We start from the raw sequence: 60,948 nt of genomic DNA, 5'->3' as shown, positions 1-60,948 counted from the left end.
GTGACAACCAGAACCAGGATATAAACATGTGTCATAATATGCGCATTTAAGAGTGTGAGGAACCTGTTGTGACAAACAGTATTAGAGCCTGAGGATGCCGTAAACTTAGCTACACTACACCACCACAGTCAGAACTACATAAGCCACATCTTCTTTACCCTCCCCCCGATTCCTATACCAGGCCGCCTTATTCCCACTTCCACTTCTTCCACCATATACCCGAAACCCCTTCTCACTCCGTGCCAGAACTTCAGTTGCTTTAAATTACTCCATTAATGTATTCATTACAATACAATTCTCTAATTGAGATTGGGCGTAAACAAGGGCAGCTCTGCGGCAGCTTATTTTATGTCCAAACATCCTGCCGCCGCACTGACGTAGTAAAATTAAATGCTTTCGCCGTTGCTACTTCCGGTACCCGAGCCTTTACAATAGACGGACCGGAAGTTGCTATTGGACGCAAACTCGGAAAGATTAATCGGTGTTCAAGAGAACGGGGTTCCTGTAACAGATAAACAAAATGGGGAAGCGCCAACATCAAAAAGATAAAATGTGAGTTGAGAGCCTTGAATTTTATGCCATACCTAAATGGCGCCTTTTTCTGTGTACAATACAGTAATAATACAGTATGGATAATGCGTCAGTGGATCTTCCCGATGCTACTACACATAGCATAACTCTTCCTATTATCCCATGAGTGAAATTTTAAAAAAAATGTTGTGTTAAGGGAATGCTGTGTGTTTATGAAGCATCTTTCTGTTAAAGCAAAGCTTTAATTATTGCATAGTGAAAGGGCCTTCTTTTTTAGTTCCTCTATTTAGGAAAGACTGGTAAGCATTGAACTCTGTGCCCTGTCCTCTTTAGGATCCTGTGACTAAGCAGAAAGGGGTCACTTTAATGGCACTTCCCCCACCCAAATTGGCCCATACACCACTACGTATCATTCTGTGTTTTGCAAATGTAACATTTTAGTTTGTGGAGAGCTTTAAAATGCGCATTGTTGGTTTCAGAGCATAAGTTACCTGACAGATAAACCCATCACCAGAGAGATAACTGTAAAGGAAAAAAATACGAATAAGTCTTTAAAGGTATATAAAGAATTACAAGTAGGGTTGCCACCTTTTCTGGAAAAAAACACAGCCTTCCTATATATTTATCTTTTTGGGATCAACCATCCTTTTTACCGGTCAGGCCTGTAAAATACCGGGCAGGTGGCAACCCTAATTACAAGACAAAGAACACGTAACCCTAAATGCTGTTGGACATCACTTATGAGCCCTTTGTCATAACAATAGCTTACCTCAGCCATTTCTCTTTGTTGCGAAACAGTTTGGCAGGAAACCCTTGCAGCTGTGTGCATGAGCAATTCAGTAAAATCAGAACTTCACCACTAAAACTAACCATGCACTTGAAAGATCCACTCATTTGGAGAGGCTGCCAAACAAGAATGCTTTTCCCTGATATGCACTACAGTATTTAAAGGAGTTGTTTACCTCCATGGAAAGTCCAACCAAGGTCATAAAACTTAGCACAAAAATAGGGATTCACCAAATCGAGGATTCAGCCTTTTTCAGCAGGAAGTACCGAATCTGAATACTTAAAATCATGTGACTTTTTATCAAACAAGGAAGCACAGGTTGTGGACCTTTGTTTGCCCCTCATTTCCCGAATTTGCAAATGCAAATTAGGTAAAAATCTGAAGCAGGCACTCAAATAAGGCAATCTTCCATCAAATAGTAGAAATCAAGTAGAAAGGAATTATTGTGTCCTCTGCCTTACGCGTTTCATGTTACAAACACTTGATCATAGGCCTACTATTTGATGGAAGATTGCATTATTTGAGTGCCTGCTTCAGATTTTTTCACGGTTGTCCGGTCCCCATGCTGAGGGCTCAGGGCGGTGCACCTGGGCCACTTCCTAAATGTGGCGAGTAAATACTCCACTTTATGAAGACCCCTTTGTTGTCTTATGCAAATTCGGGTTCAGATTGGTATATGCCCTTTTTTGTGAAGGGTTTGGGATTTGGATGAATCCTAAAATAGTGGATTCAGTGCATCCAATACAGCCATTTAAAAAATGTCTATTTGAATTACAAATTGGCACTTACCCGATTCTTATGTACAGCGTTTGTGCCTTGATCGACTGCATACTAAAGGGAAGCCACAGTGGGGTGACCGGAGAATTACACTACTCATGTGCCCCTGCTCTTCATTCATTTGCATAGCTTTAATATGGCTGCACTATTAATATTATGCAAATGTATGACAAAAAGAATAACCATGAGCAGGAGTATTCTGCCTGATACACTGAAGTTCTTTCTGTGGCTGGTTTTCTTCATCTTCATAGAGGAGGAGGGGGTTGGCAACCCTGTAGGCCAATAAGCTGCCGACTTGATCTCCAGTTTTTATCGGATTGTGTATAGCACCCTTAAGGGCAGCAGCATGATCCCAGGGATCTGTTTGTACAGTACTCAGAATTAGAAACTTGAAAAAGGACCAGAAGCAGGCCTGAAACGTTGTGGTAACATAGTAACATAGTAAGTAAGGTTGAAAAAAGACACATGTCCATCGAGTTCAACCTTTTTTTTTTTTTTTTTTTTTTTTTTATTAACTACCTATTTGCCAGTTGATCCAGAGGAAGGCAAAAAACCCATCTGAAGCCTCTCCAATTTGCCTTAGAGGGGGAAAAATTCCTTCCTGACTCCAAAATGGCAATCGGACTAGTCCCTGGATCAACTTGGACTATGAGCTATTTCCCATAACCCTGTATTCCCTTACTTGCTAAAAAGCCATCCAACCCCTTCTTAAAGCTATCTAATGTATCAGCCTGTACAACTGATTCAGGGAGAGAATTCCACATCTTCACAGCTCTCACTGTAAAAAACCCCTTCCGAATATTTAGGCGGAACCTCTTTTCTTCTAATCGGAATGGGTGACCTCGTGTCAGCTGGAAAGACCTACTGGTAAATAAAGCATTAGAGAGATTGTTATATGATCCCCTTATATATTTATACATAGTCATCATATCACCCCTTAAGCGCCTCTTCTCCAGCATGAACATCCCCAATTTGGCCAGTCTTTCCTCATAGCTAAGATTTTCAATACCTTTTACCAGCTTAGTTGCCCTTCTCTGTACCCTCTCTAATACAATAATGTCCTGTTTGAGTGACGGAGACCAAAACTGTACGGCATATTCTAGATGGGGCCTTACAAGTGCTCTATACAGTGGAAGAATGACCCCCTCCTCCCGTGACTCTATGCCCCTTTTAATACAGCTCAAGACCTTATTTGCCCTTGATGCTGCTGACTGGCATTGCTTGCTACAGCCAAGTTTATCATCTACAAGGACTCCAAGGTCCTTTTCCATAATGGATTTGCCAAGTGCAGTCCCAATAAGGGTATAAGTGGCTTGGATATTTTTACATCCCAGGTGCATGACTTTACATTTATCAACATTGAATCTCATTTGCCACTTAGCTGCCCAGATTGCCAGTTTGTCAAGATCCTGTTGCAAGTGCCACATCCTGGATGGAATTAATTGGGCTGGATAATTTTGTGTCATCTGCAAACACTGATACATTACTTACAACACCCTCCCCTAAGTCATTAATGAACAAGTTAAATAAAAGTGGACCCAATACTGAGCCCTGGGGGACCCCACTAAGAACCTTACTCCAAGTAGAGAATGTCCCATTAACAACCACCCTCTGTACCCGATCCTGTAGCCAGTTTCCTATCCATGTGCAAACGACTTCATTAAGCCCAAAAGACCTTAGTTTAGAAAGCAGTCGTTTGTGGGGCACAGTATCAAACGCTTTGGCAAAATCCAAATAGATCACATCTACTGCCCCCCCACTATCCAGAATCTTACTTACCACATCATAAAATGCAATCAAATTCGTCTGACATGACCTATCTTTCATAAAGTGTGTTACAGATCATAAAGCTATGTCTCAAATAAAGGCTTTTTAAATCTGAACCTTTGAACGGAGCTGTGTCGTATATTGTAGCTTGATAAATTTGCTCAGATAGTGGACCACTGGACACGTGCGCACCGCCTTGTAACAAGAGGTGGAAAGTTGATGAGTGCTCACTAGAAAATTACTATTGACTCAGTAGAATATTACCATGGACCGGTGCTGTTTTTTGGCAAAGAGTGGGCTGGCCCAGGGTCTGTTTATCAATTATAATAAATGGGGAGTGACCATCATTGGTACCCCTTAGTCCAGCTTTATTATACATTTAATAAGCCAAAAATATGGTTTTGGTGCATTTTTGGATGAATGAGTTTACATGTAACAGATTCCATATGATAGCGAGGGTAATATATTTAGAGAAAACATACTGCATGAAAACTGTTAGAAAGACTCAATGTTGCATTCTTGTATGGCTGGGGCAAAATGGCAGGACAATAAAGCAGTAGCTCACCTTTAAGGGAATTCCTAGTGTGTTGTTGAATGCCCTATTCTCGTCAACTTTTCATTTGGTCCTCTTTCTTTTTGTTTTTTTAATAGTTAAATTATTTTCCTGTCTTTTTTTTTTTTGCCTTGTTTCAGCTTTGAAACAGGGATCGTTCACCCTGACAGCCAAAAAAGAATTGCTCTGTGAGACTACAAGTCTACTGTTATTGTTATTTTTTATTATCATTCTGGCCCTTTCCTATTCAGTTTCCAGTCTATCTGGGTAAATTGAACCCTAGAAACCAGATAACTGCTAAAATCCAAAAGAGAAAACTGCCGTACAATATGCTAAATAATGTTTAAAAACTGCATACATATAATAGAAACAGAGCAATTTAAAATTGACTTAGAATAGAAATGTCTACATCCTAATATGTTAATTTGAAGGTGAACTATCCGTTTAATATCTGATGATTGCTTTTTGTATCTGTTTTTGCTACTATTGTATTGGTTTTTAAAATATTTGTTAATGGTTAGATACTTTTGGATTTTGATAAATTCAGATGTATATGTTAATTTTTGGAAATGCTCATTTTATAAAAAAAATGTCTCTCTCTCCTTTAATCCCATGTTGTTACCTAAATTTGGTGGTTCAAGATTGTCAGTAATCTGTTCATTCTTTCTCCAGGTACATCACTTGTACAGAATACACACACTTCTATGGAGGAAAGAGACCAGGTGAGACCAACAACATACATACTGTGTGCACAGTTACATTATTTCTACTATGGGAATTTATGTAATGTAATTTTTATTTCTTGAAGGGCACCTGTTCGGTAAAAATGTATTCCGGTTGGGGATAACAGTAGATTTTTGCCCCCCCGCCAGCACTACGCTACCCACACCGGGAGGGAGCTCCCGTTTAAAGGCAGCCATATTGTGTCACTCGCATGCGCATAATGAAAATGTGCCCCGAATTGCTTATGTGCATGTGCGTACCGTCACATGCACATTATGTGCATGCGAGTGACACAATATGGCTGCTCACACCGGGAGCTCCCTCCCAGTGCGGGTAGCATAGTGCTGGTGGGGGCATTTTTTAAAAAAAAAAAAAACTATGGTTATCCCCAACCGGAATGCGGGCTCTATTTTGAACAGGTGCCCTTTAATCTTAAAATACATATGTGATTTCTAAAAAAAAAAAAAAAAAAAAAAAAAAAAAAAAAAAAGTGACAGGAAGTTGGGCACTAGATTCTTGCTCACCATTCAAACTTGTCAAAGGGGAAGTATCATAAAAATGAAAAATTAATATGAGCTTCATCTCATAGTAGTAAGAAGCTTTCAGAATATAGTTAATTAAAAAAAAAAATTAAATTCCTACTATAATCCTAATATAATTCTTCACTATACCCCCTCAATCTCCCTGAGAAAATCATTTTTAATTGATTGTTTTGAAAGTTTACCTCGGCTAGACAAAGCTCATGTTAAATTTTTAATTTTGGGTTACTTCCCTTTTAAATAGCAGCCATTTGTCCTACTGACTATAATGCAGTTGTGTACAGGAAAACGTCTACAATTCTTCTTACTAAAATTGATAGATTTTTTGTGCCTAATTTCGGTAAATATTGGTTCTATTTCTGCAAGAGTTAAATATATTTGTTCTATGTAAGAAACAAAAGGCAAGAAAGAAACATGCTGTACTTTAATCTTCTTTCTTAATAAGAAACTTTCTAAATACAATCAATTAAAAATTCTGTAGCATTTCTGAAATAATCAAGTTTATGTTCACTATTCCTCTCTCAGCATCTGTTTCTCTTCATTCTCTCTTCATGCAGGAGTTGGGTGTCAGATATTCATTGACAGTTACATCCAATATATCTTATAGGGGGGCTCCTTTTGCCTAGAAGATGTATTAGAGCTCACTCTAGTGAAATCCCCAGACATCATGTCTCTCTACATGCAGAATTTGTGCAAAAGGCAGTTATTTTGTTACATTTTGTTTGTACTGGAATTCGTTATTTGAGTAAGCTCTAATACATCTGCAAGGAAAGGGAACCCCCCTATAAGATATATTGGATCATTCATCTGGCACCCAACTACTGCATGAAGACAGAATGAAGAGAATCAGATGCTGAAAGAGGAATAGTGAAGATGAACTTGATTATTTCAGAAAGGATGCAGAATTTTTAATTGATAGTATTTACAAAGTTACTTATTTCCATATGATGAAGCTTATATCAAATGTTCATTTTGCAATAGTTCATCTTTAAGCCTGCTAAAAACAATTAAACATTAAGTAAATCAAATAGGAATGTTTTGCCACCAAAATGGATTCACTCAACCTTCTATTTTTTTAATTTGACAGTTTTTTTCTAAGGTAAACTGTTCTAATTTGATATACATATTATCTATATATACAGTATGTAATAGTGCATACATGTTTCTTTGGTCCTATTGCCTATGGAAAAACTTTTGCAGGCTGTGGAAGAGGAGATTTATCATGTGCAAATAATTTCCTAGAGTTCAATCACCCTTAAAGGAACTAAAGTCTAAAATAGAATAAGGCTAGAAATGCTGTAGTTTGTATACTAAAAATAAACATGAACTTACTGCACCAGAAGCCTTATTAAACAAATGATTTATGCTTTCAAAGTTGGCCACAGGGGGCCACCATCTTGTAACTTTGTTATACATCTCTGCAAGACCAAGACTGTGCACATGCTTAGTATGGTCGGTGCTGTTGCTTAGGGATCATCATAAATCATTAAAACAGCACAAGTCAAATATCTGCCAAAGCAGATACAGCAAGACTAATTAATATAAATATGCACTGGATCCTGTGTTGTCATGTAATGTGGATTTTATAATTTTTGTATTATTTAATACAAACTTTCTCCAACTCTCCAGATCCAGTGGCTGCAGCAAAATAATCCTCAAAATAGAATCCCAGTTTATCTGTTTAAATCTGGTTCCATGATCTTTATCCCTGCAGCTGGAGTTGGAAACTAGGGATGCACCGAATCCAGGGTTCGGGATTCGGCCAGGATTCAGCCTTTTTCAGCAGGATTCGGATTCGGCCAAATCCTTCTGCCTTGCCAAACCAAATCCTTATTTGCATATGCAAATTTGGGGCTGGATGGAAATTGTGTGACTTTTTGTCAGAAAACAAGGAAGTAAAAGATTCTTTCCCCTTCCCACCCCTAATTTGCATATGCAAATTGGGGTTCGGATTTGGTTCAGTATTTTGCCGAATCTTTCATGAAGGATTCGGGGGTTTGGCCGAGGATCTAAAGGCAAAAATAAAATCCCATTTCTACTTTATTAACTGAAACAGAAACCTTTCCCCAATAATAAATCTTTACGGTTTTTATAAGAACGAAGGGGGAATTTCACTGGATACAGTCAGGTTTCTTATAAAAACTGTAGACTTTTTTTTAATTAAAGTATGTTGGAGATAGATTTCTTTTTCATTAAAGAAAGTAGAAATGGGATTTTTTTTTTCTTTTGCCTTTAAAGTTTAAAGCCCTTAATGTTTAAATAATTTTAAAAAACGGTTGACAATGAAAAATAGAAATTGGCAAAAGTCTTTATGACTGATGTACAACCCCAGTGCTAGATACTGTTTTATTATGAAAGAGAAAAAGGAAATAATTTTTAAAAATTAGAATTCTTTTCTTTAAATTGAGTCTATGGAATATGGCCTTCCCATAATTCAAAGCGTTCTGGGTAACTCGTTTCTGGATAATGGATCACATACCTTTACTAACATACATATCGTTTATACATAGTGTACAATTTACTTTATATTATGCCTACGTTTATTGTGGGGGTTTTTTCTCCCCTGTACAGATATCCCAAAAGCAAATTTCAGACGCCTGCCATTTGATCACTGCAGGTAAAGTAATTATGAGTTTGAATATGTGTTTGAGAAAAAGTGAATTGGGAATTAACCGGAGTATCGTGGAGTTCTGAGTAGCTTTATTCTGACAGAGAATGTTTCTCAGTTTGTCTTTACAGCCCTTTGAATATCCAGTTTGCACACCGGATGGAATAGTCTTTGATCTTTTGTAAGTATGTAAATATTGTTTTATTAACAACAACATGCTTGCTCTCTTCTCCCACATAAAACCAACAATTTTAAACATACAGCTGACTTAGATTTCCAGTGTTTGTAAACTGAACATTTTCCTGCAAAAAGTCAACTTGACGCCTATAAACATGATGGCACCAGCAGATAGAGTACTCTTCTAAGCTTTTTTCATTTTCCATCCATTTTTTTCCTTTAAGTTTTATGTTGTTAATATCATGAATATGTAAATGGCCAGATTATTCCAGAAGCAGGCAATTCAAATTCTCTGCTGAGGCTAGGGCCACATGACACAGATCTCGGTCTGTGTCTCTCTGTACAATATTGCCCCACTGCGCCTCTTCTCCTGCACCTCCTGCAAGATTTAGCATTTGGTGCTGGAATACATTGCACCTGCAGTGCAGCAGAAGAAAAGTGGGGCAGTGGATTTTCTGCAGGCGGAAAATCCATGTCATGTAGCCTAGCCTAAATTCTCTCACTTAATAGCAGTGAGTTGTTCCACTTTAGCTGCAACTAAAAACACTTATAACATCTGTAAGGGTTTGGGTAGCTGGGATCAGTTTTCCTGGGGTAACACAGCCCACGGCACAAGCACCACTCACGAGAGTGTAGTCGCTTTTTGGCAGTTTGTCTCTTGCAGAAAAAATAAACGAAACAAACCATTCAAAATAAAATCCTTGCCACTTAATGGGCTTCTAACTAATACAGGTCAGTTTTCCTAACTAACCAGGACAAGGCCTACCACCTGTCTCCACAAAACAAAGAACATACAGGAATATATAAAATCCCAAACCTTTTGGTGGTTTCAATCCCTCTCACACAGGCAGCTTTCCTGTGTATTTTCCCCAGCCAGGAACTCTCCACTCTGGCTTGAGCTGACTCTTTAATTAACCACCTTAAATACCTCCGTACAACTCAAAACACCCGGGCTGGACTAGCAGTCCCGGAACCACTCTGTTAGGAACCTGGGGCATAAATAAACTCCGTCCTGGACTTTCCTAGGTATCCTAGTAGTGACCTCACCACACATCATATAACATCATTTTAAGTTTGTAGCTATGGTATTGGTATTATTTGTGTTCCTGAATGGATCATTTCAGCTCTATCCTGTTATATCTGGTGCAACTAGGATCTCTGACCACTGTATTCCGAAAGGTCCGTTATAATGACAAATAAAATCTCCACAAAGCATAAAAGTTTCTCTGTGAGAGTAAGATTTGCTAACACTAGTTCTTTCAAGCTCTTAAATTTAAATGTTGAGTAAATTATTCTACTTTGCTATAACTTTTCAGGAGAAAATACAAACTTTTTTTATAACATATTGGCATTGAGAATTCATTTCTTACCCCCTCTGCAGGAGCATTGTTCCTTGGATAAAGAAGTATGGCACCAACCCAATCACAGGAGAGGTGAGCAGAGATAACAATCTGTTGTGATGACTTCCCTGCTTTTGGCTCAACTTATTATGGTCATGGCACATGACATTTTGTCACCAACAGGAAAACCCTCCCTGCAGGCTACAAAACACCTGACGATTTTTATAGACTAACATTTGAATTCCCTTCTGCATTTTTACATTTTCATGTGATGGCACTAGCAAGGATTTACAGCTACTTTTTTTTTTTTTTTTATATCCATCCATTTGACCTTTGGGCCAGCCTGTTGGGTATTGTACACTCCAGCCCGTATAGTTACTTGACTTAAGCAGAGTTTCACCTACAGCTTCTCAAGAAATAAATACATTTCTGTGTTTTGATATTATAAATTTCATTTTTATTTTTAAATACCAATACCATATATGTGTAAACTCACCAGAAGCAACATTGGATTCAGATGCACATACCCCAGATCATAATACTATTGTTTCCAACTTTCAAATCACAAGTAACAATAGGCATGCACCAAAGAGCTGGGCCACTGATTTGGCAGGTGTAGTTAAAAAGTTTTCTATTTAAGGACATCCCAAAACACAACAAAATCAAGCCATGTTTGTTTTGTGTCTAAGGGGCAGTTGATGATCTCTATGCTATGATAAAGTATGAATTGATATTCAAAATTATTTTGTAATACCCATTTCTTAACACAAGGTGGGGTTCAGGGTCCATTAAGGGCATCACTTATCTACTGTGTCAGGTTTACACAGAATTGGAAAATGTGCATAATAAATGTTGACCTATAAACATTTTTGTAATTTGAAAGAGCAGATTTGAAGTTGAAATCTTAGGGGCAGAGAGAACAATCTGCAAATTATGATATCAGATTGATTAATTCTGGTCAGTTATCAAGATGCTTTTAATATCAATATTGATTAAATCCTCATTGTTTAAAAAAAAAAAAGCAACAATTTCCATAACCATGTACAGGATTTATTGCTGACCGATCATTCTTTTTGGGGATCTACAATACCCATCAATTTGATAGGCCAATGTAATCCATCATAGGGGAATTCCAACACAGATGGAATAACTAGGAAATTCCCTTTAAGGTAAGCAGTATGACAACTCTAAAAGTAATATATAAAATACAAATCCAAAAAATTTTTATGTTCTGTGCCTTTAGTTAACTACATTTTTGACTTTTGAAAAATACATTTCAGTTATTGCTGATCTGCTATAAATTGAAATCAGATCCAGCATTTACCATGGATCTCCTTGGTATGACTGTGTTGTGTTTCAAACTGAGCCAATCAGTGGTTACTGCCTGCAGCTGTTATTAAGCATTGAGAAGTTGAATTTCCCCGTCTGTGTAGTGGTGTAATCCTCTTCTGTACAACACAGGTTGTTTATTTTGCCTCTGTGGTTGTACACTTACCAGTAAAATACGTACAGGCTTATCAGTCATGTCAACCATTGGAATGGCCTGTAGCTATTTATGATGGGGATGCTGCAGATAAAAATACCAGTTACTTTATTATGAAATGCATATAAAAACAGTGGAATTTGAGAGCAAGGTGTCAGGCATGGAAAAAACTAAACAGCACATCCTGATATAGTAGCCTGTCTGGTTACACAGGCTAATGTGTTTATGGGAGAAATGTAAGACATCAGTGATTTTGGCAAGTGTTGGCCCATTCATGTTCCTTCAATACATTCTACATACCTTAGATTTTGGGCATGTTCCAAGCCTGTTGAAACAAGTCTTGTATGTGTCATATTCCAAGTGGAACAAGTTGAATCACAAATTATATACCCATAGGATCTTGGGCAGCATTTGACTTGTAAATGTTCTGCTGTATCTTGGAAGGTGTGTTTGTATTTGTGGGATTATGTAGCTACTCGAGACTTGTGTGTCTTTGACAAAGAACTTATTACACTGAATGGGCAATTTTTGTACCTGAGGGCAGTGCAAGCTGAGGCAAGTTTTCTAGTTACTTTTTGTGTGTGAGCTTGAGGCTTGGTTACGTTAGTGTGAAGCAGAAGCACTGTAAATTGTTTGGTTCGGCCAATGCTGCTTCTCATGCATCCTTGTAATGATAGTTTCTCTCATCTCTGCAGGGGATGGCATGCCACTGTCTTAGCTTCTTAAGAAACTAGGTCATTCACTTCCCACTGTGCATTTCTATAATATTGAGCTATCATTATACCTACATTCTAGAATAATGCATTAGGGCCTGCCTTTCCATTATATGCATATAAATCCGTTGTCTGCACATAATTGTCATCTACAATTCCTGGGTTTGCCTCTTAAACATTTTTTACTGGAAGACTGCTAATACTATATTACATGATATCCGGTTGGGAGCCTTTTTACCTGTGACTCCAAATTATTAAATATTTATATATTATTTGTGTATGTATAGACACAGCAGAAGGCAAACAAGCAGTATTCCTTTTAGCTTCCTGCACAAGAAATACAAATGGCAATAGCAAAAGTTTCTGGAAGTTGCTCCTAACTGGTAAACATTTAGGTTGCATTATACATCAGAATAAAACCAAGTTCCCTGAAACTGCCTTTTATTGTACTGAATAAACCTTCCCTAAGCATTGAAATATGATTTATGTTTTCCAGCAAGATCAATATTCCTGCCTTGTTTTGGGCTAATTTTAATTCCTTATGTTGGACCTTATAATCGTTACATGTGTTTATGCTCCACCCAGACAGCTTGCATACCTTTGGTATTTGTAATGTTATAAGTTTAAATATACAGTACAGGGATTCCTGCATATATTTTGGTTGGAGCAGTTTAAGATATCACACCCACATGCACTTAGGTTGCAAGAAAGTGTTTTTTGTTCAAGCCAGAATATTATATTTAACTGAGATGTACAGATTTTAATTCTTTTGAGAAGTAAGAAATGTGTAGCTCATGTTGTCCTGTTTCAAGAACACTGTGAAAGGTGGGCTTGTACAAAACGAGTACAATAAAGTCTTAATATTTAAACTGCCATACTGTTGGTCAGTGCTATCAGACTATTTTAGACCTGAAGTCCAGAAAAAATGGCAGATTTGCTGAATGAGAGATTAAAATGACAACTGTTCCTGTGGATCAGTAGTATACTTACTTAACTTTAAGGGTTAATAGCTGATAGATTGAAATAATGTCACTCTCCCACTTAAATGATAGCTTTATTTTGGGTAAGACCCAGAAAAAGACATTGGATCGTCGTCAAGTAATTTATGATTTATTAATCAAACAATATCTCCCTACTAGTAGCAAAGCAGCTCACTTTCCTGGTAACCATATCAAATCCCCTAAAGGGAATAAAAAATAAAATTACTTTTTCACAGCTGACATAATTTGTGACAGAATTATTTTTTTGTCCTTGCTTTTCATACTCTTATCCAATTCTGTCTCAGATGGCTGCCTTAAGGCCTTACATGGTCCGATCAGGCACTGTGTCCAACCAATTGGTCCAAACAACAGATACGTAGAAGGGGTTATACATGTGCATGGCCTCCTTTCTATTATTCGGTTTTATTTGGGCCAGTCATTTTAATGATCAGAACAAATTTTTCATTAGAACCGATCTTGCTTGATTCACCAAGATTGCATGATTATTAGTATGAAAGACCCACTTACTGGTCATACATGCCGTGCTCGAAATCTTTTAAAGTGCCTGACCAAATGTGGGTACATATGGCCAGCAACCAAGTACTGTTTTTCATTGTACAGCACCTGAAATATTCCTACAGTAAATTCTGCCCCTTTTTCTATTTTCACCCCACACGTAATAAAAGAAACTAAGTTTGATTATACACTTAAAACATTACAAATATACAGGTGCAGCAACTCATGGTAACCAAAAAAATGTTTGCTTTTAAACAGGTTACCAATAAATGCTACCTGCTGATTTGTTGCTATAGGTAACTGCACCTGGGGATACTTAGGGTCATATTTATTAACATTAAAGATCCCTACATGTTTGAAACCAAAAGCAAAGATCTGAGGGGTAGTTGTGAGCAACATCACTGTTGATATTTATCATCCATGATAATAAATGTACCTCTCTGTGTCGATTATTATAGAACCTTTATAGTTTGCTAAGATGAGCCACAGTAATGGAGATTCAAGAATTTGCCTTCAACTTCTATGCCACCTTATTGATCTTGGTATAAAAGACCTCCCTATCGGTAATCTAAGGGTTATTTGCATTATTTAGAGAGCTTAGCATGATTCTATCCAGGCCTCGTTTCTATTCTCCTTAGACTTTCTGCATCAGTGCAAATGTATCTACACAGATAAATCTACTTTTTAGGTGGTGCTGCAGTACTACCTTGGTTTTATGAAAGGCTTTTGCCATATTGGCAGAAAAATGACGCGTAAAACTGCAGCCTATTGTTCATTTAAACATTGTGTATGCATGGAGACATAATTGAAGGATCAGGTTTGGGGATATGTTCTCAGTTCCTTATGCTTAATTGTAATAGACTAGCATTAGAGTACCGGGGGAACTACTCTGGCACCATTTTATATAATTAGCTAAATGGCAAAGGAAATGTACAACTAAGAATTTCTCAGTCCCATTGCACTGCCTTTGAACACCTATAGCAGCTGCACACTAAACTATTACCACATATTGGTACATTACAAACATTGGTAGGTGTGCCAAATGCACAGAAATAGAACAAGACGTGTCTAACTGCACATCACATACATACCTGCATTCGCAACACTGGCAGCTCCACGTGACTGTGGCACATTCACATTTGTCTTTGAATTCCCTTAGAAGCAGCCATCAAAAGAAATTAAATACAATGAAAAATGTATGTAATATATTCACTCTGCCAGTAAGCCAGGTGGAAAGGTGCTGAGCCTGGCAGTAAAGCAGTTCCAGCTGTATTTAAAAAGGCTAATAGGGTGGTGGAACTTATTATTAGTATTTTTATTTGTATATATAATAAAATATTCTTCACAGCTATATCCCTTTCACTAATCAAGCATCTGACACTTCTGTAAGGGAGGGTCTGCTTTCAGTTTACCTTTACTACATATTCCTTCTTTTTTGGTATTTTTCCTTTTGGTGCAGTCCTAGTTCTAGTACAGGTATGGGATCCGTTATCCGAAAACCCATTATCCAGAAAGCTTCAAATTACAGAGAGGCCGTCTCCCATAGACTCCATATTGTCCAAATAATCGAACATTATAAAATAATTTCCTTTTTCTCTGTAAAAATAAAACAGTACCTTGTACTTGATCCAAACTAAGGTCTAATTAATCCTTATTGGAGGCAAAACCAGCATATTGGTTTATTTAATGTTAACATGATTTTCTAGTAGACTCCGTAAACCAAATTACGGAAAGATGCGTTATCTGGAAAACCCCAGGTCTGGAGCATTCTGGATAACAGGTCCCATACCTGTGCAGGCATAATGCATAAACTTCACCAGCATTGTTTAGCTGAAGGATCATGTATATTAATGCTGAGGTATTAACATACATGATTCCATTAATATAAATGATTCATATCTTATATATTGTTGTTGAATTGTATACATTACTCCTGCTTTTAGTTCTGGTTTTTCATTAAGAATTTTGTAATGGTCCAATGTGAAAATTGAATGCTTGCTTCTTATGCTCACATAAGTATTACTCAAGTAAAAGTTTGCCAAGCAAGCAAAGAGAAAGGGATGTTAAATACAGATTTATCTGCAATTCACAGAATAGAAAGGTATTGATCTGTCAGTTTTCCAGCTGAACTGGAATATTGATGTTTAGCCATCATAGTTATGGGAAATAAGTTATTTTTAGTAATATTTACATACTGTCTGTACTCTACAAAATCCAACTATTATGTTTTTCAGAAGCTTGAGGCTAAGTCCCTTATAAAACTGAATTTTGCCAAGAACCAAGATGGTGAGTTTACTCTATACTCTATACTCTATATTCACTAAATAAAGAAGTATATGGATCTGGTCTTGTATAAAGGATGTCAGCAATGTTCCTTTACAAAGTAGTACACAGACCTGCATAATGATATCTCCTGTGAGTGGGTGAGATATACAAGGCATACCTAACATATTGTTCTGTTTGATGTTATGTCAATCTTAATTTTATATTATATTGTCTGGTACATCACATTATTTGTGATTGGAGGGGATTTTTATCTTTATCTGAAGATATCTTTGGTTTTCCCTTTCAAAGGTATTAACTGAAAACCACCTCTGAAAACCAGTCACCTTAAAAGCTTAAAGAGTTTGATTACTTTTTGAAGACCATATGGATTTTCTCAAAATGTGTTAAAAACAAGGGAGGATCTCCGTGAAACTGAAAAAACATTTTTTTAAGTCAAATAATGATTTAACAACAGTGCCAGATTTGGAAATTGTCTTATTTGTTATATATAGCACCAAAGACTTGTGCTGCAGATATGATGATAAGATATAATCAAAGGAATATAACAAGTATGACTTCAGTATGAATAACACAACTCAGAAAACGTATGTTTAGTTGTACTTTTAAATATGGTTGTAAAAAAAAAATCAAGTTCAACATTTTTACCAATTTAATCTTGCCTTACACATGGTGATGCAATTATTATTATTTCAGGTATTTCTTCAGGTATAGGACCTGTTATCCAGATTGCTTGGCACTTGGGGATTTCCAAATAAGGTTTTTTTCTGTAAGCTGAATCCCCTCCATACCTAAATCTACAAAAAATAATTTAAACATTAAATACACCCAAAAGAATTAGGATGACTTATATCTTAGTTAGGGACAATTACGAGATACTGTTGTATTACAGAGAGACAAAGTCATCTGGGAGATGGCCTTCCCTCCTTGGAGCTTTCTGGATAATGGGTTTCTGTATAACGGAATTTATACCCATACTATTGGTATAAACACATATTTATGAAGCGCCAACATATTCAGCAGTGCATACAATGAACATACAGATCACATACAAATTAAAAAATAAAACTGATACATGTATGTGATCTACTATCCGGAAACCCATTATCCAGAAAGCTCAGAATTACAAAAAGTCCATCTCTAGACTTTATTTTATCCAAATAATCCAAATTTTTAAAAACGATTTCCTTTTTTCCCTATAATAAAAAATAGTACCTTGTACTTGATCCAAACAAAGATATGATTAATCATTATTGGAAGTAAACCAGCCTATTAGGTTTGTTAATGTTTACATGATTTTCTAGTAGAGGTATGGAGATTCAAATTACAGAAAGATCCGTTATCTGTAAAACCCCAGGTCTCTAGTATTCTGGATAACCGGCCCCATACCTGTACCTGATACAAGAGGTAAAGAAGACACAGCCCTGCCCACAAGAGCTCCATTTTGCCTTAAGGGGAAAAACATTTTGTGGTTCCCAAGGGGAAATATTACAAAGTCAATAGAGACTTGTGCTAAGACTTTATTTCAATAACCTTTTTTTTTTTTGTTTTTTTTTTTTTTTTGCTTACTTGCTAAAAGACTGACGTATATTATATAATTCTTTATTTTAAGGAAAGTATCACTGTCCTGTGCTCTTTTCTGTTTTCACCAAGAACTCACATATTGTGGCTGTGAGCAAAACTGGAAATGTCTTTTCTAATGAGGTAAGAATATCCATTAACTACACTGAGAATGACTAAAATAAAGATTTTTGACTAGTTGTTGAGATAATCTAAGATCGTTCCAAACAAATAATGTTGTATATGTCTGACATGGGTCCCTTTCTGCCACACCAGTAGGGGGGTTTATAACCCATAGGACAACACTCAAGTTGTCGTACATTTTACAGGTATCGTGTCTTGTGCTAAAAGCTTGTCCTTCAAGACATTCGTTCTGTTATGTGAATTGTTTTGGTATTTAAATTGACATAATGTTACAAATGAAGTTGGCGATATGTCCTTCAATATAAGTTACTGAAAACACCTCACTGCCAAATACAAACTAGTGATTTTTTTTTTAGGTGTGGGAATATACAGTTTAATATGTATTATTTGTGTAATATCTTCCCACAGGCTGTTGAGCAATTGAACATTAAACCAAAAAGCTACAAGGACCTTCTCACTGATGAACCTTTCACTCGCCAGGACATAATAACTCTCCAGGTACAAAAACTACTCAAACAGCCAAGCAAAGTAGTACCCTAAAGCTATGCAAAGGGTGACTCCTCTTTAAGCATTTATTTTGAATGCTTGAGACCTTTAGATTTCCAGATTAAAGGTGTTTATGTAATTTGGAGCACCAAATATTAAACTTCCAGATATAAATGTAAGTGTATTTAATCTTTACATAGAATGAAAGGATACCATAAGGCTAAGGCTGCAAGGAGCATTAGCTGAGAGAAGTGGATCCATTCAATCTTCACCTCTTTTGATCTGCATTGAAAAGCATTGCTTCTGTTTGACTGCAGGTTGGCCTATAAATGTGTGAGACATTTTCAGGCCTTCCCTACGTGTACCTACAGTTAAGCAGAAGCTGGGGGAAGGAAGCAGATCTGCTTCACTCAGCCTGCAAAAAAAAACTGACTGAGAGCAGCAGAGGCAATGCTCTGTGTGTCCTCCGCCTAAAGTCATTGAGCACACACAGGTGTAGGCTCCGCTGCTCTCAGCCTGTGTCTGTCTTTCAAACAACTGCCTGTTTGCTAGGTCAAATTGGACCCGAGCAACCAGAAAGCCGCAGAAATTCCAAACTGGACTGTTGCTGAACCAAGATAAAATAAAAAATATTTTAAAAATTGCAAATAATAAATAATGAAACAAACGGCAAACTGTCTCAAAATAGCATTCTCTACAACATCATACTAATACTTCGTTGAAATGTTAACAACCCCTTTAAGCTGTAATGTAAGTTTAGTATACCGTAAGACAAATTAAAGTAACTGCAGATGCTTCCTAAACCATATCTTTACATTTTTCAGTAATTGCAGCTTATTTTTGGCCGGCCTCGTTATGGTTTGCCAGACAAATAAGCACTAGAAAATGATAACATCAGAGTGCATCACAGTCTGCCAAGACTTGAATATATAAACAGTATATTGTAAACTGTAGAAAGAAAACCTGCCACAAGTTAATTGCTTTGGTTATAAGGTCATACTCCACAAAGTGATCGAGAGTGTGAGGTAAAAGCAATATTACATGTAAGTGGAGATGGAGGCACTTGTGTAGAATTAAATTGCATGTTTTTGGCCAATTTCATATACTATCTTGCTTATAATGATGTGGAACAAATTGATTTGGACAGCAAAGTTTATATGTATAGTTGCAGGGTCGTGAGAAGCATTTTTATAAGTAAGGCTGGATATAATGGTGCTTCATTGCAGAATGCTGTTTTATTTAGGAAAGTCCTTCTTCAAAAGGGAGTTTTGTATATCTGATTTATTACAATAATTTTTGATTGAGGAATAAGGTTGGCAGTGACAGGGGCTGTTAGCCACAGATAAATCAGTAATTTATTTAAGGATGCTCAGAATCGAGGATTCTGATGATTCTTAGGAACTTTTAGCAGTTCAGTTGTACAATAACGTTGCTTTAAAGGGCACCTGTTGGCTAAAAATATTTTATCCAACCAAAGGACGCTTGCACCGAGAGCTCCCTCCTGGTGTGAGTGTCCTAACTTTATTTGCCCACACCTTTGGTTGGTGCTCTTTAAAGGAAAACTATACCCCCAAAATGAACACTTAAGCAACAGATAGTTCATATCATATTAAGTGGCATATTAAAGAATCTTACCAAACTGGAATATATATTTAAGTAAATATTGCCCTTTTACTTCTCTTGCCTTGAGCCACCATTACGTTATGGTCTGTGTGGTGCCTCAGATCACCTGACCAGAAATACGTTAACTCTAACTGTAACAGGAAGAAGAGTGGAAGCAAAAGACACAACTCTGTCTGTTAATGGGCTCATGTGACCTAACATGTATGGTTTGTTGGTATGTTTGTGAGTACAGTGAATCCTACGATCCCAGGGGGCGGCCCTTATTTTTTAAAATGGCAATTTTCTATTTATGATTACCCAATGGCACATACTACTAGAAAAGTATATTATTATGAAAATGGTTTATTTACATGAAGCAGGATTTTACATATGAGCTGTTTTATGCAATATCTTTTTATAGAGACCTACATTGTTTGGGGGGGGGTATAGTTTTCCTTAAAAGTTCTGGACCACTGAATGTTACAATTTTTTTCCCAAAATTTTCAAATTTTTCTAAAAGTTGAATATGCAAGCTTAGGGTTCAAAATCGGCACAGTCGGAATTTTTTGTGGCACATTCGGTATTTGCAGAATCCAAACGTGGATTCTGTGCATCCCTTATTATATTATTATATTTATATGCACAAATTCACCAGTTGACATCTCCTCCTTTATGTTGAAGCGTTTTTTCTTAATATATTTGGGGTTTTCTATTGGATTTTGCTTTTATATCAAAAAATTATTTTCAGCGTGGGATAATGTTCTATGTTTTTTTTTTTTGTGTTTTGATTCTTGGTGGTATTAAGCTGAAACTTGTGGTTTTTACTAGTATTGCTTTATTATTAACGAGGCTTTAAGTTAACCTTTAGTATGTTAGAATTCCCTATTCTTAGCAACTTTTCAACGTGTGTGTGTGTGCGTGCGTGCGTGCGCGTGTGAGATAAATTTTCGACCCTAACCTGAAGCTGTAATACCAGGCCCGGACTGGCAATCTGTGGGTTCTGGCAAATGCCAGAGGGGCTGCTATAAGGTGCCATAGAACGTTACTATTTAGTGGGCTGGTAGGGGCTGTTTGGGCCTCTGTGTACCTGAAATGCCAGGGCCTATTTTAATTCTCAGTCCGGACCTGACCAGCACCCAACCTGGGCCACCTTTCTGTGTGTCCTTATATACCCTCACCTGCCCAGCCCCTGACACTGATGTCACAGAGGGGGGGTCTATAACTAGACGCCACTGTACATGGAAGTGGAGTACAGTTAGGTTGTGGCCCGAATAGTTTGTACGATTGTCCACCAAGGCCAGCCCGCACATTAATATGTTGTAGTCACGGGCGCATTAGCATATCATGTGATGTTGCTGTTTTTGGTAGCCTGCCAGAATGCAACGTGAAACTAAAGTACTTTAAGGACCAGTGTTAGTTTGACTTTGTTTCTTTAGGACCCCAGCCAGCTGGACAAATTCAATGTCTCAAATTTCTACCATGTAAAGAACAATTTGAAAGTAACAGACCCAGGTAAGAGATCCTTCATTTTATCCTATTTATTAAACCAACATTACATGTATGCAGGGATGGAGGCACTTACGGTACGTAGAATTGGTTCAAGTATAGAAATTTAAATGGTAAAGAACTATACTATAAAAATCATGGCAGAATCCCTTTAAGAATGATAGAGGCAGCAAAAGGTATTTGATGTACTATTCAGAAGCCACAAACCAAAAGCCAACTTTAAAACAAATAAGCAGCCACCTATTTTTTTTTATTTTTTATTCTCACTTGAGATTTATAAGAATTGATTAGTACATGGGATTTTCAAAAAGCATTAGTTTACTATTTATTATAATTTATATGTCCCATACGCTAGTTTTCATTATTTTTGCACTGAAAGCATGTAGAAGAACTCATATCCTCTTGTCTATCAGTGATTGCAATGAACAACAATCTGTTGTTCAAATTTGGTCCAGCACTTGGTCATGCACATGGGATATAAATGTTAGCAGTTATTCCTGTAAATCTACTCTATTTTTTCAGATGAAGAAAAGGCACGTCAGGACCCATCATATTACCTGAAAAATGCAAACATGGAAACCCGAGAGACACTGAGTGAGCTTTACAGAGACTTTAAAGGGGATGCAATGTTGGCAGCTACTATGAAAGGCCCGGAGAAAAAAACAACAGATAAACTAAATGCAGTGCGTATATGTTTATCCAGCACTTTGTAACTATTCCATACATATTACTGCAGGGTTTGCTTTCTGTGACCGTTTTACATACCGTGCTGTTGCTCAACTAACCAATTAGCATTAGCACCACTGTCTAAACCCATATTGTGGTATAGGCAGTGTCGGACAGGGACACCAGGGGCCACCCAAAAATCTTAGACCAGGGGCCCACCAAAAGACCTTAGATCAGGGGCCCACTCTCAGTACTATTATAATTCCTCTCCTCACACAACCTCTATTCTGCTAGTTTCTTTTCTTTACATGTTATGATCTATTATTCAATCTATTTAGTCTCATAGAAATAGGTAATGGCCATGAAATATGCCAAATGTTTTGAAGCAGGAGGGCCCACTTACACCTGGGCCCACCGGGAGTTTTCCAGGTATCCCTGTGGGCCAGTCCGACACTGTGTAGGTGGCTAGATAACAGAACTAAATGATTCATCTTTTTGCTAGGCACATTATTCCACAGGAGCTGTGAGTGCATCCTTCACCTCTACAGCAATGACTCCTGAAACGACCCATGAAGCCGGTAAGAAATTCACCATCTGCCTGTATTATCTGCCTGTATTATCTGCCTGTATTATCTGCCTGTATTATCTGCGTCTATTATCTGCGTGTACTATCTGCGTGTACTATCTGTGTACATTTTAATGGGACATTAATTTATACCCACTACTTACCATATGTTAATAACTATGTTTTATTATTAATACAAATTTATGAGTGATCGTATATACTTCTATACTGAAGGCAGCCTTTGTGAGGACATTGGTATCAGAAATATAATTTTATGGAGTCAAGTCATGGTTTGGGCAGTATTATAATATAGAATTCAGATTTTACACTCTCTGTGGACCCCAGTCTGTACCAATAAATTTCTTCCTTTTTACAGCTGCCATAGCTGAAGACACTGTCCGTTATCAGTATGTAAAGAAGAAAGGTTATGTTCGCTTACACACAAATAAAGGTGACCTCAACTTGGAGTTGTATTGTGACAAGGTAATTCAAAATTGCAAGCTTAGAGAATAAAAGATTTTTATTCCTGAAGCAGGATACTAACATAAACCACTTCTGTGGTTTATTAAACTGATGCAAATAAAGTTGGAATTTAGTAAAAATATAGTTCAGAAAGATAACAAAGAAAAAATAAATGAATCAAGTCATGCAGTAGCTGAGCATATGAAGAGTATTTGTTTATGGGCTAAGGCACAGTTGAGGGTGCTGCTTTTGAACCTGGTGGAATGGATTTTCTTAGCAATAATTGCCAGTCAGTGGCATAAAATGCTTGTGAGCAGCCAGTTGCCGTTGGGACATTACTGGGGCTTTTATAAAGAATAACTTTTAAAGCAACCAAAAGTACCGTGGCAGTTTGCTCTTCACTGTTGCTTTTAAGCATTAGGACACTATAATCTCTCCATGTCCCTGTAGGGTTTTGCACTAGCACGCAAGGTTGTGTTCATAAAGGAAGTTGCAGTATTTGCATATGTACCATAAACAGAGCTTAGGCATCACTCCTTAGGGTTTTTGTAAACTGTCACTGTCATTTCTCACTTTGAAGGGTCCTTGGGGTTGTCAGTAGGTTTTTGGTCTCTTTTAATCCATTAAACTAATGCAAAAGAATATGACGATAGCAATACAATAAAAATTCATTTCTTGTTGTCAGTTACAGAAAGTTGCAGCATACATTACCCCATTTTTTATGGCAGATGAGGGGGAAAATACTATTATGGAGTGGTGGGGTGTATTTGTCATACCTGATACCAGTAAATATTAGAATAATATGAGGGCAACAAAATATTAGAAAATAAGGTGTATAACAACAATCTTTCTTTCATTATGTATTGTAGCAATCTGTCTGCTTTTTATGAGAAACAGTTTGTGTATGTAGCTGTAGCTTTTTTGTTTAATAATAATGTCCTACTATACCAAGGTCCTCTGGTGGCTTGTAGCAGACTGTAAAAGTAAGAAGGGATGGGAAAATCACATTAAATATTAGAAAGCTTCTTTGCAGTTGACTCATAACACAGACATTGTAGCTGCCATAGCAACACCTTAGCAATTTTCCATCCAGTTACTGTGGCAATGCAGATCTGGGTGTGTTCTTATCAGCACATTGAGGGGCCTATAGGGGGGAAGCATAATGTGTTAAATATTTAAAGAAGTGTTGACCCAATTTATCTGATCTGAATAGAAAAACACTAGACTTATCTAGTGATCTGTTGTACACACAGCCATCTCAAATTTACAGAAATTGCTATTACAAATTGGTCTTTTCAGGTGGAGCCTTAGGAATTTGAAAGTGTAAATGTCCTATATAATTAAGGAAAATAATGAGTATTTATTGCAGTAATAATCAAAATTCTCCTACCTACTTGTCATGATGTGATCAGTCATCCATCTCTGGTTCCAGGGATAAAGAACACCATAAATAAAAATTCACCCTGTTATCACATTAATGGTCTCCCTCATGTACAGTCCTAACCCCATAGTTTGGGAAACCTTGCACTAGGGAAATGAATAGGCGATTTGCTAGTATTCTCGTAAATCTGAAAAGGTATTCTGCAGTAAATCCCATTTGCAACCAGGGTATAGGGTTCAGTGTAGGTTTTCAGACCAGCCTTCTACAGTAAACCACCTGGACTCACGTGTACAACTTTGCATATGTTTACTGATGACCAATCAAACACCACTGACACAACACACACAGGGTTACTTTCCTTAGCATATTTATGGCAAAATATAAAACTTCATTCAGAATATGCTGTGATTGGAATCTAACTTTAGTACTTTGTGGCAGTAGCCACTGCCTAATTAAAAAATAAAATTAGAGTGAAGCTTTTTGTGGAAAGTCCTATCATTTGTCTTCTAAGGTTAGTTCCTTAAAGGGGAAGTGAATATGCTCAGATTAGGAATTTAAATTTGTTTTAATTTTATTTGTACATATACCCAAGTATAGCCTCTGGTGGCCATGGTCACATCAGGTATCCCCAGCACCGATGACCATTGTGCAGCCTGTGCGGTCTTCTCTCTGTAGGGAAAGCCAGTCAGAAACAAATATACATGGTGCCTAAGTTTGACTCCATACTTCGGTGCAAAGTTTACTCATTTCATATTGGCTTCTGCTGCTGACAACTCCTTTAAGCCAAAGCAGATATAGTATATGGAAAAGATTTTTGGGGGTTTTTTTCAACGTAAATCTCATTAAATTAGACCTTGGTTAACCTGTTCTTAAAATATTTATTTAATTGGGTTCTTCCTTTCAGACTCCCAAGACATGTGAGAATTTTATCAAGTTGTGCAAAAAGAATTATTATGATGGTACAATCTTTCACCGATCCATCCGTAACTTTGTGGTGAGTACTGGCAAAGGTTCAGACTACTATATAATGGGTTAGTTTTAGAGCTGAGATGTGTTGCATAGTGAGGCACTGGCAATTGAATCTGTTTTTGTTGATTTTTCAGATACAAGGAGGGGATCCCACAGGCACAGGAACAGGTAGGTTTTTCAAAAGAGCAAACAGATTTTTTTTATATATATTTAATTTTGAGATCTGACATGGAGCTAGACATATTGTCTGTTTCCCAGGTGCCCCCAGTCACGTGACTTGTTCTCTGATAAACTACAGTCACTCTCTACTGCTGCACTGCAAGTTGGAGTGATATCCCCCCAGCAGCCCATCTGCAGAGCAATGGGAAGGTAACCAGATTACCGCTCCCTGGTAGATAAAGAACAGCACTCAATAGTAAAAAATCTTCAGCTTCATTAAGTTACATTGAGTAAGAGAAACAACAGCCTGCCTGAAAGCAGTTCCATCCTGAAGTGGATACAGAGTTTCTGAAACTTAATTCAAGGCTTTTTTGGCAGAGAGCCCAGAATACTCAGCAGCTGCTTTTAGATATATTGGAACAAGTTAAGATATGCAAAGATAATCTCTTGGGGAAAGAGACTCACAGCTTAAAGGGCAATATCCCCTTCATTTTCAAAACTGTTATAACACATACAACATGGCCTTAAAACTCCCAGAAATATGTTCACACTTTCATAACCTGCCAATTTTTGTAATTAGGGGGTGTGGTCATAAAATGGGCATGGTCAATACATTTACACTGTGCTACTCTCGCCAAATCTTTTTGTCCCTCTTTCTATTTTTCAAATGTTGGGAGGTATGAACACACTGCCACAGTCATGTACACAGCAAAGCCACAAAGCCGAACTAATAAACCATTTGATGTTAAAATGCTTAGTGAAGGAATACGCCTATTCTGGTCCGTTTTTTGGAACACTGAAATTGCAAGCTAAAGCCAGCAGCATAAACATGGCGGCAAGTGAAAGCTATGCAAGAGGAAAATAACCGTGCATACATTTTCTACAAACTTAATCAAGTGGACAGGATGTATACTTATTTTTATTGTTTCATGAATAAATATATTTACATGTCTTTATTAGTGTATCATTTTTACTTATTTATTTTTTTTGTTATTTTTAGGAGGGGAGTCGTTTTGGGGGAAACCCTTCAAAGACGAAATTAAACCCAACTTATCACACACAGGAAGAGGAGTTCTTAGCATGGCTAACACTGGACCCAACACGAACAAATCCCAGTTGTAAGTACAGCTAGGACATAGCCATAGTCTCATTTCAAGGCACGTGGTGGATGTTTACATTAATATGTTTTTGGAAGAAGTTTAAAAAATCGACCTACATTTTTTTTTACTTACAGTTTCATCACTTTCCGATCTTGTACATATCTAGATAAGAAGCACACAGTGTTTGGCAGGTGAGTTTCTATGCGTAAGTAATTTACGCAAATTTTCTGCAAATTAGTTCTGAACTTCACAACTTTCCTATTTTTCTCTCATCTTTGCAGAGTGGTTGGGGGATTTGACACTGTATCTGCTATGGAGAAAGTGGACACAGATCATAAAACTGACCGTCCTAAGGTACCATGCTCATGAGAGCCAGCATTTATTATTAATTTTTATATATATAATACACAAAAGCCATGAATATCTTGTAAATTATATCCTTATAAACGGTGAGTTCTGATGTCATCCGTTATAAACGGTGAGTTCTGATGTCATTTCTGTCACATGACTCACTAAAACTTGTGTATTATAATAAATAAAGTACCCCCAGTTGTAAAATATGAGGATATTAGAAGTTAACTTGGAGTTCCATGACCTGTATAAAAACACTCGGCCTTCGGCCTCGTACTTTTATATGGTCATGAAACTCCTCTGTAACTTATAATATCCTTATATTTTACAAGAGGGGGTACTTTATTCACTATATAATACACAAAAGCTACGAATATCTTGTAAATGATATCCTTATAAACGGTGAGTTCTGATGTCATCAGTTATAAACGGTGAGTTCTGATGTCATTTCTGTCACATGACTCACTGAAACTTGTGTATTATAATAAATAAAGTACCCCCAGTTGAAAAATATTAGGATAGTAGAAGTTACCTCGGAGTTCCATGACCTGTATAAAAACACTCGGCCTTCGGCCTCGTGTTTTTATATGGTCATGAAACTTCTCGGTAACTTATAATACCCTTATATTTTACAAGAGGGGGTACTTTATTCACTATATATACTTGAGTTCCACACATCTCATGAACGTCATTGTTTATTTTCTAGGAGGAGATTCGCATAGAGTGTACTACAGTGTTTGTGGATCCCTATGAGGAGGCTGATGCTCAGGTGAGACCCTTACCTTTCCTACCTAGTATGCTTCAACATTATGAGCACTGTTATAGAGGTGCAAAGGTTGCTTCAGGCTAACTAATCCATGGCAAGCAATATTCAGTTAACTGTTACTGGTCTAGCAAATGACAGAGAGGCAAAAACTTGCAATGTATGGGGTTATTCGCTCTTATACTTTTTTCTTTACCTTCGACTTTGAGATTCTGTGGTCTATCCAAGAAAACCAAGTCTCCTTACCCAGAAAGAAGATTTGAGGACTGTTTAATCTTAATGAAAATGGCAAGAGACAGAGGCACAAAAAGGATTCTGTTGAGTTGTTAGGGGGTGTTCTTGTTTAAGCTAAAGACAAACTGAGGAGTCACATTTCAAAGAGGAACTAATGAAATTATGCACACACTACCACATGTAAGCTCGACCTGCTGACCAAGTTTGTTACATTTTTAGTTTTTAGCATTGTATAACTGGTTTTGGGCACAGTTGCAAGAAAAAGTATAAACATATAGTAAAAACTGATGTAAGTGTAAAACTATTTTCTTAATATTCATAATTACTCACATATATATCTTTATGAAGCTGTCTAAAAAAATAAAATAAAAAGTACATTGTGTCAATCTGTCTAGCTCTTCCTCTGATTCTCTAGCTAAAACATATAAATTAAGGGCAATTTCTTTCTAAAATGTGACTTCTCAGGTGGCTGCCGAAAGGGAAAAGACACAGAAAGCAGAAGAAGAAGAAAGAATTAAGGCACAAGCTCTGCTGCCAAAAAAGGAAAAGAGACAGGAACCAAAAACATACAGGACAGGAGTTGGGAAGTATATTAACATGGCAGCAACGTGAGTATTTCATCCAGCATAGGTTATACAAAGAGATAATTACAGTTAATGACAAATACACTCATGTTTATTTTACTATAACTTTTCAGTTCGGGAATCCATGCAAAATGCTAATTTGTCACCAGGGGGCATTTGCTCTCTTTACAGGGCAGGGGTGCCCAAATTTAGGTTGGGATCTACCAGTAGACCTTTAGCTGGTGATCATTAGATCTCAAGACACAGCTTATCTAAATCACCCTCCTGTTTCATGCTTTTCATTGAGATATTTAGTATTAAGGTTACATAAGAAATAACAATAACCATATACATTTTCTCATAAATCAATATTTAAGTAATATTTTCCATGGAACAGAATGCTAACTATGCTTTTATGTCTATCATAATGGGACAATATTACTTAAAGTAGACCTCGCATTAGTAAAGTATAGACACTCCTGGTACAGAGGAGCTCTTATCTGAAAAAAATATCCTTATTGAGAAATCTACAGTAAGCCCAGCACCTATAGACTCCATTTTAAGCAAATTGTTGTTTTTTTTCCCATCAACTTGCAATTGGTTTTAATTTTTTATTATTTGTGGTATTTGAGTTTTTTATTCAGCAATCTGGGTTCTAGGGTCCAAATTCCCCTAACAACATGCATTGATTTATATAAGAGACTATTTGGAATATAATTAGAAGAGAGCCTGAATATAAAGATGAGTAATAAAAAGTAGCCTTACAGAGCATTTGTTTTTAGATGGGTCACTGACCCCCTTTTGAAAGAGTCTGAAGAAATATTCTATTCTATTGTATAATAAAACAAATTATAGAACATAAATAATGAAGACCAATTGAAATGTTGCCTAGAATTGTCCATTCTATAACATACTAAAAGTTAACGTAAAAGTGAACCACCCCTTTAAGGTATGGAGATCCTAATTACAGAAAGACCCCTTATCTGGAAAGTCCCAAGCATTCCACATAAGGTGGCTATAGAATATATTGGTACTCAGACACAAGTTTTATCATGCGTATACAGTGCAATTGTGTAGTTCCTTTCTGCTGATAGATTTCTAAATATTGTGCTCAGAAAGTGCCCTGCAGATCATTCTAAAGCAGGGCTTCTAGGTTGTAGAACTGCAAGATAATGCCGTCTGCCTCACTGGGCTTTTAAAGCAGTGAATTAGTTGTAGTCGTCCTCTAGGTCAATGCTTTTTAGCTATTCCTGAATCAGTTCCAGAAAATGTCATTATATGCATAACTCAATGACGTTTTCATGGTCTCAGCAGCTGCTTCAGGGTCGGATATAGAGTAAATATGTAGATTCTGGACATTCTTGTACTCTTTCAGAAAGATGTCTTATGTGAATTCCTGATATGAATCATAATACTTAACTAATTTATTCCAATGGCATTAAAAATACTACAGCTAGAATGAAAGAGAGGGAAATACTGCAAGCTGCATTTCTTGTTATGTAAATCCAAAGCAAAGCTGTTTGATTCTGAAATTCCGATAAGTGGCAGTAAATTGATCAGTCTTTGCTTTGGTTTTAAGGAATACCCTCGCTGATTCATTGTTTCATTGACGTTTTGTAAAATTGTAAGCCCTGTCTGAATGACTGAGACTCTGTAAAAGATTCTGTTAATATGAAAGACAAACTGACTAGTAGCTTAGTTTAAGCCAAACTGAATTAATATGGGTTCGACTTTCATATGTATAAACTTCTTATTCTTCAATGTATTACCTTGAGGATAAAAAAGCGCAGGACAGTTTTTCTTCTACCAGTTTTGTGGCACACTTACCTGACATTTCTGCACTTTGTTACAAGTAATATGTATAAGCAGTGCTGCCCCATAGGCAGGGAGAGAATTACAATGTATTGTAACCCAAAATTTGAAAATAAACCCCTGATTAAATGTTTGTTTAATTACTGTTATCCCAAGGCACGTGCCTCTTCTGCGCATCCCTAGTTCTGGCCCTGCATACACCATTGCTGCCCCAGTGTTACAGGAAAGGCAGAACACTTTATTTGGGACCATGAGTTGGGATCTGAGTGTCATGATCCAAAAATTCGCTTGAAATTAATTATTTTAATTACCTTATATACTCGAGTATAAGCCGAGGTACCTAATTTTACCTCCAAAAACTGGGAAAGCTTATTGACTCGAGTATAAGCCAAGGGTGAGAAATGCAGCAGCTTCTGGTCAATCAAAAAATTGAGGGTTTCTGCTCCCATTGGAGGTGCCGGTGTCTCGTTTTTGGATGCCGGCGACCATTCTTGGACGCCGGTGAATATTCTTGGAGACAATTCTTGGACGCCGGCGACTATTCTTAGACGCCGGCGACCGTTTTTGCGCTTGACCCGAGTATAAGCCGAGGTAGAGTTTTTCAGCATATTTTGGGGGCTGAAAAAATCGGCTTATACTCTAGTATATACGGTATATGAAATACTGTAGAAAAAAATGTTGTACTAAAAAGTATCATGTAAACCCATAATAAACAGCGCTCATTTTATTTGGGTCACAATCTATGGGTTTAAAGTGCCTGAATTATGTTGAATACACAGATAGGCACAGCACATAATTGAAGGTTGGTTGCACAGATGGGGTACACTGATCTGAAATTAGTGGCAGTAATACCTCTGATAGCACTGTGTTCTGTCATTTTTATTTGTATCACACTACACATTTAGCTGCTACGAACAATTTATAGTGATTGCACTAGTTTGTATTCAGCCTTATCAGTTAAGTGGTTATGAAGAAAATATAGTTTATGAGCTTGTTCACATGTCCATTTATACTGATATGATGATGATTTTGTACCTGGAGCTATAGAATCCTGCTTCTGATTTATTGATTTCATTTTTTCCCCTCACTTTATTTGTATAAATATATAACATTGTGTTCTTAATAATGTATTTTATGTTTTCTAGTAAACGTTCTGCTGAAGATGATGAAGCAGGTCCATCTACTAGCAAAAAGGAAAGAGTGACCCGTGACTTTAAAGATTTTAGCTCCTGGTAGGGGCATAACTGCTTCATATTTGCTATACATGTGCTTTTGGACCTAAACTGACCTCTCTGTCTAATTGTAGTTCAGCCTTCTAATAGTTGAACTTATTTTGGGGAAATTTGTGTCTGAAGATCCTTTGGGGAGCCTACACTGCAATTATATCATGGTGGTGGCTAAAGAGAAGACTGCGTTTTTTTGGGATAGAGAAGACAAAAACAATAAAGAGCAGCTTTAATAAGCGATTCGGCATTTTCAGAAACAGCTGGGAACAAAAATGAGAAATTTTAGGGCAAATGATTTATGAAGGAGCCAGTGCAATAATGGCAGAGGCAACAAGGTTAAACAGTGATAGAAAAGAACAGACCATAAGGGGTAACTGGCCATAATAATATAGAGATCACCAGGGGTAGTCAGTCATTGAATGGCAAACACAACTTACCAGTCATAGCAAGGAAGTGACCCGACATGGATTAATATAAGCTGTGGAAAAAAAATGACAATTGAATTTAGAAGGTCACAAGAAGAATAGCCGCCTTTGCCCGGGCCTGTAAAAAAAATGGATACGCAATAGCAACATCTGTTTAAATTTCTAAAAGATTTAGAAACTTGACCAGTTTGATCAGCTGCTCACACATGAGGTGTTGGGAATTTTTTTAAAGGTTTGCAAGTCTGATATTACTAAACATATAAAGAATTGTAAGCAACAACATTAAAACTATGTCTGATGTTTTGAAAATGGGATATCTCAGACTCTCTGTTGGTTCATCTTTTCACACTATTTTTATTGCTCTCACCTTAGTTCAGGATTTGCATTTCTATTCAGATTGCACTCTTTGTAAAATGATACTGGATATGGTAATCAAACAGACTTTTCTTCTGATACCCAAATGCTGTACTGAATTGTCACAACTGTTCCAGCACATAGGGTAAATGTTAGAAGAGATTTGGCTATTGCTAGATTAATCAAGGGTTCAAGGATCAAGGCTTCTTTATTATTATTTTTGTAATAAATTAGATTTCTTCAAGCACTAGTTGTCCTTCCCTATCTCCTGAAGATCTTCCTACATTTGTACAATATCTGACATGGAACAGATCGTGCCACACACAGTGAACTCTGTGGTTTCCAGTGTCAGGTAAAATACACATCTGCACCTTTGTCTGTACCAGTATCCCCAAAGCTGTAAAGGCATTCATAATTTAACATGCCGGTCATTTCATTACTGCACACGCAAATATTGAAAGCAGAAGGCCTGTTTTAATTGCATTCTAGTTGCTAATAGATCTGCTATGTTCCATCTGTGCACCAAGTTTTATCTGTTTTTTTTCTTAAGCTGTATGCCAGTTCATCCATTACCACGTCATTCTCAGTTGACTCGTACGTTTGCCACTTGATGTAGAGCAGGGATATAGTGGATGTCTGTTTTCCTTGCACAAATCTGGATAGTTGTACTGATTTGTTCTAGTAACATATAGCATAAACTAAGGAAGCAGAGTTTCCTGTTTCTAAAGCAATGTCATTGATTGCTATATGTAAAGCAAATTTCTTTTTGTTACTACATTATCAGAATAAAAAAAAAATTTCCTTGTAGCTGCTCTGTCCTTTGGGTGGTGTCTATGTAGGAGTTGCTGATGCCATAGGCATTGTTATCAGATACAGCTCCTGCATTTTTTCTGAAACAAGACAGAGGGCAGTATTCACTAAAATGTGTCTTCAAAGTAAGGCTTTAATCTCCACTCAACATTGCATAGCATGTATTCTATTCAAGTCTGATATAAAAACAAAGTCTGAGATCTGACTTGGCCAGTTACGTCAAAACGGATTAATGCTACAACTAAATTTGAACTGACTGAATTGGATGCATGTGTTTATACACACTACTGACGTTGGACTTCAGTGAGAGTGAGTGAATGCGTCAATGTTGAGAGCCAAGCACTGTGATCCAATTAGCACTGTAGATAATGACTCCAACATAAGCTGGCCCAGTGTATGATTAGTGTGTGAGGCCCAGAAATTATACTGACATGGTTATTAACACAACGAATACTCATAGCCTGGGAGGCTGCAGCCTGGCTCTCATCAGTGCCACAAGTTCAGTGGAGAAAATACCATAAGAACATTCGTTATGTTCCAGATACAAGGGACCAGCTAGGCACAAGTATCCGTATAAAAATAAATATTTAAAGTAAGAGTTTATATAAACCAGTTCATAGCACAAATATGCACAGATGTTTGTGTGAAGTTCAGAAATGCTTGAGAAGGAATCCAGTGTAGGGTAAAATCATCTGAATTGATTGCTGGAGTTCAGAACGACACATCAAATGAAAATGCTCTCGTTTACTCTCAGTGCCCCTGAAAAGGATCTAACATTCAATTCAAATGTCTCCATATTCCTTTTGCTGTAAGCAGAGCTTGGCTAAAATAGCACAGGCTTTCAGTTTGGATGAATCTCCGTGGAATCAAAATTACTGAGTAAACAAGTTTTGTGGATGCAGCTCACTTGCAGCAGTTATATTGCTCATGTACATTAAGTCCTAGTGCCTTTCCTGACCGTGGCTTCTTTAACAGCACATTCATTTTGTCCTGCTCAAATCTCAAAGAGGAGCTTTTAGGGCAAAATGACTAAGCATCAGGTCATTTCTTTAAATACAATGTTCTCCAAGCATTCATGTGATTCATGTGAGTAGGTACCAGGACTATATTACCATGATCAAGCAATATTTACCAGCATCCAAATCTTTACATAAAATTCACTTATTGTGTATTTAGTTGTCTTGAAAAAAATTGCTTACAAATCTGACACTTGTTGCCAGGAATTTCATTTCTGTTCATGTTCGGTGGAAAGCCTGTGAGCTGCAGAGGGTCTTTCTGACCCAGGAGAACATAATAAACGAATGGCACAAGCTATAGTTTCATGAGTTCGATACATCTGCTCTCTTAGATGGAATTCACATGTACATTATAGCACAGGAAAATGTACACCTACTTAAATATGGAAAAAGACCCCTAAAGAATTGTCCCATGTGCTAGCTTAGAGGCAGTTCAACACAGCTTCTGTGCTACTCTGTCAATAGGGACTTGTTTTTGTTGTTGTTTTGTTTTTTTTAATATTTTTTTTTTACAGGGCTTAAGCACTCTCTTCCCCGAGACATGGCAGAAATGGCTTCAGCTACTGCATGTAAACTCATTGCAATAACAATCATATTGGCTAGCTATATAAGTATTGCTATGGAAGATATGGGGCCTGCACAGTAGCAGTTGAAGCTCCCACTGCCCTTGCCCTTCCTGGATGATCTTCTGCCGATCTCTGCAAAAAGGTAGTAGAGCAGGGCCTTGGCAAAAGTACCACGGAAACAAGAGGTTTTGGACAGAATAGTGGGAACCATAAAACTACCTCTTTAATGTAAATGGATCATTTATAAACAGGCTACAGATTCAGTGTGCAGTTTGTGTAGTGGTGTGAACTTTTTTTTTCAAGCCCCAGAACCCTTTTCTTTAAACTAGTTGACCCTTTGGTCCTGTTACAGCCAAAGTTTAAAGATGGAAAGGTTGGGTCCATGCATTTGTATTGGCTGTAGAGCCTTGTTTGCTTCCCTGTTTGCTTCCCTGCTAATGAGCGCTGCACATGAAAGTGAATTTGTTCTCAGGTTTTGGATAGATTTCTATTAATATCTCTAAATGTTACTACTTGTTCTTCCTGAGCTTCAGGTATTGCAGTTTCTTTGCAAAGAGTCAGGGAAAGATGAGGAAAAGATCCCATCCAGCAAAAGTCACATTTTAGTTAAATGTCTGCAATTCAGGAGTTGTTTTTTTTTTTTTTTTTGCACACACCTGTCAATCGTATTCGTTAGTGGCAGCCTAAAGGAAAATTTTATTTGAATAACTCCCTTTCATGTGTATCCTTAGGAATCTGCAATCCTTGGCTTCCCAGCTGTTTTTAGGCTAACATAACTTCTCTTATCAAACCCAATAATATTTTACCAATGCCTACCCTCTCTAGTGTATATGCTCTTCTGAGTATTTTTTTGTATATAAGCCAATCAGATAATCAAACTGTAGGATGAGGGTTGAACAAGTTAACAACATGCATGTAACCCCCGAGCCTTTAATACTTTGAGCCTTTAGAATTGTCTGTTATTCTATTCATTCGAATCTCTTTCTCCTTATGTGAGAGCCTGTATGATTAATAAGGGTAATGTTTCTTACTGTGGCCCAAGATGTTGCTGCAGCAGAACATAAGGAACTGCTGTGTTTGTTCAGGGGTAGAGTTGCTGGCAAGAGAATGAAACTCGTGAGATTATCTAAAATGTGCAAATTGGCTTGTTTTATGGTGGGTAGACACTAACAGAGGTACATTAACCAGTGTGATGTCCCTCTATGTAAGTAGCAATCAGGCTCCAAATGGACCTGTGCATTCTGGTAAAACCTAGAGGGGCTGCCGTGCCATAAAAAGTCACTATTTATTGGGCTGGTGGGGGGCTGTCTGGGCTTCTGTGTTTAAAATGCCAGGGCCAATGTTGAAGATTAAGCTCCTCATAGACGCCACGATTCTTCTTGCCGAACGACCAATTTTAGGGAAGTCCGACCAATCCTTCGAAATTATCGTGCGATTAGTGGTATTCGAACGATCGTACATCTTACGATTTTTCGGCCGACATCTGTCGGGAAATTGATCGGCCAGGTCAAAAAATCTTTGTCGTTCCCAGTGCAATCTATCTTTGTTTGCAGGGTCAAGCAGGCAGCTCCCCTTTGTTTTCCTGGCAAATTGGTCTTTTTAGTTGATGGTAAATTCGTAGGATTGTACGATCGTTCTGAGAAGATCGTGGTCTCACCATCAGGATCTGATCTTTTAAAAATCTCAACATCTATGGCCAGCTTTAGTTTGGACCTGGTAGAAAGACAAGTTGTGTTTTTTCACTGTTCAGCTAGGTGACTGCTTGAGATCTTTGGTACTCAACCTTTTATCACCCAGACCTTATGTGCTTCTCAGTCATATGGCAAATGGTAGCACAACTGTAGTTCTGTACTGATCAACTGTCAGAAACGGAGGTGATTTTATGAATACATTAAAGTTAGGGTTTTCATCAGCTTCTAGGTAGTTCAGTTTCAACACTACCAATAGTTATTTTTAAAGTCTTAAGTGAAGGATATCTGAATGCAATGCACTAACATATAAATGCCTTAGCTGACTGTTGCCTATGCACTGCCTCTTAAAGTAGCCTGGAGGAGACCTTGTGTTGGTGGTGTGTTACACAATTGTGCAGGAATGTAACCTTCTAACCAGGAAGCATGGGGTGCAGTGGATATTCCCAAACTTCTCTCTCTCTCTGAGCCTCTGAGCACAATGCTGCTATATACTGGAAGGCTTTACATATTGTACATGAAAAGGATGGTATTGTAAAATAATTTGCCTTTTTAAAATATTCCCTGATGTTGTTTTCTGCACATTTCAGTGGCACTATGCTGTGTAGTTTATTTTATGACTTTCATATCTTGACCATTTTGTTTAGGCCTCACCAGCCTGACATGGTGTCACAGAGAAGTTTGTAGCTGACGGTTGGGTCCTGTAAATATTTTCCCAATATTTTGAAAGTAATTTATTTACTGCTCTAGATCTCCTTGGAACTATTGCTGAATAAGTGTAATAGCAGAAACGATAACCTTGTTAGGAGCTCAGTGAGGTTCTTGCCAAATGCTGGATCTCAAGTGGGGGAAGAGTTCTGGATCTGAAAATGTCCCACAACCTCTGCTCTAGTCTTAGTCAGGTGCAAACCACAACCATTGCACTCTGTCTGACATTTAATATTATTTACATGGTTTGCATCACTTTCATGCAGCTAGTGGATTTCTCTCTACCTGAAACACTCTCCCTGAATTGCTATATTTTGTGTTGTGTTTCTGAAATGTGGAACCAATTATTATTTTTTTTTTATTTTGTTCCTGTGTTTCACAATGATTCCATCCCTTGTTACAATAAGTCAGTGGTGCCCAAAGGGTATATTGGGATCTACCAGTAGACCTTTAGCTGGTGATCAGTAGTTCTCAAGACACTGTCAACAAACAGCTTGTCTAAATCACCCTCCTGTCTCTTGCATTTTATTCTGTAAGATTACATAAGAAATAGTTGTTTGTTAAAAATAGCAATATATATGTTATAAATCAATATTTAAGTAATATTTTCCATGGAACCGAATGCTAACAATGCTTTTATGGATGTAGATCATAATGGGACAAGATAACTTAAAGTAGACCTCACGTTAGTAAAGTATGGGCACTCCTGCAATTAGTAGAATAAGTAATGTCTCTATTTAGTCGGGGTCAGTGATGTTCAAATTCAGAATTCCCTTGGCTTACTCTGTTCCAATTAAGCAAGAATGCTAAAGGGCATGAAGGGGGAGTGCAAATATGAACTATATATTATGGTCATGCAGAGACCAGAAGGTGCCTGGTGGGGTATGAGACCTCTTAGACCTCTAATCTGCTGCATAGCCATGAATTGATCTCAGGATGCAGAACAACCAGCGACAGAAAATGATCTCTGTTGTATCTAGATTATATATAAGTGCTGTCCCCAGCTGAATTCTTATGCAAAGTATATGCATATTAACCAGACGGTCAAGGCTTTTATAGTGACCAATTTGTGGATATTCCCACAGAGGGATATGAACAGCTTGAGACTGTTGGAATGAGTATGCTGCCATAATAGGACTGGCTACATTAGTTGTTACTGTGTCTTAAAGGATAAGTACACCTTAAAAATAAGTGAATGTAAAATTGATGAGGGTGCTATTCTAAGCACTCTTGCAATGTACATTCATTATTTATTTTTTTTCAATTCCAAGATATTAAAAGATTCATGTACTGTTAACATCAGTGAATTCTGTTGCAACAGCGCCACCTGCTGCCCATTTTCTGACCAGTCTGACCATCAAGTAGTCAAGGAAGCTGTCCGGAGAAAGAAAAAGGCTGCTCTGATGTTTTTCTGCTCAGGAAAACAATTCTAAATCTCTCTCAGATCTTTCCAAACCAGAAAAATATCAGATCTTTCTTTCTCCTGACAACCTCCTTGACTACTCAGTAGTCAGAGTGGTCATAAAATGACCAGCAGGTGGCGATGTTGTAGCAAAATTCATTCATATTAACAGTACATGTAACCTTTAATATCTTGGAATTAAAAATAAATAAATAATGAATGTACATTGCAAAAGTACTTAGAATAGCACCCTCGTCAATTTTACATCCACTTATTTTTAAGGTTTACTTATCTTTTAAGTATCACAGTAATGACTGTCAGTGTCTTTTGTGTCCAGATACTACAACACTTCTTTGACTGCAACTCCATTGCCTTCATTCATTCAGACTGTTGTAGTTGTAGACACAGGGAACTGCCTTAGGGTAAACAGTTCCTTGTGCAAAACAGCAGTAGTGCTTCTTTATTTACCTCCTGCTTAAAACACAGGTACAGACTGGCTAGCAGGGCAGACTTACAGGCCAAAGAGGCTGACAGGAATAGAAAAAATATATATATACTGTACATATATCCATCACATACATGATTTGCAGTTATATAAATGCCCACAGTATATTTAAGCCCAAGCAATGGGAAATATTAAAATGTCCTTTAATCCAGTTAAAGATGAAAAGGGGAGAGTAGCAAGGCATTGTGTGTAATATGTCTTTTGTGCATTGTTAAAGGAACAGTAACACCAAAACAATGAAAGTGTTTTAACGTAATTAAAATATAAAGTGCTGTTGCCCTGAACTGGTAAAACTGTTGGGTTTGTTTCAGAAACACTACTATAGTTCATATAAACAAGCTGCTGTCTAGCATTCGCTACACTGCTAACTGACTTGAATGAATAAAGTAATGGGTCTGTCATGTTTGTTTTACATCTGTGGGTTGATAGAAGTTAGTCATAGAGTACAATAACTTCACAGGTGACTCCTGAACAACCTTACAAAGTGAAAGAGTGGGCCAGTGATTTCCAAACTGGGGCTGACCCTCTCATTGTGTCTAGGCTGAAGACCAATGTGGCTGAAATTTGAGAGAGAGAGTCTGTTTACCATCAAAGTTATTCTTGCAAACCCAGCTTGAGGGTTAGTGTTGGAGAGAATTGGAATGAACATTTCTGTGCTCTACTAGACATTTTTGGTAGTTGTTAAACGGAGTGATACAGAAATGTTTTCATATTCCTGTAGCCCCGTAATGAACTAAGGGGACAGGGGCTCTTGATCAAATTTTGGACCTCAAAGTGAGACTTGAACCCTAAAACAAAAGGATCACAACCATGTCAGGTAGCCATGTTACATTTCAGCTGCTCGCTAATAATTTGCTCATGTTCCATTAAACATGTATTTATTAAATTGAAATGTTTAATTTGTGGAGTACAAGACAATTACACCTCAAACTGTATCACAGGAGTGTGTGTGGGAGACATCACGCTTGAGCTACAGTACAGCAGATCTTCCAATATTCGCATAGCAGCTGAGCTTTCTAATTGAAGAGATGTCGGAACACACAAAAGTTTGTATCGGTGTAAAGGAGAGAGAGCGATACTGTTCTACGTGTGTGTTGTGAGGTTGTAATGAAGTATGAATTCTATGAACTGTGTCCTGAATTAGCAAGTCTGACATGCACTTAGTTTAGATATCTTCTAGCACAGGGGTCCCCAGACTTTTTTTTTTTTTTTAACACCTGTGAGCCACATTCAACATTGGAATATTTTTCACAGCATTATTCATGTACAGTATATTGGCCCCTTCTCTGGCGACAAATCTCCTCTTCAGGGCGACTGATCTCCCTGAACTGCTTTCCCGCCAGCTAGAATTTAAAACTCTGGCGGAATAGCACTCGGTGCGCTTTGTTTTCAGGCGACTTCGGAAAACCATCCCGCCGATTTACATTCTAGCATAATCTCCCCGGATTGAAGCATGTGTCTCTGCCTTTAAAGTCTATGAGTGGCTTATACTGTATGTGTATTCTTTGGTATCTATAATGTAGGTCCAAGTTGTACTGATTGTTAGTAGATATCAGTATCTGACATGGGTCACTATGGGTTTTTTTCTGGGCACTATAATTGTCCATTGGTCAGGAACGCGCTGCCCCAGGGAAATGTTTCCATTCCAAAATGTTACTAGTTGTATATAAAATGGTGTGAAAAACTATTTGCCCCCTTCCTGATTACTTATTCTTTTGCATGTTTGTCACACTTAAATGTTTCTGCTCATCAAAAACCGTTAACTATTAGTCAAAGATAACATAATTGAACACAAAATGCAGTTTTTAAATGAAGGCTTACGTTATTAAGGGAGAAAAACAACTCCAAATCTACATGGGCCTGTGTGAAAAAGTGATTGGCCCCCCTTGTTAAAAAATAACTTAACTGTGGTTTATCACACCTGAGTTCAATTTCAAAGGTTATAAAGCCATTTCTAAAGCTTTGGGACTCCAGCGAACCACAGTGAGAGCCATTATCCACAAATGGCAAAAACATGGAACAGTGGTGAACCTTCCCAGGAGTGGCCGGCCGACCAAAAATTACCCCAAGAGCGCAGAGACAACTCATCCGAGAGGCCACAAAAGACCCCAGGACAACATCTAAAGAACTGCAGGCCTCACTTGCCTCAATTAAGGTCAGTGTTCACGACTCCACCATAAGAAAGAGACTGGGCAAAAACGGCCTGCATGGCAGATTTCCAAGGCGCAAACCACTTTTAAGCAAAAAGAACATTAAGGCTCGTCTCAATTTTGCTAAAAAACATCTCAATGATTGCCAAGACTTTTGGGAAAATACCTTGTGGACCGACGAGACAAAAGTTGAACTTTTTGGAAGGTGCGCGTCCCGTTACATCTGGCGTAAAAGTAACACAGCATTTCAGAAAAAGAACATCATACCAACAGTAAAATATGGTGGTGGTAGTGTGATGGTCTGGGGTTGTTTTGCTGCTTCAGGACCTGGAAGACTTGCTGTGATAGATGGAACCATGAATTCTACTGTCTACCAAAAAATCCTGAAGGAGAATGTCCGGCCATCTGTTCGTCAACTCAAGCTGAAGCGATCTTGGGTGCTGCAGCAGGACAATGACCCAAAACACACCAGCAAATCCACCTCTGAATGGCTGAAGAAAAACAAAATGAAGACTTTGGAGTGGCCTAGTCAAAGTCCTGACCTGAATCCTATTGAGATGTTGTGGCATGACCTTAAAAAGGCGGTTCATGCTAGAAAACCCTCAAATAAAGCTGAATTACAACAATTCTGCAAACATGAGTTGGCCAAAATTCCTCCAGAGCGCTGTAAAAGACTCGTTGCAAGTTATCGCAAACGCTTAATTGCAGTTATTGCTGCTAAGGGTGGCCCAACCAGTTATTAGGTTCAGGGGGCAATTACTTTTTCACACAGGTTTGGATTTCTTTTCTCCCTAAATAATAAAAACCCTCATTTAAAAACTGCATTTTGTGTTTACTTGTGTTATCTTTGATTAAAAGTTAAATGTGTTTGATGATCAGAAACATTTTGTGTGACAAACATGCAAAAGAATAAGAAATCAGGAAGGGGGCAAATAGTTTTTCACACCACTGTAATACATAAGAGCCATGATTATCCTGTAAATTATATCCTTCTAATACACAAAAACCTTGAATATCTTGTAAATTATATCCTTGTAAACGGTAACTAGTGATGTCATCAGTTATAAATGGTGAGTAGTGATGTCATTTTTGGCACGACTCACTAAAACTTGTGTATTATAATAATAAAAGTACTCCTTGGAAAATATGAGGATATTAAAAGTAACTGGAGCTCCATGACCAGTTTAAAAGCACTCAGCCGTTGTCCTCGTGTTTTTATATGGTCATGAAACTCCTCAGTGACTTATAATATCCTTATATTTTACAATAGGAGGTACTTTATTCACTATATAATCAGTGCTCAGTAATTTCTGTTATTTGATTCACTGAAACTTGTGTATTATAATCAATAAAGTACCCTTGTTGGAATTCCATGACCATATAAAAGTCTTATAATATCTCTATTGAATACAGTACCCTGTATTGTAAAATAAAGCGATATTAATGGGATGTCAGGAGGTCCCAGTACTATGTATGGCAGGTCCATGGGTAGGATGACCAGCTGCTCACTAGTAACTCCAGTTTGTAGTTACTAAAGGCAACATGGTGAAGCTGAACATGCGTGTGTGTGTGACTGTACAGGTGCAAACAGAACAAAGGCAAAGAGCAGAAGGTCTTTTGATGACATGTAATATCCCTTCCACTGAAGAGGCTTGACGTTGCCTTTCATGTTATTGTTGCCAGAGCTCTGTGAACATGATCTACACAAAAGAGCATAAACAAAGAGGTAAAAGTGTGTGAGTAAATCATGAAATGTCTCTGAAGAACAGCGTGTCCTTCCAGGCCCCCCTTTGTGTATGGTGGGAGGCAGCTATGACAGCACCGGGTCTCTGTTATTGTCATGAGTCTCAGCCTGCAGCTCCGTTAACCCTTTCTGGGCAGGGAAAACCAAACAAATCTGGGCTGCTCCTGTTTCCCACAGAAAGACGTTCTAGGCTTGTAGATCTTGATTTTCTTGAACACAGAAAAATGTGATGCTCTGTCACAAAGCAGAATTGTTTCTTAGAAAATACATTGTTTTTACATTTTGTGTTGGCTCACTGAAGTATATATTCTACATTTTGGCCTGTCCTCTCCCAATATTATTGTGTGTTTGGCGATAGCTCAGCATTTCCAGGCATGGGTATTTTCTGGTGTTTGTTGTTCTGAGGTCACAGGGCTGTGTCATATCATATACAGGTCACTGCTCACGCAGCAGAAGCTTTTGTTTCTTTTCTTTGTCCCTTTCTATCAGAAGCCCCACCTCTGTGTGTTCTGCTGCTTGTACTAGTGCCCTGTGAACTCTACCTCTCTGGGAGAGTAAGATGTGATTATACAATGATTATAAACTGCTTACTAAGCAGGGGTGTATCTATAGAGGAAGCAGACCCTGTCGTTGCAGGGGGAGACGTGGAATAGGGGGCCCAAATAATGAGCAATTTATATATATATATATGTATGTATGTGTATATATATATATATGTATGTATATGTATGTATATGTATATATATGTATATATATGTATGTATATATATATGTATGTATATGTATATGTATGTATGTATGTATGTATATGTATGTATGTATATGTATGTATGTATATGTATGTATATGTGTATGTATGTGTATGTATATGTGTGTATATGTGTGTATGTATGTGTATATATGTGTATATATGTGTATATATGTGTATGTATGTGTATATATGTGTATATATGTGTATATATGTGTATGTATGTGTATGTATGTATATGTATGTATATGTATGTATATGTATGTATATATATGTATATGTATGTATATGTGTGTGTGTGTGTGTGTGTGGACATGTTGGACATGTTGGAAGCCCTTAAATGAATTAGCTGTGGGGCCCAGTAACATTTAGTTACTCCACTGTTACGAAGTGCCTTTACTTGACCTCAACATCCAAGCAGAGGGAATGCATATTGTTCCGACCGATAGTTATAGGCTTAATGAGCAGCTCAATTTAGGGGGTAGAAATACGGTAATGAGCCACCAAATGTGTGGCCACATGAGTTATGGCTGCGCATTTGTGTAACCCACATATGGCGGCAACTGTGGTCTGGCTGCTCATAGGCACAAGCTGGGCCTTTAAGCACATGAGAGCTGTCACCCACCCTTAGAGGCTTCATCAGTCTCTTTCCTGACAGTGGATAATATTCTCCGTCTCTCCAGTTTTTGCATCCAATCTCATTTGAGAAGCTGAATCAATTGCACTGACTCATTCGTTACTGACATCATCCTCGGCCTGAGCTGTGACATCACTTTCCTAAAATAGCATGTGCTTCTGGATCCGCTCCCAGCCTCGCTCTCCGGCTCTATAGTCCTCTATATCCACATCTCACTCTATACATTCAGCATGATCAGTTGATTCACCCTGTGTATGTTATCAGCTACTGTAGGTCTGGATTGGATCTATGGATTCTGGAAAATGCCACAGGGGTTGCTGTAAGATGCCATAGACAGACACTGTTTATTTGGGCTGTTTGGGCCTTTGTGTATTTTAAATTCCAGGGCCTCTTTTGAATCTATCTGGACCAGTTATCAGTTATGCCAGTCATGTTCTGCTCTTTCTGAAGTCTTTTCTACAGGGATATATATAACCTGAACTACAATTCCCAGAATCCCCAAGCAGCTACAGTTGGCTACAAAACAACCACTGTTATCATACAACTTCATGCTGAACCAGATCAGTAGGACAGGCACCAACAATGTGCAAACAAATTATCTATCGTGTTTATACGTGCCATTTTGGCTACATGTTCTTATTGGATCCTTCTTTCCTTTACAATTTCATCTGATTTTTATTAGAGTAAAGAAATGCACAAATCATTTTAAGATTGTTTGATACTTGGGATTTGCAGTGCATTGAGCACAGGGGAACTGCAGTCACTGTGTTGCATAAGGGCCAGCAAAGTAGCACCCAGGAGACACCAGTATGATGTGCAGGGGCAGGTGCAGAATCAGTTGGTCTAGACACATTGTGAGATCACGTCGCTGCTGATTGCATCAATGTTTATGTCATGCCTTGTGTGCAATAGTAATATACAGTCACGTACATCTGTTTGTACATTCCTTTATATTGTGTGTGTCCTATTGTCACTGTGACTGATGCACGGCTGGGAGGCCACAGCAGATCTCATAGTACTTACAGGAGAAGGAAAGTCGTATACCACTTGGGGGTGCCAAAAGTTAGGCACCCCAAATGATTGTATTGACTTGCCTGAAACCCCGGGCCGGTGCTCCTATCAGCAGAAAACTGCACCTGCCCGGGGTTATACCAGCGAGCACCACGGAGCGATTCTCTTCCTGCTTCTTCTTTCTTCAAATTTCCGGGGGCAGACGCAGACTTTTTCGTTAAAGTTCGGCTTTTCTCTTTACTGTGCATGCGCAGCTGTGAGAAGAAAGAAGAAACTGAAGAGGATCGCTCCGTTGTGCTCACTGGTATAACCCTGGGCCGGTGAGCACCGTCCCGGGTCAATACAATCACTTGAGGGTGCCTAACATTTGGCACCCCCAAGTGAGATACGACTTTCCTTCTCCTTTATTAATAGAAATGAAAAGGAATGCCAGATTGTGTGTGTGTGTGTGTGTGTAAGGCAGCGGTTTGGAGCAGGACCATGTACGGTTGTAACCCAGACAGGAAAAGTAATAGTGTGGCCAGATGTTTGTCTCTGGAACATATCTGGGAGCAGGGAACGCAGCAGCTGTAAAAAAACATGTTCTGTGTCTCAGTCATAGAACAATAGGAAAGAGCTCACACAGCTTTCCTCTGCAACCCCCTGACACATGCACCATGGGGATTACAGGAAATTTCTACCCCACCTGAAGAAAGGGGGAGCTACTTCTATCTCCTTGACACTGAGCACTTAATCTGTATTGTAATTATATTTTATATTTATCTGATTGTATTTCTAATAAGGCACTTATTGTAACTTATTGCAGTGACCCCTTGTTTGTTACTACTAATTTATTGTTTTGCTGTACAGTGATTTTGCCCTCAAAAATACATACATGTATTACCTGCATCCGCCAAGATGTTGTTGAGCCATAACATGGACATATCCTGAGAAACAACCTGGAACCACCTTCCACAATGTTTCTGCCTCTCATCCCCTCTATACACTGAAAATATCTAACAATTATTCCTGAGCAGCAACAATCCTTTCCTCTTTCTTCTTCTCAAGGACCCTCTTCTGTTACTTGGGCCCTAAAGGTAAATGATCCCTCAGCCTTTGCCTAAATCCAGCCTTGCAAACACTGCAGAACATAAATGCAGAATGAAGTGGTATGTTCATTTATTCCAGTACAGTACTTTGTGTTATTTTCTTTTGTGAAAGCAGCGAATGGCCAAGGTGAAACTCACTTTGACACAAAACAAAAGAGGCTGGAGATTATGTGCTCGGTCACATCCAACAATTGTGCAGCTTCAGCATAACTATTGTGTAACCTCTGTGAATGTATTGGTTGTCTTTATACTAACAACCTGTATTTCATGGTCAATGAACATAGTAGTGTACGTACAGTTACATTTGGTTCAGTCTGCCACCTGCATGCCATATCCATAATGTGCCCATGTGATGCCTGCTGGCTCCATTTTATATGACACATAAGTTCCAGGTGAGCCAAGAGCAGTGAGCACAGTCAGTGGACCAGCTCCCTAGTCCTGCACACTTGCATTGCCTGTCTGGGGAAGAGCTGCCTCCACTTTCTCATTGTTATGTGATGACTGATTTCCTGCTATTTAGACTTGTCAGGAAAAGGGATGGAAGTGGCTCACAGACGTCTGGGCAGCAGTGCTAAACTACTTAACCCATTATTCCCCACAAGAAGGGGCCAAGGGCAAAACTGAATATGAAAAGGTTAGCAGTAATGGGGCAACTGCAAGGAGGAGAAATCCACTGGGACAACACAGGTGCTGGACATTGTATCCCACTACTCTATTTGGCCAATATTCTGTTCCCAGCAACCCCTGTTAGTCACTATTTAGTGGACTAGTGGGGGCTGTTTGAATTTTGAAACTGTTCTCCTGCTTTGAGGCCACTGAGAGCAGCATCACAGGATTAGTGAGTTAAGGTGGCCATAGACGCACAGATAATATCATATGAAACAAATTTTCGTACGATATTCGGTGAGTGTATGGTGGGAAAAGAGCCGACCGATATCAGCAGAAGACTTGGATATTGGTGGGCTCTTCGTTCGGGCTGGATGGAAAATTTTGATGGGGTGCCTTTGAGGTGCTTGTCTATGGAGCTATTAATAGCCTGCAGGGCAACAACCAGAATCAATAAGATTGTTGTTGGCTTATTTGATTGACATTAACTGCTTGATATTCTTACTTTATAATTTATTACACACGGATTGTTGCTGCTATAGCTTTACATCAGGGCGTTGCCTCAGGCAGCAGATCACTTACCTGCTGAAACAGAGAGGACTGAGGCCCCATGAAGGACTGGGCGATGTTACTGAAAAGGCAGGGGTAACCCTATTGGGTGATATATTGGGAACTGTGGCTCCATGAACTGCAACTTAATGGATCTCATTCTAGTGCAACAACAGCTGAAAGCCATCGCAATATACAAAGAGTTTGAATTTCCTTGCATGAGTTTCCTCCCCTACTCCAAAAAACACAGGTTGGCTCCTGATATAAAAGACCACAGTGTGTGTGTGATAAAGTCCTTAGATTGTAAGCTCTACCGGGGCAGGGACTGATGGGAATGACGCATCATTTATAAATGAATGTAAAGTGCCCTATTTAAATAAATAATGATGATCTCTGTCGAGTGCTGCAGAATAGGTTGGTGCTACTATATATAGATAAAGAAGAATAATAAGGAAATAACTTTTTGTATAAGCATTTTCTAATGTAATTAAATGGAATCAGTGGAACTTTAACCCCCAGTGTCCATGTGATTTGTTATTGAATGGAACGTATGAAGTGGAAAAAGAATGCAGTTTGGGTGTGGGCCAGGCTGAACTAACAGAGCAGTAAACATCCCATGGAATAACATCACATGAACCAATGCTAGTGACATGGGCAGGTCGATGGGTTATGTAATTGTTACTGAATATTGGCAGCTGCTTCTGTCTGTGTGTTGCACTGGGGCTTCACTATTATAAATCACCAGCACAGGAGCCTGTCCTTGATATGTAATCTATAATATTGCAGCAAAAAATGAAATGTCAGTTTGTCTATTTGTATTGATCACACCACGCTGGATTTTGTTTGCATGGGATACACAGGGAACAGCATTGCTAGAAATTGGAATTGATGGAGGCTGGGTGTATGACCGTCACCTTTTATAGAGTCACTGGGGTGCTGATTGGGCCTCTGTGTACTTAAAAATGCCAGGGCCTATTTTGACTCCCAGTCCAGACCTGTCTGTGACTTATATCCTTATAATACACAAAAGCCATGAATATCTTGTAAATTATATCCTTATAAACGGTGAGTTCTGATGTCATTTCTGTCACATGACTCACTGAAACTTGTGTTTTATAATAAATAAAGTACCCCCATTTGCAAAATATGAGGCCTCCGGCCCTGTGTTTTTCTATGCAATGGTCCAATACACTGCAGCACACTGTAGAGTGAATGATTTTTTAAACAAGTGAATTTATTGGCTCATGGCTTTCGAGCAGACAAATAAATGGCAACGTTTCGGGCCTCGCAGGACCCTTTATCAAGCCTGGAATCGTGTTTTTATATGGTCATGAAACTCCTCAGTAACTTATAATATCCTTATAATTTACAATAGGGGGTACTTTATTCACTATATATTTTACAATAGGGGGTACTTTATTCACTATATATTTGCCTGGTTGTAACAGTTTCCAATTTCCCCATTTGTCTCCTTACTAAGCTTTAATATGTAGTTATCCATGTTTTATGTAACACCTACACATTTAAGCAACACGTCAGTGGGACTGATGATCATTCACATCAATCAGAAGGTTCTAAGTCTCTTATACCCACTGGAGATGCTGCTTTTTGCTTTGGTGCACAGCAGGCCGGCAGCAAACATCTTTTAAACTTGGTGCATGTGCAATACAGAACTGTAATGGTGATTTCTGTACTGTCAGTGACAATTTTAAAGTCATGCAGGGTTTCAGGTCAGGTTTGTACATTCAATGGCTGCCGGCATGCACTGGTTGGAGAGAATGCACTGAGTGACTTTGGGGTGATTGATACCCCTCCCCCCGCCATGTCAATGTTACATGTACAACCTATGTTTTTTATATAAATCCAAATCTATTGACAGAAAAGCCAGTAAAGTAAATAGCACACTGATCCCTGTATTCGTGTCATGGATTCAGATCTTATACAAGTCGTGGAACACTAAAGTGATCCTCATATTTTAAGGGATAAATTACTATTTACTATAATACACAAGTTTCAGTGAGCCATGTGATATCATAACGTCACTGAGCAACCTTTATACAACTTTAATAACCTTGAAGACCCATGACCTGAAGATTTGTCATGGACCACTTTCTTGACTTCTAATAAATAGCTTTTTATTTTCCGATAGGGGGGGGGTATGTTATTCCCTACATAATACACAAGTACTAGAAATATTCTGTAAATTATATCTTTATAAATGGTTTAATAATCTGTGCTTAGTGATGTCATTTGGGTCACATGACTTGTGTATTTTAAGGACTAATGTATCCCTGACCTGTATAAAAGCACTAGGCTGCATATGCATATGGTCATGGGACCCTCTGTGGCTTCTTATATCATTATAATTTACAACAAGGAGTCCATTATTCCATTTTATCTTACAGCATTTATTTAGGGCAGTGTATCCTACATGCAAGTGCCCGAACCAAAGTTTTATTCTAGAACTTGACAAATTACTAATAAATGTTATGCTTGTCATACCCATAAGTCGATGCCAGGAGAATATGCCCCATGGTAGGAGTTAGTAGGAATATTAAGCTAAATAACTGCCATCTGGTTGTGCTGCATGTGCTCAAATAACATTATATGAATCCTTAACATGTATATGTATATATTTCAAGAGAAATGTCCCTATGTGGATCAAAACCTTTTTTTTAGAGGTATAGAAATGGATGGGTTAATGGCTGAAAAGAGCCAGGAATGCAAATGATTATTTTGCTTAGTTTGCATGAAGGGATGTGTATGGAAGCAGTACAGGCAGTTTATACACAAACACTTGTGAGTGTTGATACAGTTACAGTCTAATGCCACAAGGTGATTGATGAGAGCAGATGTCTCCAATACTATGTATGAGGCTAGTGCAGCGGTTCTCAACCTGTGGGTCGCAACCCCTTTGGGGGTCGCCTAGCCCAGCCTGCCCACTCTCCTGCTCGGATGCTTGCTCCAGTTCGAGTAAGAGAGGAGAGAGATGCTTTGGTGACGTCACTCTGCACAGGAAGGGAGCTGAGCTTTACTGGTCTGGACTGGCGCGTTAGAGGGAGCCCTCAGTCAGTGCTGGTCCAGCATTCTTTGTTCTGAAACTGGCGGCTGGTGTTATTGGAGAGAGAGGTACACACTGAGCAGAGGTACAGACTGATCCTGGCTGGGGCTGGGCAATTTTGGTGATGCTGCTGACTTAAGGGGCAATGCATTGTTTTTGTTGGCAACTTGGCACAACAGGTACAGACTTTGTGGGGGCAATCATGCATTGGTGGCACACAGGTACAGATTGGGCAATATTTTGGGTACTGCTGGCTGGCACAGGTACCGATTGATCATAACAGTAGCAAAATTACAGTTATGAAGTAGCAACTGAAATAACCACAACATGAGGAACTATTAAAGGGTCGCGGCATTAGGAAGGTTGAGAACCACTGGGCTAGAGTAAATAAGGGTTATAGACACCACCCCAGTGACTTCATTCTATCAATGGAACACACAAATAATGGCATTTGTTGACTATATCATCTGCCTGCAGACATATCTCTTTCCTTATGGAGTAGAAGATCTGCTTACAGGGCTGTGCAACAAGATGAAGGGCACAGACATTCACTGCTGTGTACAAATGATATTCAGTGCTGCTACTCCATATAGAAGAGGTTTGCTTATTAGCGCTACAGGTCCTATACTGCACCAATGGACTGTGTGTAAATATGATCATCTCATTAGTGCCGCTATCTAATTACATGCAATTAAAATAGAAAAATACATTTTCATATTTGGAGTTGTGTGATATTATTGTGGTGCTTCCACTTCCATCACAGTTAAATTAAAAGACAACTAAAAATTCTGAAATAATCAAGTTTATATTTACTATCCCTGTCTCAGCATCTGTTTCTCTTCATTCTGGCTTCATTCAGCAGTTGGGTGTCAGTTAGTCATTGACAGTTAGATCCAATATATCTTATATAGGGGGGGATTCCTTTCCTAGTAGATGTTTTAGAGTTTACTCATAACTGATTCCAGTACAAACAAAACGTAACGAAATAACTGCCTTTTGCACAAATTCTGCGTGTAGAGAGACATGATGTCTGGGGATTTTAATAGAGTGAGCTCTAATATATCTTCTAGGCAAAAGGATCCCACCTATAAGATATATTGGATCTAACTGTCAATAAATATGTGACCCAACCCAACTGCTGCATGAACAGAGAATGAAGAGAAACAGATGCTGAGAGAAGAATAATGAAATAGTGAAACCTGATTATTCCAGAAACGGTAGAGAATTTTTAGTTGATTGTATTTAGAAAGTTTCTTATTTCCATATGCTGAAGCTCATATTAAATTCTCATTTTCACGATTGTGCCCCTTGCCTCATTTTTATATTATTTAGGTAGGGACGTATACAAATGTCACTGTGTTGATGGGTAGTATCCTCACAATGAAGGCAAACGCTAGCTTGGGTCTGATCCCATGCATTCCAGGAACTCCAGCAGCAGGATGAACTAGACAATATCAAGGTGCTATTATTATATGATGTTATAATGTAGCAGTGCACTTCTGGTGGCACAAAATACATTTGCAGAAAAAACAAACACATGCAACAGTCCAGAGCTGATTAAAGCCTTTTATTGTTATACCTCAAATAGAATACAACAAGGTGAAACAGTCACACAAGTGTTGTACGATATTGCTAGGACAGAACAGCAAAGCTATTTCAGCTTCAAAAGATCAGGTGTAAAGAAAGTGAAGAGTGTGTGATGCACTGAGAAGCAATGTCTTCCCCTCAGATACGTATCACAAAGTCCTGCCCCACTCAATCCTTTCTCTAGCTATGGCTGTGTTAGAGCTCTGCACTGCAGGCCTTTAACACACACACTGGGTAACAGGTGGGTACAGATGCACACAGTGACTCAAGGCCGGGATGCTGTGAAAGTGATTTGATCCCAATTGATGCTCGTTGTTCAGATTTGTGCTGAGCCAAAATATATTGGGGGGGGGTGTGTGCCTAAATTTGAGTGAGGCCGGGATGCATTTAATTTTCAGCGATATGGGCCTGTGTGTGTGTAAAACTATTCAATGAGCCTTGACATATATATATATATATATATATATATATATCAATATCATTCCAGTACCAAAACAGAGAGGCTCAGTACTGTCAGGCCTATTCTACTGCACAGAGAGTAAAGCAAATAGTCAGAGAATATGTACAGGAGGCCACAATGACCCCATCTCTGACTATAGCAGCTGTTGTGCACTAGTTCCATTGGGATGGTAAATAAGCACCTTGCTGTTACTGGTCCCAGCACTGGGAGAGAAATAAATGACTTGGGAGCTTTTTTTGTCTGTGGAGGAAACTGACAGAGGTAGTGAGTGACAATCCCACCAGTAGCTTTTATTAAAGAATGTTCTGCAATCTACTCGGCTGCTGGCTGGCATTGGACAGCAAAGCTGATCTGGCACTGAAGGAGTTAAAATACTGTTTGTAAGAGCAGCATTTACCGGGGATAAAGCACACATATTGGAATAACTGGCCAAGCACAGTATTCACCAAACATGGGAGACGAGAGAGAGAGAGACTGATAAAGCAGGAGAATGAGACTATCCAGCATCACGGAATACAGTATGCAGGACATAGAAAATGATGCTCCTTATATTTGGTATCAGTGCAAGTCTGTGCAACACACAAGGGCTTGGAAAGCAAATCTATATTTTCACTGAATCTACCAGCACAGTCAGAGGGATACGTTGCTTTAGAAGCCCCTCGTTGGTGGGAAACACTGTGGGTTGTTGCATCAGAGTATATTGAAAGCAAATTGCTCTTAAATGATTGGACAATATTATATTTCCATCACATGTAATGTTATTTAGTAAAGTGCTTGGGGAGTCAGAAGCTTGTCGGGACCTTACTTCCCAAAATCAGTGGGGGAGGGGGCAGGCCCAGCACGGAGCAGCTTCTAACTCCAAATAGAGAAGAAACAGGTTCCACAATAGGTTTTCCATACAGTTTATACACACACACATATATATATATATATATATATAAAAAGAACATATATACAAATAGGTTAAGTAGCTACAATAATAATAAAAAGTATGGAAAAAAAGTATAACAAAAAACAAACAAGCAATTGTATCACAGGAACACAAACTTAAATATTATCCTTATTATTGTATGTACAAAAACTGGTTAGATGGAAAACGCTTTTTCTTCCCCCATTTCATTCTGCAATTTTAGTTTAATCCTTATGCAAATGTCAGGAAACAAACAAATAGAAAAATGAAACACACACACACACAGAGTAAAGATCAGTAGCCAGACTGACCCATACAGTATATATATATATATTTAGCATCGCTTGAAGTGGGACTTGTGTTTACTACTGTATTGTTGAGACAAGAAGTGGCTTGAGAGAGTGGGTGGATGGCAGATCATGACTGATGTGTGCTATAGGTATCTGCAAAGGGGCCACCAGAACCAGCCTGTGATCTAGAAAGCAACATTAGTTTGCCATGTTCTTTAAAGGGATACGGTCATGGAAAACATGTTTTTTTCCAAAACACATCAGTTAATAGTGCTGCTCCAGCAGAATTATCCACTGAAATCCATTTCTCAAAAGAGCAAACAGATTTTTTTTATATTCAATTTTGAAATCTGACATGGGGCTAGGCATTTTGTCAGTTTCCCAGCTGCCCCAGTCATGTGACTTGTGCCTGCACTTTAGGATGGAACTACTTTCTGGCAGGCTGTTATTTCTCCTACTTAATGCAACTGAATCAGTCTCAGTGGGACTTGGGTTTTACTATTAAATGCGGTTCTTAGCTCTTCCAGGCAGCTGTTATCTTGTGTTAGGGAGCTGCTATCTTGTTACCTTCCCATTGTTCTGTTGTTAGGTTGCTGGGGGGGGGGTATGATATCCCTCCAACTTGCAGTACAGCAGTAAAGAGTGATTGAAGTTTTATCAGAGCACAAGTCACATGACTGGAGGCAGCTGGGAAATTGACAATATGTCTAGCCCCATGTCAGATTGAATATACCAAAATTTGTTTGCTCTTTTGAAAAATGGATTTCAGTGCAGAATTCTGCTGGAGCAGCACTATTAACTGATGCGTTTTGAAAAAAATATGTTCCCTTTAAGTCCCTCTTGTCACAGAGCTTAGGCTTCAATATACATTTTTCTAGGCACTCCATATGTAGAATTAGCTCAGCTGCTACTTATGGAGACAGAAAACCACCCAGAAAGTTGAGGAAAAATGTCTCAGAGATAGAAAACACTCATAGCGCTCTATTATTCTGTGAATGTATTTATATCCCTATGTTATGTTAATGGGGTTACAACAAAAACCTCCATGGAATGAATGCTCACAGATTATATATGTTCAGCCACACAATTATCCAAAAGTCAACCCTAGTGGCGATTAGAAATCTCTGAATAACCAATGCACTGAAAAAAGAGGTTTCCAGCCTTCAGTCATATAGAATTCACAAGCATAAAGTGCAGTCCGGCCTCCACTAGATATGATTAAGCAGCGCTGCTTCTGCGGGTACTGAAACAGTTATATAAGGGATATTTGGGGGAATATAATTTCTATTGCAAGGATTCCCATAATATCATTTAGTCAAAAGTGCTCACAGTAATTGTAGTGTAGAATAAAAAAATAAATGGCGTCTCAGACTCAAGCCATTTTTCTGTTAAGTCTTCCCCTGGCTGAATAACAGTATATTGCCCTATAAACAAGCCCAGAATAGTCAGTACTTCCCAAGTTTTATTCTTTGAAGGGAAACCTAACTGTGGGAAAGACTGCAGGGCAACTAAAGACTTCAACCAAGTATGTCGCTGCCTCACCAACTGGGGCTGAACCACAACTTGTGCGATCATTGTCGAGTTGTAGATCAGCCACATTCACATGGAGAGGTAGAACAATGGGGAGATAAGTTACATAAACAGCAAAACACTGCTGCAAGTTTGCATAATGGTGCATCAAGTGTGATAATAAAGCCCATGTGAACTGAAAGTGACTGCAGTTGTGCACATTTAATAATCAGGGTACTTCATTCTTAATAGATTCCTCTATATTATTGTTTCTTAATATTTCTTAAAACACTTTGTAGGATATGATTTAACCAGCAAACCACCCACACCCAAAAATAGACTTGATTCATGGTTACGAAAGAATCGGGGGGCTCCCATAGTTTAGGACTAAGCTGTGTGAATGCGCTGAATGGAAAGATTTCCTAAAATGCTTGTGCGCAAAAAGGAGAACCACCACAAATAACTTATTTCCTTTTGTCCTCTTTGTCCAGTGCATTCAATGAAATGCTGAATGGTTTATGGAACCTGCCATAAGACCCATTGAGAGGCAGCTGCTGCCTGTTCTTTCCTGATCGCTTCCATATTTCACTGCAATCTGGCCACTCCCCATAAGGACTCTGCTTTTCCTTGAAATGTCACAAATAGACACATAAACCTGCAGTTAGTCTGGAATTTCACAGAGTCTCTGACTCTTTCATTACAGAAACATTTGTAAATAGAAAACGACGTGTGAAAGCCACTGTGTCCTCACTGTCTTCCAAAATCTTCATTCAACAGTAAAGGGTGTGAAGTCTGAAGTACAGTGACTTCTGCTTCTCCTCCTCACTTATGTGTGGAACCCAATGCACTGCAATACGTTCCTGACTGCAAATGGTGTGAGGATAGAGAAAAACCAACTGGGTGCGTAGGATTCTTGTTCTTCCTGTCTAAAGCAAAATGGTTTCCTCAGTTTCCCAACTGCTCAGCCAGCATGTAGAGAATCAGGAGGAAAACCGCAGAGCAAACGCATGCAGGAAAATAGAACCTCAAATCAACATTAAGGTATTCACAGGTTCACAGGAGAATTGTGTCTCTTGGACTTGCACGTTGGGAAAATCTCTTTCAAATGCATTGCAGACCCCCTACAGCAGCAATGGGGGTTCACAACTGTTCACACACAAGAAGAAAACATTTAGAAGAGAAAAAATTGACAAGGTGTAAAAAGGAGGAGGAAAAGCCTTTTTTTGGACACTCCAGCTAGAATACCACCATCAGCTGCTCTCCAAGTCTGAGGTTAGGTTTTCTGGGTTTTTTTCTCTAAAGTTCAATGATATTTTTTTTTCAATTTGCCCAAAACGAGTTCCGTAGGTTAATATGTCACGTCATCTGTAATGTAAATATCACAGACATAACCTAAAGTAGGGCAGTGCATGGAGCTCACTCCCAGCCATTGTCTTTTATCATGTGAGCCAGTTCTATTATAAATTTGCCTTCCTTGTATTTCTGACTGCTCTCGAAGGCATGCTCCTGCACAGGGAAGAAGAAAAAAAAAAAGAGAAAGCACATACAACATTACATTCATAATACAAACAAGTATGCAGACCTCTTGTCCAAAATGAACTTTATTACACACAATATATCACATAGATTCAAGTGACGGCGACCCACAGCCATCTGCCACATAAACTGCCCCCTGATTACCTGTAAGTTATGGATTAAGTATTCATTATGCATTAAGTAGTCCATATTATGCACTGCTTGCTATAGGCCAGTTACCAAATTAGGGGGAGTGGAAATCTATGGTGATAAAACACTGCAGAGACAAAGCAACAGATGACTATATTTTCTACCCAGCCCAATATATGTGTGTTTTGGAACCATTTTCTGCTTGACAGATGCAAGAGGATCAAGTTAGAACATTTTAGAGCTTGCATGCAACAGTGATGTGCTGAAACTCACATATTTCCAGCCGAGGGTGGTTTTACAGTTCTCACAGTATATATCAGCCACTGCGTGCAGCCCTGTTAGAAGAACCCTCTCTTCTGCTGGACCACATCCCACATTCACCCTGCAGGATAGAGGCACATGATTAAATGTCCACTTATATTGCTCCTGTAGGTCATTACTATAAAATCCTGCTGCTGTACAAGTGCAAGACATGCAGATCATATCACTACAGGTTTCATGTGAATGCAGTACAGGACTATGCATGGTTAATCTAAATGTAAAAACAACGCATAGCACCTGGTCCTGTACAATTTTCTGCTTGCTAAATTCTCCACATCTTATTTTGGCTGACTCGCAGATCAGATATGATCTATACCAGGTGTGTGAGCTCTACCTCTGCACATCAGCATTTTCGCCTAAGATGTTCTTTTTATAGCCCACGAGTTGGACAGCCACTCACAAGACTATTAATAAAGATGTGACCTGTAGAAGACAAGCTTAACAAGCTCAGACTAAAATAACCTATGCTTCCCTTTCACTGCCTTGTGATTCAGTAGTAATTGGCAGCAGTATGGGCAGCGTGACTGAGGTTTGGGGTATTTGCCTGGGAAGATTAATGTAGTGCAGGGGCAGGTGAAGTTTCCATCAGTATTGATCGATTAGGACTCTTACAGATTTGTTGCTCATTTTGCTGTGGCCCTGACTTGAAGGGCTTTTTACACACATTGTATTTGAATTAAGTATCTATTCAAATGTATAAGGTACATTAACATTTACTCTATAAACAGTGAACTGTATGAGCCCTTAGATTGGGGCTATCTTAAGGCCTCTGTGCTGTATGTGGCCCTTCATGGACATTTTATGGCCCTGGTCTGCGCAAAGGTTCCACAGACACCTCCAACGTGACAAATAATCAGCCTACCGCATATACAAATAAACACAGCACTTACTTATTCTACAAGCACAGCACTCCCTTATTGTGCAACACACTAGCAGCTGACTTGCCTCCATCACTGTGTGTAACCCACTCATTTTGCATACGGTAATACAGTTTTGTAATCATATTGTCCTATTTCTTTAATTCTATTCACAAATAATCCGAATATCTTCAATCCTTTAATCCATATTCTGACCTTTTCTACCCTACCTTTTACAACTGTGCAGTGTCCTCCATATCTATTTCAATGCAAATTGAAAAAAAAACTGTAGTCTCTTGCCTTCCCCACCTCCTGAAAAACGGCTGAACATAAATAGGTTTAGGTGTGGATTATAAAAAATAGCATAGCATCAGATTGTAATTTCATTTTTCTAACCTACCTTAACCACTACTACATAATATTCAGGGGCAGATTTATCAAGAGTCGAATATAAAATTCGAATTTTCAAGTTTTTTTATGGTCTTCAGGGGCAGATTTATCAAGAGTTGAATATAAAATTCGAATTTTCAAGTTTTTTTATGGTCAACTGTCAAATTAGACTAGGGAGTGATTCGAATTAGATTCAAATAATTCTCATTTGAGTTTCATCATACATACTCTGGCCCTTTAAGAACTCAAATTCGACTATTCGCCACCTAAAACCTGCCGAATTGCTCTTTAAGACAATGGGAAAGGTCCAGATCAATTTGGAGTTGTTTGCAGCCTTTCTGACATTCAAGGTTTTTTTGCAGAAAAAAACTTGAACCGAGTTTTTTAAATTTGAATCAAATTTGACTTGAATTCAATTTGCGTTTTCGGGTCGATTCTATTCACTCAACTTTTAAAAATTCTATTTTTTTTTATATATATACACACATTGTCGAATTTTGAGTTATGGGAGTAAAAAAAAAAAAAAAAAAAAAAAAAAAAAAAACTTACATGAATTCGAAATTCGACCCTTGATAAATGTGCCTCGCCATATCAGCAACATGGCCCCTATAGTCTTAAGGACTTTAGGAGTTTATGATAGTCATTACAGGAGTAATTTATATATGCATATAAAACCCATAAAGGGAGAAATGAAAAAGATTTTAAAAACTTAAGCAGACTGGCGAGAGAAGTCAGGGTGTAAATTGTTTAAAGACTGTAAATCTGTAATGTCCAGAGTGTACTTACACTGAATTAAAGAGGTAGGCTCTCCCTTGACTTCCCTGAAATGACTGCAGATAGAAAAAAAAAAAAAAAAAATGATGATTCGTCCTTCTTTTGCAAAAGGTAATAATGTAATGTACTGAACATACCAAATATTATCCCTCTGATTCTGGAAAATGTAAACCATAAAAACATTCAAGGGACACAAATGGCTATCTTTTTTTTTTTTAAAAAAAAAAACTATTTTCCTTTTTGGTTATAAGGTGCAACCTAGAATATGCAAAAGATACGAAAAACCTGTAAAATTTATCCTTAGAAACTAGAGATGCACTGAATCCAGGATTCGGTTCGGGATTCGGCCAGGATTAGGCCTTTTTCAGCAGGATTCGGCCAAATCCTTCTGCCAGGCCAAACCGAATCCGAATTTGCTTATGCAAATTAGGGGCGGGGAGGGAAATCACGTGACTTTTTGTAAGAAAACAAGGAAGTAAAAAAAATCCCCCTTCCCACCCCTAATTTGCATATGTAAATTAGGGTTCGGATTCAGCCAAATCTTTCACAAAGGATTCGGCCTAATCCAAAATAGTGGATTCGGTGCATCCCTATTAGAAACAGTGCTTTAAGATGTCATCAGTTATAATTTGGGCTTGATTTTTATTTTATTGTACAGTTTTGGTCTCCAGTGCTCAAACAGGACATTATTGAAGTAGAGAGGGTACAGAGAAGGTGGTAAAAGGTATGGAAAATCTTAGCTACAAGGAAAGACTGGACAAGTTGGGGATGTTCACACTGGAGAAGAGGCGCTTAAAGGAGAAGGAAAGGCATCCTGCACTTGGGGGGGTGCCAAGTGTTAGGCACCCCTTAGTGATTGTATTGACTTACCTGAAACCCCAGGCCAGTGCTCCTATCAGCAGAAAATGGCACCAACCCCGGGCTCTTCCCCCCCCCCCCTCAAACTGTAGAGGCTTCAAATTTTTTTTATTTATTTTTTTTTGCGTGGAGGTCCCCTTTAAGGAAAGTGAGAAATTGATGAGGAATGCACACACAAGTGCATGAAAAATGGAAGGGAGATGAGGCACATGACAGGGGTAAAAAAAAAAAAAAAAAAAAAGGGTATAAAAAATGTTAACTGAAAAAGATTGAATCCATTGGAAAACAGGAGAATTACCGAGAGCACACAGCTATTGTCCAGGTATGCAGGTGATAGTGAGAGGGAAGTGAACATAGGTATAGGGGCTAAAAAGGGATGACACTCTGAAATATATTAAAAGATAATCAAAGGTCAGTCGGAGCAGAATATTGTGGAAGATAGGTACTTCAGAGTACCTCCAAGCTAAATGATCAATCCGTATGTGTGATAGCAATTACAAGGTGCCCCAGTGTACAAGTAACAGGTGCCTGGTTGTGGGCAGTGGAACAGTGATCGGTTGTCCCACCAGTTATAATGGTGTATTCAGAGCTGCTTTGGTTGATGTACAGTGCCACATCCTAAACACAGCTTTTGACATAGAAAATGCTGCAGGGCACCGTTAGAGACTTTCTTGTGGGGCTATGCTGCGAATATGCCGAATTTCCTAAGAGAAATGATTCTACAGCTTTTAACCTGCCAAGAAAAGAAAATCTCATGACGTTTATGGCCTGTATGTGTCATTTGAGACGTGTGTGAATTTAATGCTAACTCTCTTGTTTTTAACTCTGCAGCAACCGCAAGCAATTCTCAGAAAGTTTTAAATATTCACACAAGTCAATCAATTTCAACCTGCCTGTGATGCCCTTGGGTTCATCTGCTGAACTCCACTTGAT

At 38.4% G+C, this 60,948-nt stretch overlaps 2 protein-coding genes across 3 annotated transcripts in view; one reads left to right on the top strand and one right to left on the bottom strand.

Moving 5' to 3' along the window:
• The first annotated feature begins 446 nt into the window (after window positions 1–446).
• On the top strand, window positions 447–32,060 carry ppil2.S (peptidylprolyl isomerase like 2 S homeolog). The gene is given in 20 exon segments (NM_001086115.1): window positions 447–552; window positions 5,088–5,137; window positions 8,249–8,294; window positions 8,404–8,466; window positions 9,844–9,895; window positions 15,729–15,780; window positions 17,390–17,481; window positions 17,890–17,979; window positions 21,006–21,081; window positions 21,598–21,758; window positions 22,244–22,319; window positions 22,683–22,789; window positions 25,054–25,143; window positions 25,253–25,286; window positions 26,278–26,395; window positions 26,512–26,568; window positions 26,659–26,731; window positions 27,435–27,497; window positions 28,191–28,333; window positions 31,246–32,060. Coding segments are annotated over 20 exon segments (1,566 nt in total). The 5' UTR covers window positions 447–520; the 3' UTR covers window positions 31,337–32,060.
• Window positions 32,061–55,301: 23,241 nt separating this feature from the next.
• LOC108707130 (protein yippee-like 1) overlaps window positions 55,302–60,948 on the bottom strand; it is a 12,366-nt gene continuing 6,719 nt past the window's right edge. For both annotated transcript variants that reach the window (XM_018244116.2, XM_041580306.1), the window contains exons 3-5: window positions 59,170–59,213; window positions 57,089–57,197; window positions 55,302–56,656 (exon numbers count right to left, since the gene is read on the bottom strand). In XM_018244116.2, coding sequence (XP_018099605.1) covers window positions 56,567–56,656; window positions 57,089–57,197; window positions 59,170–59,213 — 243 coding nt within the window. In that variant the 3' untranslated portion in view covers window positions 55,302–56,566. The remainder of the gene's footprint in view (window positions 56,657–57,088; window positions 57,198–59,169; window positions 59,214–60,948) is intronic.

Source organism: Xenopus laevis, chromosome 1S (genome assembly GCF_017654675.1).
Source record: "Xenopus laevis strain J_2021 chromosome 1S, Xenopus_laevis_v10.1, whole genome shotgun sequence".
Taxonomy (NCBI): domain Eukaryota; kingdom Metazoa; phylum Chordata; class Amphibia; order Anura; family Pipidae; genus Xenopus; species Xenopus laevis.
The sequence above is the reverse complement of the archived record's forward strand: the minus strand, read 5'-3'. Positions and strand labels throughout refer to the sequence as shown.